We start from the raw sequence: 60,948 nt of genomic DNA, 5'->3' as shown, positions 1-60,948 counted from the left end.
AGCTGCGAATGGGATCTTAATATAAGGAGGAAAAGAATATGTGAAAAGTTAATTTGCCATAAAATATGTCCAAATCCCCCCCCTGCTTTTTTTTTTGCTTTTACAAGGGGTTTTTAACTGGGTAGGACGAAGTGGTTTGCAGCAATAACGGGTCTGTTGTAAGGGTGATAGATATCACTTTACTGATGGTAAAACGATATGAATCAGGCTTGTCTGCCAGCGTGATTACCTAATTGTAGTGGAGGAGTTCAGCAAGGCCACGGCAGTCGCTGTGATTAGACAGAGTCTGTGGGTTATTCCACTCCTGAGCCTTATCACTCAGGTTTCAAGGCTCGGGAGAAATATGTCAGGGCAGCTGTCAGGGATTGAATGAACCATCCCCGGCAATGGGAGAGTCTCCTTCCAGTGCTGAGGAGGATACCCTTGAAAAGAGATGGAGGATTAAAGAGCGTGGTGCCTGGGATGGGTGGGAGGAGGATGGATGGTAAGAGCTCTTATTGCGGCTTCGGTAATATTGATCTTGTCATTAATAATGCGATGAACCTTAAGTGAAATTCAAGTGTCAGTGCCAAGGCAGGTTATTTCTGTCATAAACGGTATATCAGGCAACTTGAGAACAGTGATATTAAGAGGGATGGAGAGAAGGGGAGAAGGAGGCTGTGTTTCTCGGAGCCTGTGCTTTGTGGGTGTGAGAGGGATGCTTTCACCTCGGAGCAGGGGTTCAGGGGAAGTTCAGTGCTTCTTCAAACTGGACAACTCTCAATGAAACACCTCAGGAATTCATTGAGACCCCTCGTTTTCCAACAACTAATTGTAGTGCCTCTCGCAAGGCTGCATGCTGACCTCTTCCTGCCTTATACCCAGACCCTGAGAGTCTCGTGCAGCCTTTCCCACTTCTTTCCATTTTCAATACTTTTTATTGTCATTTTCCTTGACTCCTGGGGGCTCTTTTCAAATATTATGACAATAAGATATTTTTTTCTGTCTGTGAAAATTTTTCTGTCCCTGAAGCTCCTCATGCCTGTTTGGATCATCAAGTAACAGAGCCTGCCTTGCAGTAGCTTGGGGTAGGGTCAAGCCTAGGGTTTTCCAGTGAGGGACTTAAAGACCTTCCCTTCCTGTGCCTCCAAACCCAGATTGTCTTTCATTATGCTTCAAATTCCTGATTTTTCAGCTGTTCAATTTTAGTTTTTATTTGCTGGAAGGCCAGAAAGCCATTTTTAGCCCAGGTTTGGGAAGCAGACAGTGCAATGAGTTACTTGCTCTAATAACCACACTTGCGTTGATTTTGGAGGGCTTAAAACATTTGTATTGTTTATAGCCATGCCTTTAGCACCCAGCTGGGGACTTGACCTCAGGCTATGGGCATCTCTTCTACATGTCCAGTGAAATTCTCACCAGTCTTGACAGTATCCTGTTGGAATATTTCATCCCCTTCCTCTGAAAATCAAGCCTTGTCGATCAAAAGATAAGGAGCCAGGGATAAGCAGCTGGGTAGTTAAGAAGACCCAGAGTGGATTTGGTATCTCAGGATACCTCGGGCATTGCTAGTGGCTGATTACATGAAGGGGACTGAATTCTTTCATGGTATTTTGCTGTTCACTGAAAATGTGTACGGGTCATTGGCATCCCAAATCTTATGTTTAATCTCTTTCCCCATTGCAAACCTACTTAAAGGCCTTTGCTATGCAGCATTTTATCTTGCTTCTCAAGGTTTTTGGAGACCTTTAACATTTCAGATGCTTGAAAAATGCACTTCGGACCATGCAGGTTATAACCTTAAAATTTCCTTCCTGTAGGAAATATCTCCTTTTTTAGCATTCAGTGAAGTTACTCAGCTCTATTCCAGTCTGAATGGGACACAGAGAAGCCTAGATATGTGCTCCAGATTAGATGCTGATACAATGCAAACACACTATAGAGGAAATCCTGGTGGGGTCAGGTTCCCTCCTTAGATTGTATCTTTGCAGTGGGTTGCTCAGCATGGTAACTCAATCTTATTTAAGAGTTCCCTTCAAATCAAGGTGACGCTGTTTTCCAAAGCATTAAAAAGCTGAGGCTAATTACATCTTTATTTCATTAAATATCCAGAACATTGCACATAGATTTCAGGGAATGGCACGACCCGATTTACAAACGTTATCACCGCATGTGCAGTGTCCAGGAAAGCATTTCATAAACATTTCTTTGCTGTTTCCAGCTTACTGCCTTGTATTTTCAGCAGGGCTTGGTGCAAAGATGCTACCACAAAACTATCCTTTGTGTTGCTTTCCTCCGGGAAAGCCAAGCAGTCCTAGACATCCGTCTCCTGGATAATGGGTCTCTTTAAAGAGCTTTGAGACCAGCAGCCCAGGAGAGGTTTGCAACGGAGCCTGGCTAGAGAGCATCTGCCACTGAGAAGGGAAAAGGTCTAGGAAAACAGTGTGGGCATAGGACTGGATAAGGGCAGTGGGATATGCAGAGGAGAAATGGAGCAACACACGTTACTGTTGGGCAATGGTGGGGGAGGAACAAGGGAGAGCAGTGAGCTATACAAAATGAAGCTACTATCTTTAGCACCAGATTTGCTATCCCTGGGCTGGATAAAGAGACTGATACCATCAAAATGATGCACAAAGCATCTCTAGAGCCTAAACTCCTGTTAGGACCTGTCACAGCACCCTGGTCAGGACAGCAGTGTATGATTCAGATAGTTCCTTGCCCAGAAGACCTCTCCCTTCATAAACAGGGAACATCTAATCCAGACCTCACCAGTGAGTGCTCTGAACTGCCATCTCTGCTTCCCATTCACTGTACTGGAAGCTGGCAGCTCTGGATAACAGTTGGTATGACTTGGCCATCACTGTTCTGCTGCCTGTCCCTCTGCCCTTTCTCACCCTTCATTCCCCCTAGGCTCTTGCATCTCCTCTTAGAGCTGCTTAACTCTGCATGCACAGCTGAACACCCACAAGCTAAAACACAGGCAACAAAGTGCTTAAGAGTCAGCACCAGGCATTTACCTGCTGTGACATAAGTGTAAATGCACGATTTCCCTGCTTCCAGTCTTTGACTGATGGTGGTTGTAGCAGTCCTTCAGGAATCGTATTCATAACCCCATTTCTTTAAAGGCTTTCTGGGCACCTCCAAGGTCTTGGGAAGGCAGGAGACAGCATGCACCACCCCACCTCAAAAACCAAAGTATTTGGGTAAATGCAGCTTAGAACAGCAGGACTTGGCTGTGAGTAGACATTATGTGTTTGGCATGAAGGGCGCTGCTGTTCCCATATGGGTATGGACGACCCCAGCCAGGCAGACTAGACTCAAAAAGAGCAAGTGATTAAATACAGACCTGGAAGGTTTACTGCCTTTAACGTAACACACTGAATTACTGTTATTTGTTGCCTGGTTTCTAAGACCCTTTTATTTATCTCATGTTTTACATCTTCTTCCAGTCTCCAGGGGTAGAAAACGGAGAGCTGTGATTCTCAGCCCATCCCTTGATGGCGAGAGGGGATCAATGCTGTGACTCTGGGACTGGGATGTTTGAAAAAACCCACCAAATATTGCAAGGGTGAGGCTAAAATCTGAGATGAGCTCTCACAAGTCTCATAATTTGCTGTTTGCCTCCAGTTTTCAGCTCCTGGAGCCTTGCCATTAGGTGAAAGCACTGATTTTTATGGTTTTATTGAATCTCTTACTATCACAGTGGTGGAGACAAACAGCATGTGCAGGGTAGGGCCAGCTGATGCCACCATCCATCCTAAAGCCTGAAGCAAGTTAAATGAACCAATAACATATCTGCTTGAGCTCCCTATAAGGAGTTTTTATAGCCCCTTTTACAGATAGAGTCTGATCACTTTGTGCTCTCAATGTTGGTCCTACTGGCCTAAAAACCCTGTGTGCTTCAGCTTTGGTTCTCATGCTCTGGTGGGATTTGGGCAGGCACCCATCCCACCCCTGCACTGCCATGGGATGGGGTGCTGGTGAGGTGTGTTTCCTTCTCCTCCTTATAGCAATGCTTTGGGTGTTCAGAGCTGGGATTGCTCCACAGTGCTGCGGTCATTAGTGGTGACATTTATCTCCCACTAGAAACATTACTAAAGGTAAGCAACTAAATAAGCTTCCCTTTCTCCCTCCCAAGCATTCTTTCACCAGAAAGTCACCACCTTTAAGCAACACAAGTTAAAACCTCAAATCAGCTGCTCTCTCCAAGCAAAGCTGGTGTTTATTGCCTGGCTAAGGATGACAACCCGCTCCCCTTTTAATCACCATGAAAAACACCCCTACCCTCCCCACCATCTTCAGCCTCCCACCCGTGACATCCCCCTTCCCTCTCCCAACCAGGCAGCACATTTCAATTTAGCTTGGAGCGAGGGAAGCTCGATTGGGTTATTAAATTTCACACCCTAATTGACACGCTGCTGTAAAATCTAACTTGCACAAACACAATTTCTACTAATGACACGGGGGGGGGGAAGCTTTCTGCTCCCACTGCCCCTCTAATTGCCCCTCTCCCCCAGCTCCCTTGGGAATCCAGCTTAATTGTGCAGGGGGTGGTTAGCAGGGGTGGGAGGTTAAAGAGAAATAAATACTGGACCGCTGATGGGATGTTTCCTGTTTGGGCAGAGGGCTGTGCAAGCGATGGGCTGTGCGGGTTTCGGAGCGTTCTCCTCTTCCCGGCACCTCCCCAGGCACGCCATGATCCACCTTAATAAATCCTTTATGGCAACAGATTAACCTCAGCCAGGTCCCCTGGCATGAGTTAACTGTTGATGTTTTACAGTTAGACCTGTTGGAGATCTTCGTTTCCCTGTGACTGACAGGCTGGCAGCCGCCCATCCCTGTAGAAATGCTTATCCTCCACCTCTTATTTCTGATGGGGAAAACCCTGCCACAAGCAAGTTGGCACCCAGGAGGTTCCCTCCTTGCTGCTCCACCACAGAGCTTTGGACCCAAAGCTCCCAGCACCGTTTTCCTCCTCTTTTCCCCTGGGACAGCCAACCGGATAAAAGCACTTTGAGGACATACCTTGTAGTGCCCTGTGCCACGGGGCTGGGGCAGACGCCAGTGAGGCTCCCAGGAGCAGCAGTGCTGGCTCCACTGTGTCCCTAGGATTGCTTTCCCCACAGAAGTTAGAGCATAACCACTTCTATTTCTTTTATTCCTTCTGGAAGATGTGTTTAAATAATTGATGACAGAATCTTAGCAATGCCTCGCAGTTCAGCTGATTCTGCTCTGCAATTTCCTTAATACTATACACCAGGCACTCTCTTTTTGTAAAGGACAAATGAATCATTTTAAAATCTGAGTTTTTCCAAAGATGTGCACTTGTTCTCATCTTAAATTCCACTCTCCAGGCTCAGGGGCCTGCTGGACAAGGAGCTGGCATCCGTAGCAAAGGAGTACTATTAGAGTAAGGCCATATTCCAGTAAGAGATGAGGCAGCACAGCTGGTTTTAGATTGCTGTGTATCTTGGCTATAGCATAACAACTTTGCATAAGTCATACCATCCTTCTGAAGCAAAAAATCAAGTGATGCCCAGAGCCATGCTCTAATTTTAGCTGTGTCTGAATCACAATGTCAGGACTCAAAATTTGTGCCATGTGATGGTAACTATATTTGAGTTACTTCAGCATCTTTCTCCTGTATGTCTTCTTATACAAGACCTTTCTAAATATATATGGAAATAACAGTTTGGAGAGCCAGGGGAGGTATAGGCCCACCTCCATGCTCTTCATACCTTCTTATTCCTGAGTTTTGATGAAAAGAAGCCAGGAATTTATGGGGGAGAAATAATCCAAAATATTGAGGCTGGACCTAGCAGTGATTAAAACCTGCAACTTGTACCCAAGAGGAAAAAATGTTGGGGTTCTTTATACCTTGAGGCAATACTCAACATTCAACTCCGGTTGGACATCTCACCATTCCCTGCCATATGCCCATTCACAGGGGCTGGCCCTGGCAAATCCAAAGCTCTGCTGGGCACTGGGTCCTGCCTGCACTGGGCATGGCCCCATTTTCTGGAGGGAGTGACTGAATCCAGGCAGACATCCCCCCCTTTGCCCACCCTGGGAGAAGGCAGGGCTCAGCCCCTGCTGCCTCGGCCACTCATTAATGCAGAGCATGGATTTCATTACGCTGATTGCTCAATTCTGTTATTAACAAGGCATAAATCTCTGCATTAGTCGCTCTCAGTCTTTGGGTCACAACCCCTGGGAGAGGTCAGCAGCAGATGCCCAGCCTAGGTCATGGCCCTCAACCCATTACCTGTCCCGTTAGCTTCTTCATCAGGAATAAGAAGGCATGAAGAGTTTGGAAGTATGCCTATACCTTCCCTGGTCCTCCAAACACCATCCTAAGGAGCTCGCATCTCTGCTTGCTTCATACAGAATCACAGACTGGTCTGAGTTCGAAGGACCTTAAAGCTCATGCAGTTCCAACCCCCTGTCATGTGCAGGGACAACTTCCATTTGACTAGGTACGTTGGTGCATGCTTGCTGGTGATACAGACCAGCCCAAGGAGGCTCTTGCACTGTAGCTCTTAAGAGGGGAATTTATTCAAGGCTAGAAAAAACCTATTTCCTGCTGTATCAACTCTTAGTTTCTTTTAGCAGGTAGCTCTGGATGTTCTGCATCTGGCAAAGCCAGAGGCTATCCCAGAGAGCAAATAGGGACACGTGCAATAGCCATGTCAGGTTATGGCACGTTATCAGGTCACAGCTCTGGATGGCTACACTGCACCATGGGGTCCGCATCCCCCTTAGCTGCTCCGGGGCACCACTGCTCACACTTAACACAAAAGCTCTACACCAGCCCAACTCTGCTTTGTCTTTGCTGTCCTTTTAGCACCCAGTGAGGGAGGAAGGGTATGGGGACCAGGTGGCATCCATCCAAAACCAGCAAGCATTTCATTTTTGTCTTTATGGGCATTTTGTCAAGCATAACTGCAGACGGGAACTCCACAAACAGTAATTAACCACAAGCTGTGGGCAATGTTAAAGTGCTTGCCCCCTAACCTGCTGGTACACAGGAAATCTGAGATGCTGCTAATAGGTTTTTCAGCAGCTGAGTCTATTTCTGGGCCCAAATCTATTTGCTGTGGCTCTCAGATAACGCTGACGAATATTTTCTTGAGCGTGCACCAAACGCTTCCTGTTGTGTGAGTCTTGACCACGAGCACAAACAAACAGGTTGGAAAATCAATACCCTGTCCCGTCAGCAGGCGCTGGTGTCAACTAGAAATGCAGCTATGAAGCACCATAATTAATTACCTAAAACACAGGCAAGCTGACAGTGCTAATTAAGATGGGGAGTGACAGGTTGGAGGTCCCTGGACTGCCCATTTCATTTTCACAGGGCTTATGAAATATGGGGGGATCATCCCTCCTTCCTTCCAGTGGCCAGATGGGAGAGCACAGGGCTCCCCTGGATCAATAGCTCATCCCAGCCATGCCCTACAGCAGCTGCTCTGGAAGCAGGAGAGGCAGGACCGGGTGGTTACAGCAATAACATCCTCCCTGCTCTGCTCCACCCATAGGGAATTTTCCTCTTTTCTCTCCAGGAGAGAAATTAGGATTCAGGGCCCAAAGCAGGAGGATCCAGCACTCCTTCCAAAGAGGCTGTCTTCTGAGCCATCCCCCTCCGAGTGCTCAAGTTACCCCTATAAAGGGGCCATCTGCTTCTGTCTCGTAGTGCTTTCAGTCATACCTTGTAGCAGTGAGTGCCACGGGGAATCTATTTCCTGGGAAGGTGACTGTCCAACAGCTCTCCAAATTCAGCCTCTCAATCTGGGTGCCTCTGTGCTGGGATGAGCTCTGGAGCCCAAGCAGGGTGTTATGCTGGGAGGGATTGCCAGGCTGCAGAGCATCTTGGCCAAATCCTTCCCAGCCCACAGGTATGTTGGACCTGAGCTGATGTTCTGACCTTGCCCAGGTCTCTCTGTGGCTCTCATTCCTTATTCCTGATCCTGCCCCACCAAAGCTTCCAGGAGCATCACATACAGGGGCCTGCGATTGACTCCTTTGGGTATAGGCTCAGTCACAGGAGGGGGATGCTCATTGTTTGACAGTCAAATATATTGTCTGTGCTGGTTCTGTTTCTGTTTCTTTCCTTTTAAATACTTCTTTCCAGGTTGCATTTCAACGGATTACCCTCCCGAGCCGACAGACAGACAGGTCTGTCTGTCTGTCTGCTTAGCATTTTATCTCCCCTGCAAATACCCTTGCTCTATAGCACATGAGCCAAGGATTAAACACATAGAAAGAAACAATTCACTGTGGCTTGGCCTGTAATGTCTTTTGAAAGTTAAGTTATGGCTGTTAAATGTTAACACCATATAATGCCTGTCTTTATCCTATCTTTGCAATAAAGTGATGACATGGCTCCATTATGAGCTAGTCACAGAGAAGCTCCCAAACCTGCAGTGTTGTAATGGCACTTAATCTCCTCCCCAAGTGCCCAAGATTCCCACCCAGGCTTTGTCCGCAGCGTTTCTCTGGGATCGTGAGGACACATTAAAGAGGAAAGATGAAATCAAGTCCACCCCCTGTTGCGCAAGGCCTGGGAAACCTCACGCTTCCCCTCAGCCACCACAGTGCCTCCCTTCTGCCACGCTACCTGTCCTTTTCCCATTCTCAAGGACAACCGCAGAGTTGCTTATCAGCCTGTAAATCGGCTGTGGCAATAAAACGCTGGCATCCAGAGCAATAGCTTTTGTCCTAATGTACTACTTTGCAATTGCTGTGCATATCCAACATATTAATGACACAAATTCATTACAATAAATGAAGACACTGACTGGCCGGGGGCCAGAGTCAAGTAAGGACCATAAAAAAAGAAAAGAAGTTGCTTTTGCTCCTGCCAATTGGCAAGTTTGTGATGCAAAGTTGAACGCGTTGGATGTAGAGTGATTCTGGTGAGTGATGGGAAGAAGTGACTGCTAAATATAGGAGTAATGGTGCCAGGGATCTGGGGAGTGAAAAGGGAGGCTGCTTCCCATGTGATTAGTGAGCAGCCATGATTTCCAGGTGAAATTAAGGAGTCAAATGGCTTCAGCAACAGGGTGATGGATTATGTTTGAACTGGCTCACAGTTTTCAGGTAAGAAAAGCTGTTCACTGAGGTGAAGGACTCATTCCAACCTGGGGAACGGGGGATTTTGTTGATCTACTCCCTTTGTTTTTCTCTCCACTTTTGGATTTACTCTCTCCATTTACTCATCTAGTTGTACCTCTCTCACTCCACGTGCTGCTCTTTCTATTGGTGGTCTCTTGATCTATGCATTGACAGTGGATACAGAAATTATTGAATACCTCAGATACTTCCTCGTGAGAGATTTAAAAATCTTTCTGTTTTGTTTAGCAAGGGCTGTGCAGTGCAGTATGTACCAGATCAAAGGCAAGGCACTGTTTAATTTAGCAACAAAAGCCAATGCCTTCTAATTAAAATTAGAGCTATTCAAATGAGAAACAAGACATCAATTTTTTGAGGAGGAAAATGAACCATTGGAATAAGCGATCAACTGAACTGATGGATTCTGTTTCTTGCAAAAAAAGATCTTCATAATTCTAGAAGTGAAATTATAATCAGCAACATATTATTACATTGAAAGCTGAAATAACTCGATATTTTATTACCCTTGTTCTAGCAGGGTCAAGTCAGGTGATATAACCTTCTTGATGTGTGCTCTGCAGTCAGGTAAGGGGGGACTGGTGAATCCAGCTTGTGAGTTCATCGGTATCATCATGGAGTTACGTCTTGGAAAACCAGACAATCATGTAGGAGAGACTCTGGTTTGGAAATGCATGGCTTGGACTTGGGGCTGGACAAAACAGACTTGGTTTCTCTGGAAGAGTGGACATGGAGGGTGCAGTATGGTGACAGGAGCTAGCAAATAAATCCATGCTGACAAGAGAAAAAGAGACAAAAGTGAAATTAGATTCAATGAGAGACATAAACCAGCATTTTCAGAAGCAACTACTCATGGGAACAAACCTCCTGCTCCTGATATTGCATCAGAATGTCACAGAATGGTTTGGGTTGGAAGGGACATTAGAGTTCATTCAGTTCCAACCCCCTGTCATGGGCAGGGACACCTTCCACTAGACCAGGTTGCTCAAAGCCCCATCCAACCTAGCCTACAAAATGTCTCTAATGCTGGGTGATAAAGCCAGAAGGCTTGCCATGCATTGAAGGGATGTTGCTCCCCACACAGGCTTGCAAATTCTGGCACTTTTCAAACTTCTTCTACAACTGTGCCTTTTTCACCGTGCCTGCAGAGAGCCTGTTTTTGTTAGGAAAACACCTTTTTTTACCACCTCCTGACGGCAGATTCTTTTCTTTTGCCAAGGGGAACATAAATAAAACGTCCCACACTAGGGCAGATGTTGAGCTGTTTCCTGACACAGCTCTGCTGGGATCCCTGCACCCATTCATTTCAATCCTGCAAGGCAAGAGCAGTTGTAGGAGACAGAAAGTTCCTGTTCAGACCAACAGGGCAATTGAAGGCCTTCCCTGCACACAACGCCGAGCCGGCATTCATGCTTCAGGGGGTCTTCAAAGTTAGCTACAGATTAAGTGGCAAATGCAGCTAGAATGAAGGTTGATTAAAGCTCCCGGATAATTACTCGTTTAGCTGCAGAGCGTGTGCTCGAGGAGAAGTGCTGCAAAGCTTTCTATAGACTGGAAAGCCCAATGCCTCAGCCAGAGCTGCCAAGTGAACGGATGTGCCAAGTGGAGCACCGTAATGATATCAGTAACAGTCATTATACAGAGAGGGAAGCAAACACTTCCCCCATACAACTGCAAATCTGCTACAGCCTTGTGCAGCCGTATTTCTGTGCCTCTAATGGGAGCTTGGCTGTGGCTGGATTTACAAGTGGCCTCTTTCTTAGGCTCCTGTGTTTAAGTTTACCCTTCCCTCCTCCCTCACCTCTTGGTTATTTAGCTAAGGGCTTACTGGCAATGGTGTGAGCCAGGGGCTAGTTCTGCTGAAGGCATTGCCCATCACCTAAACTCAGGTGTGTGGAAAATAAACTGCTCATGTGGCCTTACCTGGGACTAACCTCTTTGAAGACAATGCTAAATGCATTTAATTTAGCTGGGAAATAAAACCTTCCCTGCACCCATAACTTTGGGATCCCTCATCTACCTGCATGCAGATGCAGCAGGGATGCTGTAGTGTCAGCGAGCATCCAGACCTAAAAGTTAGGCTCAAACCATGGGTTTCCTGGAGATGTGAAGTCCATGCTGATGATTCAGCAAGCAAGCTGAGGGTCACAGCTTGTACTGGCTCCAAGAGGTGTGCCGGTCCATTTACAGTTCTTTAGAAGAGCTTAGAGCTTCTGATGCAAGGTGCAAAGCATCACTTGCGCTATTAAGGTGATGCATTCCTAAACAAGTGCCCACTACAACAGCATGTGCAACTGCCATGGTTCAGTGCTTTGGGCAAAACAAAGCTCAGTTTGGTTCCCCTTCCAAAAATGACCCCCACGGAGCACACAGGCAGCCATCCCAAAGGAAGAACTGCCATGGTAGTGTGGGATTAGATGGGTGGAGTAATTGTCCTAGGCACCATGTCCTTATCTACAACTTCCAGGCCATCACAAATAACACTTATGGTCATTTCTCTCCTATTACAGTGGTGCTAGGTGCAATGGGCTAAGCCAGGAATGGGCCATGCTGCAGAGGGGCTGGCTCTATTAGCACACAAATTGCAGGCTTTCAGAAGCTGTCTTCTGAAAGGCCCCTAAATACACTCATCTCTAACTAGGAAGTTAAAAATGTTAATCTAATTGTCACCCAGACATGTTTGTGTTACGAGTCTGGATGTAAGTTTGTCCACTCCTTAAGTAAGTCTATTTGCCTAAAAGGCAAACATAAGAGTCAGGTTTGACATTGCACATTGAACCGAGTCCTGCTATTTCTCTTCTCCCCTACGTCTCCCTCCTTTTGCTAAGATTAACTGATCAGGTCTTTAATGCCATGGCCAATGCGCCAGGATATAAATGCTGCTAAAATAAAAAGCAGATGAAGTTTCTGGTTATATGAAAACTACCTAAATGCAGATAATACCTGCTAAAATAATTGTTTCATTAGGTAATTTGGCTCCATTCATGCTCCATCATTTTAAGAATTTTCCCCCTGATGTGGGGGGCAAAGTGTCCTTTACGTGATGCGTCCTTAAAAATAGCTGGGATGAAACGATGGAGTACGTGTGCGATGATTTAAGAGTGGAGGCACCAAGTTCTTACACAGGAAGTCTGTGTTTTTCCCCCAAAAAGATCTGTGGGTGGCTTCAGCGCTGAAGAGATCTCGACTGTGGAGTGCATTAAATCTCTTCTGAGAGTTTCAGCTCCCTTCCTTGAATCTAGGAGGTTGGGAGAGTTAGACAGAATTAAGCAATATGTTTGCTTGAGAGCTGCTCTGTACAACGAGGGGGCTGCAGTACAGGCTATAGGTGCACACACAGGAAAAGGAAGGTGAGTCTCGAGGGGAGCAGAGCTTCAGCTTTGGCTGATCACTTGATTCAGCTACCTTTTGGGTGCAAACCTACAACAGGTTTAGTTGGGAAGAGGGAAAGCCCAACCTTTCTGGGCAGGGTAGGGTTGAGCCGTGGTGACTGAACTTTACTAATGACCAAGTTTTTCTTTCCAGGGCTTACCAGAGGCTTCTCAAAGAGGCTTCTGTGCTCCCATCACACCCGGGTTTCAGCTTCCTGCAGAATAAAGGAACCCCTTCCCCTGGTGTAATGAGTGTTTACCCAGGGGTGCTGATACCGTCAGAGTCTGTCACTACAGGATCAAAACCAGAACTGCACAGCCTCTGATAAAAAGGCCAGATGTGCCACTTTAATTAATGCAATTTGCTAAACACTGCAACAATTAAGTGCAATGTGATAGCGCTGTAATCTCGGGGGCCAGGAAGCGCAGTCCCCAAGGCATCCCCAGCTGTTCCAGCTTTCTTTTCTGCTCTGCCATTTTCTTACATCATTTACAAACTTAAAGGATTTGCAGGGGAGCCACAACATCAAATAAGAAAGGAAGCTGAAGGCGTGCAGGTGAGCACATAAGGAGGGTAAGGGGCTGCACAGCCACAGGTGGTTTGGATGGGGATCTGTTTTGTGAATGGTGTCAGTTCAGATACACCCAGGGGCACAGGCTCACGCACAACCCAACACAAATACAGCCCCCAGTGAGCAGCAAGAGACACAAACAAACATGTATAGGAGCTGAGACTATCGAATACCCCAGACAGAGCAAACATGTACGCAGGCTGTTGTACAAACACCCTGTAACACTTTCCTAACACACCTCTAATGCTGTGCAGGCATCAACACCAGGCTGGGCACGCACCCTCCTTCCTTCCCCTCCCTAAACACGTCCCTCTCTGCCTGATAACCCAGTACAGGAACCTGGGCATGTTCTGCACGTTCCCCATTACTTCTGTGTAAGTTCATGCAAGAATCAGAAGAGCTCCGAAGTTCCTCCTTCAGATGCTTGGATCCTCTGGGACTTTCCTACTTAAGAACTGGAGGAAGCAAAAAAGAAACACAGTAATGAGAGGAAAATGAAGAAGTTTCTTTAAAAGCCCACAGGTTTCAGGGGAAGTGATGGGAAATTAAAGATGTGTGATAGACGGGCTAATTTCCCTAACTGACAACCCAGACAGCTCAGTGCAAAAAACATTATAATGTTTGGGCTTGATTTGTGTTCTCCCCCTCCTCGCTGTACATAAGCCCGGAGTTGTGTGTGTATGCACACTTCCAGTAGGAAAGATGTTGCTTTTGTCTTGTAATCATAGAATCACAGAATAGTTTGGGTTGGAAAGGACCTTAAGATCACTCAGTTCCAACCCCCTGCCATGGGCAGGGACACCTCACACTACACCATATCACCCAAGGCTCTGTCCAACCTGGCCTTGAACACTGCCAGGGATGGAGCATTCACAACTTCCCTGGGCAACCCATTTGTCGTGGTTTAAACCCAGTCAGGTAACTTGTTCACTCACTCCCAGTGAGTGGTGCCGAGCTGACAACAATCGAGGTCCGTGTCCGTCTCCCCCGCCCCCCCCCCCCCCGCACCGGGGCTCTCCCCTTCCCCGCTCCCGGAGGAACGGGGAGGAGGATCGAGAGAGTGCAACTCCTACGGGTTGAGACAAGAACAGTCCAGCAACAAATCACCACCGCTACTATCAGCTAAAACAATGATAAGGGAAAATAACAAGGGAAGAGAATACGATACCACCGGCCAAGAAAACGAGTTCCACCCGGAAGCTCCTGTCCTTCCGGGTAACTCCCAGTTACCCCCCACCCCGGGCATGACGTGCTGTGGTATGGAATACCTCCCCGGCTAGCCCGGGTCAGGTGCCCCGTCTCTGCTTCCTCACAGCTTCCCCTCCTCCCTGGCAGAGCATGAGCCTCACAGAGTCCTTGGTCAGGGTAAACATCACTTAGCAACAACCGAAAACATCGGCTTCACCAACACTGTTCTCAAACTAGAAGTCAAAACACAGCACTGCACCAGTTAACACAAAGGAAAAACATGACTGCTACTGCTGAACCCAGGACACCATTCCAGTGCCTCACCACCCTAACAGTAAAGAACTTCTTCCTTATATCTAACCTGAACTTCCCCTGTTTACATTTAAACCCACCACCCCTTGTCCTATCACTACAGCCCCTGATGAAGAGTCCCTCCCCAGCATCCTTATAGGCCCCCTTCAGGTACTGGAAGGCTGCTCTGAGGTCTTCAAGCATTCTTCTCTTCTTACAAGGCAATGTAATGCACACACGTCTCTCTACTATCCACTCCCAAAACTGCCTGGAAAAGGGAAAATACAATTTGAACAAGTATTTTAAACAAACTGCTGATTTTTGTCGGGTTTACACTAGCCTGGTTTTCCACCTCTCCCTGAATGCCTGCACCATCTGGTTATCAAACAGCTTTACTGCATTTTGGGATGTCAGAAAAGCAAATTGTGGTGGGGAAAAGTGGTGAAAAAAACAGTTTCCCCCTAGATTTCATAGTAACAAGTACAGCACCTCTGGAGCATGGCAGCTGCAGAGATGGCTCGTGTTTGGTATCACCAGGGACTTGGTTGATTTGGAGAAACAGTGGGAAAACACGGTTGGTCCCTGCAGTGCTGTGCTGCAGCACCAGGACCTGAGGTCAAGCAGTCCCCATTCGTGTCCTGCCTCTGCTGCCATGGACCAAGATGATGTTCCTATGGCAATGGAGGTTTTTTTACACCTTTCCCATAAAAAGCAAAATCTGCCCAATTAAATTGTTCTGCACATTCATGTTGAAGAGACTTCACGAGACAAATATGGGTTAAAGAGCTTTTTAATTACCCCTGCACGCATGTTCTGTGCTCTCAAGCAATACTGTGCTTGTCAGGTATGAGTTTGCAGTGCAGTATGATGCAATTTTTCAGTTCAAAAAGGAATCCCAGTTCAAAAAGGAATCCCAGTTCCAAACCTACTTCGTCCTGTTGAACCAGACCCCACTCCATGCACAGAGGTCCTAAAGAAAACGGAACATTTTGCATGCCTTGAGCTACTTGTTTTTCCTGGAAAAATATAAATAAATCTGTTACTTTGAATAGGTGAAGTACACCATTAAACTGAATCCAGCGTAATGCAAATACTGTCTCAGCCCGTATCAGAGAGGTAAAAGAGAGGAGTCTCACCCACCCTTGCAAGAATGCCATCAACCCAGAATCAAGCCCATGCCAGAAGCCCTGAATTTATGGCACTTATTTAAGAAAACATGTACACTTTGTTTTCTTCATCTTTTTTTTTTGCAGCAGTTTTCAGCTAAGGACAATTGAAAAGCCTGACAGTGAAGCTGAGAGGGAGCATTGCCCTCTTCCAGCCTGCTTAGAGAGGGGAAATGAGTTAATAACTCCTATAACTTAAATGAGTTTGACAACCTTTAAATATAAACAGCTGATTGGAAGTGCTGAGAAATCTGGGAGAGAAAAAGAAGAAAAGGAGAAAAAAAAAAAAACAGAAGCTCCTGGGAAGCTCAGCAAAGGAATGCTGGCTCCGTTACCGCTTCTAGCACAGTACAAATGAGAAGGAAGAAGGGAGGCAGCATGGGCTGGCTAAGGAAGAAGAAAGAGAACAGCACCAAGTTAGAACACTTCATGTGAAAATCAAACCAGCTGTGGCCAGCACTCACCTGCAGAGAATGATTATTGCCATCCTGGGAGAGCCACATACAGGGAAGAGTGGGGATGAGGTGGATAACCTGCTCCATGACTGCTTTGCTCGTGAAGAAGACCTCTCACACCACACCAGAGGTGTGAATCATCACTAGGTGATGACTGACTTGAGGCAAATCTGTGGTCACCGCTGTGAGCAGACAGGGTGCTGCGAAGATTACGGTCCTGCTTGATGTCAAAGGCCTTGGGGTTTGTCCCAAATCAGTGCTAAGGAAAAACACATGAGTTCACAGGGCAGCAATGTCTGGTTGCTGGTATCTAGACCTTAGGTGAGGCAATGGCTCCTAGCCTGTCTGGAGGCTGTGTTGTGGCCTTTTCCCAGTCTGTTTCCAGAAGTACATATGATTACACTGATGTGATCCTTTGGATACGTCTCCCTGTCCCATGCATAGGGACTGGTTTAAAAGCCTCTGCATTAGGTGCAGAGTCAGGGAGGGCTAAGGCTCTACCATAGTTCTGTAACTGCTCAGAAATGGGCTCTTTTTTTGGGTAAAACCAGTTCTGAGCATGTCCTTGGATTCTGAGTGGCTGGGATTTATAATGAATAAACCAATAAATGAAGCTGGATAGTAGCTGTCTCTTTATTACAGATGTACTATAGGTCCTACTGTTTCCCCAGTCCGGAGGGCATCATCCATCTTTGAAAACAGGAGGTAAGCTCCTAGGCTGCTTACTTACAGTAAAAGAAGGCCTTTTTGGACCAGAATGATTGTTTTGTTGACAGAAATAGTGCATGTCTGTCTTGTAAAGGCAAGAGTCTGTCTGTGTGTATGCACATGCATACTCACGTGTATTTTGCTGCATAACTCAAAGCCAACCCCCCAAGCTGTCCTTGAAAGCCTAAATCTGCCAATCCTTTCCTATACCACCACACTGGTTTCAAGGAAATGCTACCTTTTGAGTGAGAATAGGAAATGAATATGCTACTCAGCCAGATGAATTAATTAGCTAATGTGCATACATCACTTAGGAATGGTAAGGCCCTAGATAACTTTTTATGTCTGAGGAAATATGGTCTAAAGTGGTTCAATTCCAGCCCAGTAAAACTAACACTCATTAGAGAAGCTGATCTGGAGAGTAAGGTGCAGGGAGGGAAGTGGTGCCAGCAGCTACCTGGTAATCAGGAGATGGAACAAAGAAGCTGCTGTCTCCAGGATGAAGGACTTGAGGTTATAAGATCATAAAACACAGGAGTCCATAACGTTTCTGAGTTCTGAAGGCATGCCTTTAAAGTTAATATCGTGCAGTATCAGAGCCATAATAACAAGTCACCCAGAGCCATTTATTATTCATTGAGAGTCACCCTCACTGCACATACACCAAAAGTCCTTTAAATGTCTCAGGTATATCCTCTTATCTGAAGGAGATTTACGGGAATATTATTGCATCTTAAGGAAATGCCAATCAATTACTTTAACACTAATTTCTGCCATTTTAATAACTCTCCTAATGCAAAGACTGACCATATTTAACAGTGTAGCTGTTAAGCTGCAAGAGATGTCATTTCCTCCTTCCTAATTGGACATTGTGTCAGTCACACCGTCGATAACGGCTGCATAATACAACTGTAGTTGTATGTTAAATTGCCATGTATTTCGTATTATAGCTCTATGTTACGCCTCTAAACATCCTCTGCAAACCTTTTTACACGCTCTTCTGTACAGAGAACTGGCTTGACACAAAATTCATTGTGTTTCAATTTTAACTAAAGGGAATTAGGGGCTGACATTCCCCTGAAGTACGGTAAAGGCTGGGTGCTTCATTGCTTTGAGCTCTGAAAAATCACTCTTCTCTTCAAAACGGAGATGTAGCTCTCAATGCTTTTCTATTACAGCTGTTTGTCTTCTCTTGGTTATTCAAAATGGATTGGTTTCTTTTTTTCAAGCAAACCAATACATTATACTAAAAACCCCAAAGAAATCACCCCTGGGTGACTTTGAAAACCCAACCCCAAATATATCGCGGTGATTCTTTAGGAGGCACCTTGTGCCCCTGAGATGTGCTTTACCATTTGACTCTGAACAGTATCCATCTACCTCTACATTTACCTCATGCATCAGTGAAACAGCTCTTTCCTTAACGACCACTTCTGCACGCTTGCCTCCTCCAGCACCCCTTTGCAGAAGGCCTTTCTCTTGTCATTCATTAGCAAATTCATCCTGTTCTCCTGCACTGCTGGTTTTCATTCCCGGCACCCCTGACCAGATGTAAAGTGACAAGTGGAGTGAATGGTGGCACCTCTCCTCCTAATGTATTAGGTGCCCTTCAATGAAAATGCTTTTCAGAGCAAAGAAATCCTCTCTACCAAACCCGTGACACTGACTTCTTTCAATCAGGAGGCTTGGTAAGAGCACTCACTGCAGCAGAACAGTCTGTGCAAGAAAGCCAGGCTGAGACAAGGTAGTGGTGGGCTTCAAACCCCAGGTGGTAGGTTACACTGCTGCTGAAGTGAGTAACCATCAGTGATGGACATTTGCTGCCTTCCTCACATGTCTAGCCCATGATCTGCTGCTCTTCTTGCTCATCCTGACTCTCTAACCTTAACACCCCCTGAAATTTAAGACCAGGGGTTTTCTCCTCCATGAGAAGAGGGTATGGATGTTTCACTACATCTTTTCTGGTGGCCTTTCTTTAACTTAGGAGTGTGTTCTTGTCCAGAATGGATAATTACAGACTATTTTTGCAGGTGAGGAATTCTGAGCCCCTAATTACATTTACTTGTTGCATTGAACATTCACTCTTGCCCCATACCTTGTTTTTGTGATGAAATACCCAAATTGTAGACACCCTGATGAGCATCGAGAGGATTATTACTGACACCCTGACTAGTATTGCAGAACAGAGGCAGGCAGTGCCTCTTTGTGTAAGAGATACAGCACCTAGCATGAATAGGAGCTAATCTGATCTTTCTTGTCCCAAGCAAACAGCACACAAACCTTTAGTGGTTCATACCCATGGCATGGATGGTATCCATTTCCAGGTCAAGCCTTGCAAAATGCAATCAAAGCTGAGGGTAATGCTTCATTCAAACTCTGCAGCCAACTGCATTTTACTGATACACAAAATGACTGCAGGAAACAAACCTAAAAGCTGTTTGCACAACTGCAGATAAAGCGTCGCTGCCTCCCTTCGACACCAGAAGGTGTTTTTCCTGTGAGTTACATCTAGTGAATAAAATTGCAAGAACAAGCACAAAGAGAGGGAGCGAAACATCTGCCTTTGGAAGCTGCAGCGCTCCTTGGGCTGTATAAAGTTGTGCAGCTCCATTAACTTCAACAAAGGAGCAGGCGGCTGTCCCAGAGCTGAACATTTGAGCTTTGCGATTGAAAATCATCAGTGAGCAGGAGCTGCAGGCGGAGTTGGACCGGTTTGCTCTTCTAGCTGAGATTTCGCAGAAGTCTTTTTAGCCTGAGAGGAATTAAAGCTGGACACCGAGGTCTTTCAAGTAAAGCTTACTGCGGGCAGCACTGGTAGTGCGCAACCAGCTTCCCAGTATTTCCCTATCTGCACAGCCTCGCAGAAGAGCAAAGCGAGGAAGATGTTTCTGCTCTTCAAAGAGCCCTTTTTTCTGCTTGATTCAGTACTTTTAAGGTGGTGGTTATAGTGTATCTCTGTAGGCACCTTCTGCAGTGCGAGAGTTTGATATTCAAAGGTGCTGCCTTCCTCAGACTTAATGGCGCAGAACACATCAACCAGAGCCTTGGAAAACAGGGAGGATGGAGGCAGTCTTTGGGAAATTCCTCCCTAATTGTCTTTCTACCCCGTCATTCAATGTTTTGAAGCTAAAAGTATTAAAATCAGAAGGGAAAAAAACAGAAAAGGTTCAGTTTTACAGGGAGTGGATGAGAGGTGTTATATTTATCATCAAAATTTGGAATTTCAAAACTTTGATGAAATGTAAAGCAGCTCTTATACCAGAAAGAACAGTAAAACCCCTTCTAGGATAGATGCAGATCATACCTCATAGCTAGACACAGCTGTTCACAGCTCTGACTGCTCTTTTCAGAGCCGAAAGTTATCTGGATATGGAGCTTTCCTGCATTTTTCTGGTTATAGACTATCTTTTGAATCCGACTTTAAATCTTGAGCTGAAAAGGCTCCTGGAGTGACCAAATCAAATCAGCCCTGCTTGGAGAAATAAGAACTGAATTCTGCTTTTGGCAATGCCTGAGTCTCCATTAAATTGAGACTAAAATATCAAATCGTGAGGAGATGCCAAACCAGTGAGGATTTTGCCAGTTCCCTCACTGTCAGTGAATTTAGTTGTCCACAGAGCTCAGGAAATAAGGGGACACTTCCGAAGCCTTTCAGCTTCGTGGTGAAATTTGTTCTACTCCTGAAACAAATCCTGCTGTGCTCTGCAAATGGGACATCTGCGGCTAGCCCAAGACTTTTCATGCCTCTCTCCCTGTGTAGACCTGGGAAGCTGGAAAAGCTCCTATTGTTCTTGAAAAGACATTGCAATTGCTGGGAACGTGTCAGGTAAGAAAAGATCATTCAGCACTGGGTGAGTCTACAACATCTACAGACAAATGGATGAACAGACTCTGTGTACATGGGCTCTGTGCAAACATGTTTGGTTTCCTTTCACTCTTCCTCCATTTAGAGCCTCTTTTCTGGGGGATGAGTTAATCCATTGTACCAAAGTCATTAATAACATCTCCCTGTAGAGAACGCCAGTCCTTGGAGCCTTCCCTCCTTCCTCCTCCTTCGGGAGGGCGCTCAGCTGGCAGGACCAGAACACCCTCTCCATTGATATAATCAAGATGCCACAGTCACGCTGACACGGCAGCACCTGAGATGATTATTCACATTTATGTGACCTTATTAACTTATCCCACTGGTTGGAAATGCTCTGGAGAGCTGTGCATGGATCTGGGTTTTGGCGAATAACCGTGGCAGCACCTTACCTGCCAACCCAACACCCTTGTCAGAGTCCAGCTCATTAATAGAAAGTGTCTCTCCCATTTAAAATGCAGATACTGTCTCTGAACAGTCACAACACAGATGTATTTGTGCCATATTTGTCCCTCTTTCCTCAAAGCAGGTCTTGAGCCCCATCAGCTGATCTAACCATGCTTTCAGATGCCTGGATGAGATGGGCATACACAGATGAGACATCCCCCAGTGCAGTCAGCGCAGCACAGCAATAAAACCCCCTGACACTGCTAAGCCAAACTCTACTGACAGCAATGCCCTGTTCACCCATTGCATTGGCCTGAGCTGAGCCATCTTGTGCTTGTGTTGGTGTAACTGATAGCAGAATACGGCCCAGTGAGAGCAGTGCATGCTCTGCCAAGGGCATAGCTCAGCCGCCGACCTTGACGTGAGATTCCTCTGTGCTTACAGAGACAGTTACATGTAAGAATCAGCAATGAATCTCCTTATTCTTCAACCCAATTAGTGTCAAAGAAATTGGGTTTTGGGGCCTCCTCCCAAGGTTTGCTAACCCCCCCTCACCTCTGCCTTTGATGCATCAAAGGCAGAAACAGAAACACTACTCGCCTTTTCACTCAGTTTTGCTTTCTTCTCTCCAAGGACAGTGTCTGGGACATCCTCCTCTTCATTTCTGTTTTACCTTCCCCTTTAGCTGTGGGAGGACAGATGCCCTTGGAAAGAATAAACAGGAAGGGCCAGACTTGCCTCTGGTGTTAACCACTGCTGTTCCCTGGAATCAACGGTCGCACATCCTGCCCTGTGTCTGCACAGCACTCCTTCAGGAGCAGCCTGAAGCAGAGTGAGCTGCAACACCCTCTGACACCCTTTGACCAGCCTGGCTGCACACCAGCAGGAAAAGCCAAGGGTTTAATTATGGGAACTCTAATTCAGCTTTCCTGGGACCATGGGAAAGGGCTGTATCCTTGGGGCCAAACATCGCTGTCCTTTAGATCCGCACTCCTAACAAGAGGCTGGGAGAACTCCTTATTCAGCCTCAGCCTTCGCTTTTCTCATGACCCAAAACCCAACAAGGCAACAAACGGTCTCCCTTCTGCTTGCCCAGATGCAACATTCAATCTAGATGGAGTTCTCTGACGTGTCTTACAGCATCCCATGTCCAACCCTCTGCATGGTGCTACCCTTCCCAAGCTTCTGACAACCAATTAAACCCTCTGCCCTTTGAGAACACAGGCAGGCAGCTGCAGTGACTGGAAATCTAGTGGGTCCCACATCACTTTTGGCTCTAATGGCAACAAAAATGTCCCCCACAACCTAAATGCCCAGGAAACACACTCCTTGATACCTGCAGATGTGACCCTGCTCAGAGAATCATGTGAAGGGAAACTCCTCTAGGCTTGAGCGTTGTCATACATGAATGGTGGAAGACCCTCCTGTGCTTACACATGGTGACAAAGTGTGTGGCCATCAGCTGCGTCCATCGTGTGTACAGGCATGTTTCCAGACCTGAAGAGCAATCACACCTATGAATCTCATAGCATCCATTCAGCGCTGCAAAACAGTGACCTAATACGGATCTTCAGTAGGAAAGTTACCACGTCTGTGTCTGCCATTAACATTTAGAAGGTAATCTCCTTAACACCATAAATGCTAACTACTCTGGCATGCCCTTGACAGGTATAATTGTCTGTAGTCCTGTAAAAAATAATAGCCATCTGGCAGAAAGTACTGATGCTGTGAGAAGAAAAAGAAGATGGGTACCAGCAAAAGACCAAAGCAAATCCCTCAGCACAGGTTACCTTGGGACTATTTGATTGCCTGGCAATCTGCTCATGTCCCTCTTTTTCAGCCGTTTTCAGTGTCATGGGAGGAGCATCTTTCAGCTGTAGCCTCACAGCCAGCACAAGCCCTACCTGAATTTATTACAGACAAGGAAGCAGAAATAATTCTCTTCCCCTGGAACTGACAAACATGAAGAAAGAGCTAGCCTGCTGGAGATCAACCCCATGGGTTATACGAGAAACCTTGCTTGGGTTCTGAAAGCAGTGTATTGCCCTGCTAATAGTATGCTGTAGATCATCTGGCACTTGCAAGGAATGACCTGCCTGTTCCTCAGCATCTCTGGCTCTCCTCATCATTATGGCCCTTGTAAAAAATGGCATATTAAGTGCAAAGACCAAAAGTCCTGGAAAAGAAACAATTCCAGTTATTCACAGAACCGGAGCACTATGGACAGCTAAAAAATGCAAGCTTCTCCAGGGATATCTCTTGGCTTCAACCTTGATCTATAGAGCTCTTTCTTGGGGTAAGGAAAGAATCCAGGTCAGATGGGTTGTTTATTCACTGGCCTTCCTGATAAGGCTGTGGAAATGGCAGACACTGGTAAAGCAGGAACATTTTCCATTAGGTGCCAGGCCAAGACTCACTGTACAGTGGCTGCTGATCTGTCAGGAGCTGGTCCTGAACTGGAGTAATGCGTTCAGTATCACCTGCAATGAACATCGGCCTTTGCTGCAATGACCATACCCGTGGAGGGAGAGCAGAAGGATGTGGAAGGAGTGAAATCCCCCAGCCAGTGCTGTTCCCAGGCTCTGACAGAAAACAGGCACCCTGATAGCTCAGAAACAAACAGTTTTCATCCAAACTCCATGACCTGAGATACCCTGAACAAGTTCAAACCATCTTCTAAAAGTCATTCACACGTAACAACCCCTTCTCTGAACTTCCCTAAGGTTATGGATGGATTTTCACTGTAGCAGCAGAGCAAAATCTGCCTCCAAACTGTGAGGAAAGAACTTTGAACCTTTGCAGAAATAAGAGCTGTATCCACAGACCGGTCTGATCTTGGTTCTACCTTTGCAGCTTTAAAGGAGTGCCGAGTTCACCCATCCCAGTGACCGTGCACTGGCATCATTTCACCTCCTGGCCCATTTGTGAGGAAAAGGCCTGTTCTCAGGTTTACCTGAAACCTCTCTGTGGCTTTTTAATACCCCCCAAGGAAACAAAAGAGGATCGTCTGTGTTACAGCGAGGATGGCTCGGCTGCAGTTAATTACGACAACAACCACCAGAGCAACGCAGAAGAATTTAGGGAGGAAGAGGGCACGTTTCACTCCTTGCTCTCAGAAAGGCTGCTCTTCTCTTTAACCTTTGGATGAGCACGCACGAGTTACAGATTGAAGACATCTGCTACAAGACAGCTGGATTCATACGGCCGAGTGGTTGTCCACAGCCTTCAAAGCCACACCAAAGGGAAGACACTGCACCCCATCACCTGCCTAAATCCTGCCCAGCGAAGGGGAAATCTGGAATCTAAAGTGAATGCACCTTGGCAAACATGACAGCCAATGCCAGGATGCTCACAGAGGTGAGCCCTCACAAGACTGTTACACAGTTGTATTTATGTTATGGATGCCAAATCACTGCCAGATCTGAGAATCATTTTACAGATGACATCTGACTTAATTTTACTCTTTTGTTTTTCATCTCTAGAAGACTTGTTCAGGACTAAGACTGCCACATTGAGCAGTTAAAGAGCTCAACCCTTTCCCAGCTATTGGTACACCTGACCCAGTGTTTCACACTAGAAGTCTCATAGGAGGATTTTCTCCAAAGGATTCATATTTAGCCCTTTGCTTCCACCTAAATTGCTTTCCCTGACCCCATTTAAGAGTGTTTAGAAGGACACTGACACTTGCTTTTCAGATTTTCATCTAATCCTTCCCCCACTTTGAATAAATCAGAAGTAACAGCACTAAAGCCTACTTCTTCCACAAGCATTAGCAAAACTGCTAAAGCCACCAAGATTTATTTCAAACACTGGCTTCAGTCCTAGCAATAAGTAACTCTGAGCATGGCAAATACTCCTCACTTAAAGGACCATGACACAGTGTTCACTGCACCATGGGTCTCCCTGCATGTCTGCTAAGGGCTAGGCTCACCCAGCAGCACCCCCCAGTGCTCTGCCCCACTCCCTGCTCAGCATCTTGTTTCTAATACTGTGTGCCATATCACTGAGACCACTGCTTCTTGGCTACAAGTGGTTTAAACTGGAGGGTGGGATCCAGGGGGATGAGCCCTTGGATTTTGGGCAATGCTGGCTTCCAGGGATTCACCCAACCACAGCTCCATTCCAGGGGTGTGACATGGGTTCCTCACCGTCCTGAGCTACTGAGTACTGCCAAAATCTATGCTGAAAAAACCTGTTTTAAACATGTTTCTAACCTTATCTACCCTTCCTACCTGCTGTCCCCACTACCGGCTGTCCCTGGAGTAACAGGGGACTTCATCTTGCTTTATTAGATGAAGAGTAAAAGGAGCAACTGCAGAGGCAAATGCATCTCTTAATTTAACTGACAAAATCAATGCATAGTTTGATTCAGCCCATTGGCTTTACAGCCCCAAAGAACTGGGTGATACTGCATGGCCATTATCTGCTGGCAGTACTGGGCTTTAGATGCCCATCCTCCTCCCATCTAGCAGGATCCTGATGCTTCCTGCATCACTTCCTTTCCTCCATTGGAATCATCCAGCCATTAAAGTCCACTACATAGACCTCATCCTCTTAATGAGGGGCCCTCCTTGCCTGACTGACAATCTGCCTGTGGTCTCCCACAAGTTCCATTCAATCAGCCACAATCTAGAGCATTTTGTGAACCAGTCCCTTAGGAAAACGGCCTTTCCAGGGAAGTTTGGGGCCCTTAAAGTCTGCACTATGTTTTGTTCAGAAAGAATATTAAGCAGACAGCACCGCCTGAATTGCAGCTCAAACAGGGAATTAAATCCATCCATAGACCAATTTATTCTGTTCCAGCTGAATACATCATATCCAAGCTTACGTGGCAGTATAGCCCTGTGGTGTAAACCCAGTTTTAATGCCTCCTTCATGGTATCACCTGTATGAAACCATGATTTTAAAAAATCCCCCTATATATTTGAACAGAAAAAAACGAATAGGAACTAAATCTTTCCAGTTTACTGGAACATCAGGGGGACTTTGGAGAACAGGAGCCTCAGTAACCATCTTCCAGGGTTACTGAACCCACACAGATGAAGGCACGAACACAGCAGCACAGTCACCTCAGGGCAATGCCTCTGACCTCTACCTGCTTAGAAATGCTGCCTGCACCAGGGAGGACTTTTCATCTGGGCTCCTCTGTGTTATCATTAACACCAGAGTGACTCCAAGAAGTCATGCAGCTGGGGACAGGCCTGCTCACACTGCTGATACGTGCTATTGAATCTTGAAATACCCTGCACCGGCAGGTAACTTCTACCCTGCCAGCACAGAGCTGTGTGTGCAGCTAAACCCAGTCATGTCTTGGCATCCACAGGTCTAAACCCCTCAGGCCCAACTCGATGCTGGCTGTGGGTGCCACCACTGCAAAGGACAGATGTAACACACTGTGAAATCAGGAGGATAACATAAGAAACCATCCTTCACATTCACTTTGTAGTGGGGCATAGGCTAATGGGTGCTGCAAGACGAAAGAGAAACAGCAGAGCAAAACAGCAATATGACCTCCCATAGATATTCAGTATATCTATTTAGATATAAATACACATCTCCTCTTCTCCTCTCTCCTCTCCTTTCTCTCCATCCTGAGGCAGGGATTCAGCACTCTAAGGAAATGGGTTAGGTGAGCTTCCTCACATCTTCCTGTCATTCATCCCTCTTAAAACCCACAGCATTTAACCTGCCAGCAAAAGGCTGCTCCAGAGAGGTCTGGGGGGCCAAAACCACGCAGCGGGTCAGGTGTGGGCTGCATTGGCAGAGCCCCATGAGGATGGAGAGCAGAGTCTCCCAAGCAGGGCTGAGGTGTACCTGGCTCCCTGCCTGCATTAACCCCCAGTCTCTGCCGCTTTAACAAACACCAGATTCACACAAAGTGTGAATAGCAAACGGGGAGGGGGGAAATGCGCTTGGGTTAGAGAAACGTGTGACAAAAGCTGCACATATTTTCATCAACCAAAGGCCAGGACACAGTAATAATCGCTTTCCCAGCCCGGAGGAGAAGAACAAGACCAAGGGTTTCTTTTCAGAGGTGCTGAGACAATAGTGACAAAGGGCCACACAAGGTCAGTGACACTTTGGCAACTCATGTCAGCCGAGGCGCTGGTCCTGATCTGTCATCTCCCTGCTGATCAGTGACAACTGAGACCACGAGGCACAATCCACCTCTGTGTTACCGAGCTGCAGAAGCCTCCCCGCGCTCAATGGGGCTACACAACGCGGCGGCGAATGAGACGGAGCTCGGCTGCATTCACTCTGCTGCATTCACGTTCCGGGCTGCTTCGCTCCCTCCGCTTTAGTGACTTGCCATGATTGTCACATCGCTCTCCCCCCCACCCCTGTGCCTTCATCAACCTCATTTGCATGGCTGGGAAGGGAGAGAAACCGCAGTTGCTGACTCTGTCGACAATGTCATAGAAAGTGCCACTAGTTGGCATGCAAATCTTCCCTTGTTCACAGGCACTCTTACAGCCCCATGTCAAAGAAAGCAATATGTGGCAACTCTTCAAAGAAGTGGCAGTTCTTTTCTATATGGGGGCCCTGCCAGGTATGCAGCAAAACCCCATATATCCTTCTTAAGTCACTACTAACCAGCTGGGCTTTGGTCCTGGAGATTGATGCTCCCTTTGCTCCCTTCCAGCGCTGAGGTTTGTGTCAAGATGGGACATCCCCATAGCAGAGCAAAGGATGGGAAACCTGCAGTATTTCACAGCTTGTCTCACACGTAGCTGGTGACAGCAGGCAGATTATCAGGTATGAGTTTTGCCATTTCTTCCCTCTTTTTACAAGGCTAGTCAAGGAGAGGGGGTGGTAATTATAGAGCTATGCCCAGGATTGCTTGAGTAGTATGGAACCGGAGGTATGAACAACTGTCAGTTAATACCTCCAGCAGCCTTTATCGTGCACTGAGCTCCTACACAAGAAAATGAAAGTATTAGCAGACAGGCAAAGGTTGCCTGCCCCTACCTAGCTGCCATTGAGGCCCCGTTCTTGCAAAGGACGGTTGTCATTAACAATAAAGTCCTGTGCTTGCCCAGGAGATGAGAGAATGAGCTGGGATATACAGCCAGCACTCCCAGTCACCCTGACCATGCAGCCTATCGCCTCCTGTCCTTTGTATGGCCAGACACAGTCTGAGCCTGTTGCACAGCACCTGACACCACTTACTACAGAGCTCTTGCGTGGGAAGTGTCTCAGGTGCATTGATCTCCTCCTGCAAGTAAAGTCATGGTACCACTTTCCAAAGCAGCATAAATGGAGGTCACATCCCTTCCCATCCTTCCAGGTCCCCCTGCCTGTAGCCCTTGATTCCTCCCAGAAAGAGGTGGCTCATACTGTAATTCCTGGGATGAAAGCACCCAGCCTTTGTGCTCCCCATCGCAGCAACCTCCCAAAGTATGTGTCTGCCAGCAACAGAAACACTTTAATGTTTGCAATGCGAGAGGAACTGTTTATACCCTATTCTGATGCTGTGTTTCACTGCAGTGAGAGACAGCTCTGGGCAATGAGGGATTAAGGGGGTCCATTGTATCCTTTTCTGATGTTGCCCACCATTTGCTGCCATTTGCATACATCCCACATTCAGGATCCGGGGGCATGGAAACAGCCACCCCACCTGCTTCAGAGGATGGGCATCACAGGACCAGGGGCTGCTTTGAACTGATTTTGGGGGATGACTACGCACGGGGAGAAGGGTTGAGTGTGCATCTGCATGGGGAAGGTGGGGGGGGTAGAAACAAGAGTAAACATGAATTGGGAGGATTTTCAAAGCCGGCAGAGGGCCTGGAAAAGGACAGGCTTTGAATTCTGCATGTTCTTTTAACTTGGCCTCTGATTTGAAGAGGCCCCCGAAAGCCTGGTAAGCCTCATTGAACTTGAAAAGCTACAAGCTTCCTTTCTTCCCCATTTGCTTTGTCTTCTCTTATCTCATTCATGCGAGACATTGCTCCCACCCCCGGCCCTTGCTGGGGAGAGGAGCCGGCCAGAGCCCCCAGCATCACGGAGAAGCAACAATATCACATCACTGCCAGAAAGCCCCTGGACAATAGGCAGGAATTATTAGAGAGGTGCTGCAGTGACCCTGGCTCAGCCTTGGATACAGGCTAATCAGGAGGGACTGGGGCTTCCCCCACCAAGGCTGGGCAGACAGACCTCACGATGAAGGGGCTGCTAAAAGCCAGCTCGTAAACCCCTTTCTGAGCCTTCCTGCAAGGGGAGGCTTTGGGCATTGGTTTTAAGGGGATGCTAGTCAAGACTCACAGAGCCTGCAGCCCCAAATGCACTTTGGGAGCAGGCAGCCTGTCACTGGAGGTCTCATCCACCCCCAGTGCTGCAGCCCATGGATGCAGAATCCAGAGGGTACAGTCCCACATGTTCCCCAGGGTAACAGGACCAAAGCGGATGAGGAATTGCATCATCGCATCTTTTCTGCAGCTCCCCTGAGGGGTTTTGCACAGCTTTGCTTACTGCCACGATATCAAATCCCCATTCCCACCTTGCTGAAGGATGAAGGCTTGAGACATTATTTACTGCATCCTGAGGAGCCCTTTGCAGCCTGTGCTGTATGCTGAACCGGTCAAGTCCAGTGCCCAGGAAGGACCAAGCAGGAATGTGCCTATCTGTGTCATAGGATTTATCAAGACCAGTTCATGGGACCAACTGCTACCTTCAATGAGGACAAAGGTGCACCCTCTGGGTTCAGATCCTCTTGAACCTTACTGGGAAAAAGACATAAGACCCCCAGGTGCCCCAATACACCTTAAGGAGAACATTATGCTGCCAGTTATAAACAATCACCCCTGTCCATGTCAGCCCCAATGCTGACTCTTCACAGCAAGCATTTGCAGCCACATCTTCCCCTGCAAGCTGCAGATAAAAGTTACAGCCAGGTGGGTTTTCCTGATGAATATTGCACTAAAAAGCCAGCTTCCTGAAGCACTTCTCCCACTCCGTGAGTGGGGAGAGGGTGAGGGTTTGGAGACTCTCAATAAACAAGTAAAAGCTCAGATATAATGGGAAAACCTTTTGTGACATAAGGACCTCTGCATGTCAAGTAAATTCATTATATACCAGCTTGAATGGCAATCCGACGGCCTCCAAGTGTCTAATGCAATTACGCTGAGATGGGAGAGATTGTACAGCTGTGCTTCCCTGCTAATAAAAGAGAGCAAAAGTAACAAAAAGGGGATGACAAGAAACCGAGGGCTTTCCACTGGGCATGGCAAAGCCGGCTGGAGTTCGGGGGTTCATGAAGCTCTTTGAGCTGATTTTGGAGTTCACAGAGTTCACCACACAGGCAGAGTTCACAGGCTTTTCCTCGGAGATCTAAGTCCGTGGGGTATCTCCCATCCCTCACCTTCCATGGGGAGATTTCCCATTAAATACACTGCAAATCCTACTCTGTTAATACAAGTGTGGGATGGATCTGGTAAATTGGGTAGATTTACTCCAATATATGCAATCCCACTGTGTATTTCTTTCACCTGTGCATCAATGCAGGGTGCTTTTCTGCTCCCCTCCTAAAGCACCACCACCCAAGTGTGTGGGATGGCCATGCATGGGACAGACAGAGTACCCTGCCAAAGACAGCAGAGTGCAAGGATACCCAGGGAAGCCCTACAACATACATATATACATAGTGACCTATTATTATTCTACACACACAAGCCCAACCTAAAGCAAGACCTTCTTCCACCAATGGCTGGAAAATGAGTAACAAAATCTCACCCATACCATCTCCTCAGTGCCCTTTCTGCACCTTCATTCCTCCCCAGCTGAGCTGCGAGACAAGTGTGAATGGATTTGCTGGTGTGAACACAGACTTAACCCTCATCCTATCTAAATTACAGTACTGGGATACCTGGCTCAGCACAGCAGCCATCCCAAGATACTTTTCTGGTCAAGAGAGGAACCCTTCAAAAGCTGTTGTCGACCTTGATGGAAGGACTTCTACCTCCTCAGGCAATAGTGAGTTAACCTTGTCTTTCTACTCTTCCACTTGAAGGGTAGCCCATCAGTTAACCAGGGCCTTGATTGTCTTTCCAGCTCAGGTTTATGCATTATACTGGTAGATTTACACCTACAAAAGTGAGCCAACAAAACAGCGCCATGGCCTAAGGACACGTTATGTACTTTAGCTTAAACCTTTCCCAAAATGACATGAGATAACCTGAAAATGATTTTCTGAGCTGGAAATAACAGCTTCTGCACAGAATATTAAACCAGCCCTTCCCATGCTAGACAAGCCGTGAGACCTGCACATTCTGTTACAGCACTTTGTGCATCCAGCCTTGTGGGCATCAAGTGAGCCCACTGAAGGAAAAGGGCCCAGGAAAAGGTATTGCCTTCATAGGCAACAGCTTCTCTGTAATAATACTAAGTAGCAGGGTGAAAAAATTGAACCCAGATTACCTTTTAAGAGGTTACTCTCAAAGTAATAGGAGGTATAACATAAATATAATGTTATAGGAGGTATAACATCAGTAATGAGCGCTCAAAGAGAATCAGATTTAAAGCTATGCACTGGCATTTTGGAATATTTTGATTTTTCATTCATTAATTTGGGACAAGTAGTCCCATGTTTTCTATTTGTGCTACACGTTGGACTAGATGATATCCTGCTTCTCCTACAGTTATGGCAAAGGGTTTAGGCCTCGTCCAATTCAATAGGGAAATTCCAATTGAAGAATACAAAAAGAAAGGATTTTATTTCAGCTGTGGATGAATTAATTGTGTTTGGCTCTGAAGGGCTGTCTGTCTTCATTATTTTAGTTTAGGCTAGATTAGATTAAATTAGATTACATTGATGGATGGGGGGAGGAATGGAAGGACAATATATTCCTTTTTTAAGAGTCATATAGAAAATAATTACAGTCAGATGGATTGCACAAGAATATGAATCTGAATAAAGTTAGGTGACCACTGTGGATCCTTTAACCTTGAAAGAGTTAGAGACTCATTTTAAGACACATGTAATTACTTCTCCACACCATGTGCTCCTTTACAATATCCCTATAGCACAAAATCAGTCACACTGAAAGACATCCTAGTGGATCTCTCCCTGAAAACTTCAAAGATTTTCAAAATAGCAGGCGTTTGGCAGTAAAAAAGTCCTTGGCTCAGGAGGTATCATTGCTTTACAGACGTCTTTTTTGTGACTGTGCCTAAGTTTCAACTGGTTTTTTTGTTAACCCAAAAATACTCTGCCTGCTCCTACACAGAAGGAAAAAGGATTCTCTGCAGTGAGACAACACCTAGAAGGCAATTCTTAGCTTGATCAAGTAGTTTTCCAGCTCTTCAGAACAAAGCAGTTGCCTTGGCTTGAAAACTCAGCCAAGTAAAGTCACAGAATTCCATTCAGTTGACTGCAACTGGGAGTTTATGAAAGAAAATCCATTCCTCTACCACAACTGGCCACTTCAGAAGCAGGAAACACCAGCTGGGACTTCAAAGCTATGATTTTATGGTTTGTTTTTTTCACTGTGCACACTAGAAAGGCTTCCCTCTGTCCAGGCTCATCTGAAAGGCTATCTGGAATTGAAAAGGTGCTGAAACCCAAGCTTGGATTATCAATACAGACACAGCTTTCATGATCCTTTTATCTGATATTTAACCACCTCTGAACATCAGCAAATACATGCTGATGAGTGAGGAACGGTATAACTAGTCCAAAGGCAGTCTGCCCTTGGCTTCTTTTTTGCCAAGCGGGCACTGCTTAGCCCATCCTTTGCAAATGGTAAGCTATTTTCTGACCCAGTTCAGCTGTTCCCTTCGTTGGTCACTTCCTTGGGTAGACCCAGCCATGGCCCTCCTCTCCTGTGAGCCAGCAATTCCATAAATACTAGAGCTGAGCTTTTCCTACCCTTCATCATCCAAATACTCACAGACTTTATTCTTCATTGAACCCTTCTCTGAAGCCAGAAGATGTGATAGTGTAAAACTCAACTTGTTTGGTTGTGGGTATTTATTATTATTATTATTAAGACATTTTCTCTACAAGCCAATAACCCCACTGCTCCTTAACCTGCAGTGATTGTGCATAGGTTTCTAGGCCCATTTTGAAAGGCCTGGCTGCCTTGTACCATTGTGCCAAAGCAAACACTCATACACAGGCAGTGCTGGTGCTGCCCGGAGTGTGCCTGGGAATATGCAAGACAGGGATGAATTACATGCAAGGCTGAAGCACCACACTGAGTCGATCAAACACCACCAACAACCACTCCAGCTAGTCAGTGAACATCACAGACTGAGAGCCTGCAGCCTTCTTATCAGCCAGCATATAGGAGAACGTGTTACCTCCCAGCAGAGTTGAGTTTTCCTCTTGAAGGAAATGCCATGTGAGCACCAGGGCAATCCAACGCTTACAGACACCCCGTAGCTTTGCAGTTCATGCCTCCTGCTGACACCACTTGGCTTCTCTCACTTCTCCCACTCATAGCTGTGGCTTAAAAACCTGGGGTCTCGTCTAGACAACACTTCCTTATGTCTGTGAGTCATACTGAGTAAGGACTTCTCAAAAGCTTGTTTTGTGGCAGGACCCTCTGCTTGAGAGGGTATAAAATCCTGCTGGCTTCACAGTGATTTCTGCCTAGCAGATGGAGGGAAAATGCATTGAGAATGGACCTTAATTAAGATGTTATGTCTACTGTAAGCCAAGCTATCTGCAAAAGTACCCATGTAGCATATGTGTTTGATCTTATCGCTCTTGGTTTTGCCACAGCCTTGTTTAAGGCTAACGAATAAGAAGACAGATCAATTTCTTAGTTTCCATGGAGGAAGGATGGATGATTTCAGGGGAAATACTGAGTCACACAACATTACAGCAAGAAACCCCATACTTTTTATTTTAATGAGATTTCCAAGAATTTCACACCATTTGGCAGTCAAGAAAAAAGAATGAGTTTTAGAGGACAAAGCACCAGTTAGGGCTGGTTTTCTTTCCAACAGTTTGTTGTTTTTTTTTAACAAAACCCAAAACTATGGCTTTAGTGTGATGTAATTGCATAAAAAATGCATCCCTGCCCCTGGGAGATGCATTAAATTTGAAAAGCACCCACACAATTCCTTTCTACTCATGCAAGTTGCAGTTGGAGCTCACACAGTCAGGAGCATCAGTACTACATCAACACACAGTGACCCTCATGGCGGAAACCTCCATTGCTCCTGGCATGAGCCTCCAGGTACACTGAAAGACCCTAGTCTAACCTAAAGAGCTCCCTGGCTGCAAGCACTGTCCTTCCTTGCTCTCCATTGATGTACCAAGGCAAAACCTTGGGGTCATAACTTGGGTTCACCACTGCTGCTGATCTCAGCTTGACTTAAATACCAACCTTGAAGCAAACCATTTCTTCCTGCAGAAGCTAAGCCCAACCACATTATTTCTTACAGGAGTATGTGAAGCATAGCACACTACACTTGCAGACATGACTTAAATGCACTGGGTGTACCTGCCCATGGTCTGATCAAACAGATTACCTAAAGGGAGGTCCCTGTTTTGCCTTCAACACCCTGAAGAGTCTTTGACTTCAAATCTGCCTTAGGAAACCCACTCTTTCCCCCTCGTGTGCTGGATTTACCGTCCCAGCCCTGGAGGGAGATTAAAGGTACCCTTCATGTACGTATTTGACCAAAGTTATGGATGCTGAAGCAGGTTTTGAGCAGAAAGCACTCTTTTTTTTAGCTAATGTTTGAATTTCCTGACCTGCATACTTTAAATGGGCCTCCCATGGTTCCCACTAACTAAAACATGAACAATGGTGTCTATTCTTATTTGAGGGGAAGGTCATGATGAAGCCGGTCTTCTTGATCACATCTATACCAAGAAAAGAAACAGGTCCAGTGACCCACGATGGTCCTCCCTACCTCATTCCATGCATGTGCCTTAGGAGGGTGTTGGCCTGTGCTGATAAAACATCTCCAAGCTAATGTCCAAGCATAAGGTAGGGATCAGCAGATGCCAGGGTCTGCTCACAAGCAGCAGGTAGATGAATTGCATGAAGTGAGCTGGACTGGGCCAGCACCCTCCAGGAAGTCGAATGAGCCTTGTTCCTTATATTTATGACTATAATTTCATACACATGCAATTATTGAGTCCTGAGTTCAACCTTTACCATGCAGTAGTAGTGATGGAGGGCAGAATTGGTTTTCAGTTTAAATACTCCCCCTTACACCCAGAGAAGAAAGGAAGAAACTACCTCCCACTGCTCTCTGTCTTTAGCAGCCAAGAAGATGCTTATCACCCTTGATCCTTCCCTTCCCCAAACTGGAATGACCTCAACTGGATTCTGTTTCATTCTGTCTTTTCTGCTCCTTTCTGTGGCAATTTTGCATCCTGGCTCAAAAGCATGCAGGGAACACATGCCTGAAAACCAAAATGCCTCCTTTTCAAAGAAATCATTTTGCTGGCCCTGCTATGCTGTTCTCACACTGCTGCGAGCCTCAAACACTCCCATTTATTAACATGGCTGCAAAGCTGAATAGGAATTGGCAGTCAGGAGAAGGAATACCAGAGCCTTGTCACGCAGTGGAGCAGGACACAAGCATCATGGAGCTGAGCACCTCCAAAACATGGGGATGATGGGGAGAAAGGGGTGAGCCAGGAGAACACTCCTAGGACATCTTTTCCATATGCTGTAAGCCTGAGCACCTACAGCAGCACTTGCTTTGCTTTTTCAGCCTTGTAAATGTTATCCTTTCAGAACACAAGACTGTTCCGAATAGGAAGATTTGTTTTTAAATAGACCTATTAATCTCCCCTGTTTCATCCTTTGGGGTTTGAAGCAGGGAACTCTAAAGGAGGTTTCTGAACACCAAACATTAAACCAATCTCAGCTCTGTCAGCCAGGCTCTCTGGTGACTTTGAAACTCCTTCACTGATGTCTCTATCTCACCACTGGTTATTTCTGGAAAGCCAGCACGTACATAAAACATTGCTTTGTCCATCAACTCAGCCGGGTCGCACATACCACACCTCATGTGAAACCACGCAGGAAATGAAAAGTTAAGCTACCTAAACGCGTACGCGTGCTCTCCCTCACCCCAAGCCCCCAGCATCACTACAAATGCGACGACCGTAGACCACAAAGAAGCCAGAGCAACTTTAACCCTGTTTCTAGAGGGACTTCAACACCTCCCAGTCCTCCCCAGGGCACTGTTTTGCTGAAGCTGTGTTGGTCTGCAGGGGCAGCATAGAGAGGAAGCAGGTCTGTGTGGCTGAGGGGTTGAACATCACGTTGCCACACTCTTACAGGGCTGGGTTTGAAGGTGTAGTGGCAGATGGGAAGTGCTATTTGTGGGGGTGATTTGCTCTATTGATTCTATCAAACAATTGCACTCTATGTTAAAAAGGGTGAACTTGAATTGAATAGCTTTGTACGTCCAGGTAGACACACAAACACACACGTACACATGCACATACAGATGGAAAACATGAAGGGCAACATCTTCATACCGGAGGCATTCAAAGTAGAAGCTAATGATGCCAAAGAAGGAAAGGAAACTGGTTTGTACCATGGATTTGGTCCATGCACACAGCCCTGTTTACAACAGACTACAGGCACTTATGATTACTGAGCACTTGGCATTATCTCTCCCTTATACAAGGATGTGTCCAGGCATTTTTATTCTGGAGATCCCTGCTGAGAGGGCAAAATCCTCCTGTTCTCAGGTACATCCTGAACATGGTCTAATGTAAGGCATCCCTGCCCATGGCAGGGGGTTGGAGCTGAATGATCTTAAGACCCTTTCCTACCCAAACCATTCTATGATTCTATGACGGGGAAAAGTGAAGTCCTCTACACTGAGAGACCAAACAGCTAACTCGGCCTGCATGGATTTTGCCCGCTCATTACAGAAATCAGGCAGAGATTTACCCAAATCTCACCAGGAAAAAAACAAAACAAAACAAAATTCAGGTGCTGAAGCAAACCATTTCCTGCACGGGAAACAACTGCTTTTACAGGTATAAGTGAGGCCAGATTTTCTACAGATGCAGGGAAATTCTTCATTTTGCGAGTTGGAATTGGGTTTTTTTTCTCTCTAAGCAGGGGCAGGGGGGGGAGTGGAGGAGGCAGGAAATGTAAAAGATTTTGGAAACATGAAATGAATAGGTCAAGACACGTCATTTTGCTGAACCAAAGCAGGAGGCAACAGCTTGAAATTGAAATTAAATAGACCACCTGCAAGAAAAGGAGAGGAAAGGGAGATGGGGAAGAGGGGAGGGAGGGTCAGTGCTGGCATGAATATAAACCACACAGTTTTTAAAAGCATCCATCAGTGAATTATTAAAGATGCTGTGCTGCTCGTTTCAGGTTTGGACATCTTGGCAGTTGCGATGGGAAACGTGCCAAGGCACATGAGCATGGATTGAATACTTATATTTGAATTCCTGGCAGGCACCTTTCCTTTAAAACACCAACTCTGGTGAGTGTTTGGAGGGAAAGTGCTCACTCTAGGACCGGAAAAGCTATCTCCTCCCAGCCCCCTAAGCGTGCGGTGAAGTGCGGGATGTGATGGGGGTGTTTATGCAGAGGGACTAGCGTGTCTTTGAAGCATTATAGACTCTTCTCCCCACTCTCTTTAGCCCATCCAAATTGTCACTGCAAAACCCATCTTCCTCCCCCCGGCACACACACAGGCACTCCTGCCCTGTTGGCTGGAACCTCCATCAGCTTCCTGAATGCTGGCAGCTCAGCTCCCAGCTTCTCCTCCCCAGCTTGCGCATCTACCTCTCCTGACCTACATCTCATCAATCCTTGCTCCTTTGGGCTTTCTCAGCAGCCGTCTCACCCAGGGCTTCGGGAGCATCTCCCCGACAGCTCCTTCAGAACATCTCAGCCTACGCAGCACCGTGCTAATTCCTGTCCTCCCTCTGACCACATACAATAAATCCTCTATCCCCGAGACAGGCTCAGGGCTCCTGCTAAAGAACTGAGGTGCATCCCCGGTGGCCTTGGCACTACTGTGTATCTGTCTAGACCATGGAACCCCAGTGCCTAGGACTCCACATGCTGCTGTAAATCGCATTTGAGCAAATACCCCTCCTTCCTTCCCAGTTTAATCAACATTGTGAAACGGGGAACGAGGGAAAGCAAAGCTTGGTGGAGGGTAAATCTGATCCCTCCCCATGACAAAGCAAAGGAAACCACAGTCCCTGGCTTGAGGATGGTGCAGAGCAGAGAGGAGCAACTTACAGGCGAATGGGACAGAATAAAACTCAAGCAATTGCCAGAATATTTGTAAATCAAATAATAAACAGTGAAGTGAAAGAAGCTGACACGGGAAATGTGCGTGTTGATTAAAACAGCCCTGGAGACGATTAAATGACAAAGTCACTGTGTATGCCAACAAAACCCCAGCCATAGCCCTGATGCATATTCATAGCATCTGAACAACATCCCATCACGACGCTAACGAGGCCCTGTGCTTGGGAACACGCTCACATGGAGCCAGGGGGAGACTCTTTGGTGCCTGACAAATTTGGGAAGGCTACAAGCGTTGAAATCTCTCTTTGTTACTTAACAAACATGGAAATAAGGGAATGCCATACCTCTTGTTATGGAAATGGCACACAGGGCTGAGGATATATGATAAGTCTAGGGGAGAATTACAAACATTCAGGGCTGATCCCTTTGAAATCTCTGGGAGTTTTGCCATTTATTTCAATGGGGGCTTTACCAAGTCCTTACAATGGATGTAGTCATTTATCTGCAGGCGTTGATGCAGCTCCCTTTGCCTCAAGAGCTCACGGATACCTGGGAAAGGGATTCATGCTCCTGTGGAGCAAGCATGTGAGTGTCATCATACCATCTGCAGGTGCGGAGGTGGGTCACAGGGACGCACGGAGGGAGGCACTTAGCTCTTCAGCTCTGCTCAGCCATTCCACCCATCTCAGACAGCTCCAGTCTTTTCATGCCCAAGGGACATGCCAGCCCCTACACAGGTACCACACAGATGCATGGTGTTTTCTCTAAATAGCTCCAGGGCCTGGATTAATTCCCACCTAAACCAAGCAAAGAGTGGGGTTTGAGATTCAGCAAGTTGCTTAAGGGCACCTCAGAATAACACAAGATACCTGCCCCTGAATGGCTCCTCCGTAAGGACACTTGGTCAGGTCCCCTCTGTGGGCAATGGGCTCTGGTTCTCCATCATAGAGGTGTAGGGAGCAAAGTTCTCCTCCTGACTGAAGACAAGCAAAATTCCTTCCTGCACAGCCTGTGCCAAGGTCCTGGTGGTACCCCTCTGACAGCACGACCCTAAATGGAGGGACAATTAGGCTCTACTCTGTGTACCAAGAGGTGAAAACCCAACAGCTATTGACCAGAGCAGCTGGGTGCTGCCATCCGAAGCCTTGTCCTAGGAACTGGCTCAAGTCCTGGAGCTGCAGCACTGACCTGTTTGCAGGGGTAACGGAGCACTGGCTGCGTGTAACACCAGCAAAAAGCAGGTCCTCCACAACAACTTAACACATCACCTTGCACCATGGCTGTTTGCACCCTTGCAAAGCTCGGATATTGCTGTTTCAATCATGTTAACTGACATCTTTCCAAAACCCTCATTGCAAGATTCAAATCTAATCTACCTCCAGGACTGCTTAACATGCTTAAGGTGCCCATTTGTTACTAACATCAGAGGGGAACAATAATTACACAGGATAAAGGAACTAGTACTAAAAGACTTGCTCTTTTGGCTAACTTAGGGTTGGCATCTCCAATCACAGACCCCCTGTGGAGGAAGGCACTAGAGCAAAGTAGGTTACTTAGGAGTTATCTTAATTGCGATTACCACCCCTGACTGATCTGACTGTGATGATTTGTTCAGCCAGACCCTTCTATTTATCTTTATGACTGGTCAAAAGACACCCAGGAAAAGAATAAATCACTGGGGATGGGGGCAAAAAGAAATTGCCTTATATCTGCTCTACCACTTTAAGAAGGAGCAAGCAGTCCAAAAGCATTTAGAGAGCGGATTTATTCTGCCTGCATCCTCCTCCTCAGGAAGGCACAGAGCTCCCAGTGGGGCAGGGGAGAGGATGGAGAAAAACGAGCCGAGGACTCGGAGCAGAAGCCGCTGATGTGAATGACAGTTTGCTGGTGGGAATAGAATGGTTCTTGTTTGTTCCAAGATGGAGATAACAGAGTCAAGAGGTCAAGTGGGGTGGGAATGCAAGAGCCCTGTGGGTAATGTAGAATGATAAAAAATGAGGGATGCGAGGCGCAGGGCGGCACTGCCACAAAAGCCCAACTTGCAGTTCAGAAAGAGCTTAGATCTTGTCTGTATTTAAATATTGACTGATCATTTCACTCCATTACCTCCCTGTCCAAGAGGCATGCAGATAGCCTCGACCCACTAAGCTGTTTTAGTATCCCGAGGAGTAGGTCCTGTGTTTGATGAAGTCCTAATTGGGGTGTGGGGAGAGTTGTCTTTGCTCATCCATCAGTCTTTTAGTCATATGCACAATTAATGGAGCTTTTTAGATACCCCAGAGTGACCAGCACACAGGAAATGACCCGAAACCCACTGAAACCTGCAGAGTCTTGCATGGCAGCGAGGGGGAAAAGCTGGCTCTGGGGAAGTGATGCTCAGGGCTCTCCTGGCACAGCCTGAGGCTGCGCTCATGGGTAACCCATTGGACAGGCAGAGCAGAGAGATGGTATTCATTAGTGGGGTCTTACATCCTTACATGAGAGCAAAAGTCCCTTTCCATGGGATAGCAAGGACTATCCCCCAGGGAAAAGAGGAGAAAATATCTTTATGTGGCCTGTAACACAATGGTGAGGAGCAGCTTAAACAGCATGGGCCTCTCCCTGTGTCACAGGGCAAACCAGAAGGGAAAATTCAGGAGCTGAGCCTAGCTTCCCTCCTCTTTCTCTTCCATTTCCACATCTCCTCATGGCTGTGGAGCTCTGATGTGCCTCCAAAATGGACACGTTTACTTTAGGGTGAAACCACTTCCCTTTCATGCAGGCATAAAGTCATTTGGAGATGCTCTCAAAAAATGCCACCAAATCCAAAAGAGTGTTATTCCAGCTGGCTGGCAAGCCATGCCACCAGATGCCAAAGCATGATGTGTCAGCACTAAAATCATCAGCTGCTCCATGTAACTTCTAGGGCTTGCTGTATTCACCAGAATGAAAAACATGAGGCCGATGCCAAGACTGGTGTTTAAATAAGGTGTCTCGTGCAGTCAAACATCTGTCCAGCTGTGGCTGTGCTCTCTGTAAACTACAGCAGCTTTGCCAACTTATTGTTACCAGATTAACAAGCATGGGAATGTTCATCTCTTCCATTCTCAGCAGTATAAACCCATGAGGGAGCGTGGATTAAGCCAACAAAGCAAACTCGCTCCACAAACCCTGCTCTAACAGCAGCTCTTTATTAAAGGAAGTGGGAGGTATACCGGCTGGTTTCCCTGGCCTTTACTCATTAGGAACTGGGCAGTGCCGACCATGTAGGAGAGGAAAACAATAATGATAATGATGATAATAACAACATTAATAATAATAATAATAATAATAAGGGAAAAAGTCGAGGTGTCAGGTTGCCATTGCACTGCAAGCAAAATATATGAACCAATTTCCTTTCCAGTTTTAAAAGAGAAGGAAGCATAACCTCAGGGTACAGCAGAATTCAGCACACGTTTATTGCTTCTTTCGCCTCACAGAGAGAAAAGGAGCAGGACCAGCCCGTGGCTGCCCTACCAAGTCCTACACTGAGCTTGCTTGGAGATACCAAGTCTCCATCTTATAGCTCTGAGAATGACACTGGCCTCTGGAAAATGAAGGTAACCATTTGAGACAGATGGCCGTATTCCAACCTGATCCTTTTCAACATAAAAACCAAGCCAATTGTTTTGAAAGAGAGGAAACAGCCATGGGGAAAATGCCCAGTGATAACTATTAGTGCCCTAGAAAAGGATCAGGAGGCAGGGTCATCTGGGCTGGCAGGTCCCCATAGTTCCTGGCTCAGTGCTAACCGTGCTGAGCATCACATGTAGCTCTCTGTCAACATGGATTTTAGTGTTTTAATTGTCTGTGGCCATGAGCAGTGCTGGCAGGATGCTCAAGCATCACTTTGCTTGCACAGAGGCAGGTGGGGACAAACCTGGTTTAAACCCCAGGCACCCAGCTCTATCCTTTCTCAGGAAGGTGGCTGCTTCCCAGCTATGATTCCCTGGGAAATGTGACCCTCCTGAGTACTGGTTTGCAGTGGGGACATTTCTGTATTGTGGCTGGTATTACTCCAGGGGACATCAAAACCTGCCCAGCCCATGGAGACTGAGGTCTGGATACCATGGGTGATGCACTCAGGTCACTGATGAAAGTACTATGAAGAGCAGCATGTCCTGTAGCATCCAGGGCAAATACCTGCCACTGTGACAACATTCCCATGAAAAAATTGACCAACAGAAATAAATAAACCAAACACCCCCATTATTAACAGGGAACACCAGCACTGGGCTTCAATAATTGATGCACCAAAAGCATATAAAAGAGCCTCCAACAATACATTATTAAAACCAGCTATTTGTAAGGTGTCATGAAAACAAATGTAAAGAGGCAGTGAGAGGGAGCCTGAGGAAAGCAATGGTGGAGCAGAAAAGAAGAAAGGCAGCAAAGGTGGTGCAGTCTCTCCCACCCCTCTGACCCAGCCTGGGGTCTCACCTGAAGGACATCTAAACTGATGCCTAGTGAATGTGGTGATGGTCCCTTCCATATGGCAAAAGCAACAGCTCTATCCTGATTCAGCCAAATAAATGTCACCTTACTGCATACTCTGGAGAGGAGAGAGTAGGACTTGTCTCCTCCCACTGGCTGTGGAAGGAACCCAGATGCTGTTTTCCTGTCAGCTTGTGTCTTTAAGTTTAGCTCCTAAGTTTAGGTGGGCTAAATCCAGCCTCGGGTCCAGCTTGTCTGATGGGTTAGTGGCTAATCCCCCGAATTAACACATGCCCTACACAAAGTCCTCCGAGCCCATGGCACACTGGAGGACACACACAACGTCATGATGCGGTGAGTCGGGAGCATTTGAGGTGCTTCTGGGATTTTCCAGTTGAAGGATTTCTCTGTCAAAATGCAGATTCATTTACGTCAAAGCAGCTTGCGGGAAAGGGTTGGTTTGGACAAATTTCTTCTGCACAAGCTTCTTTCAATGAAAGTTTTGCTGTCATCTTTCTGACATTCTCAGGTTGCTTTTTAAGGCCAAACCGAGTTTTCAGCTCTAACAGAGTCTCCTTCGGACAAGTGATGTTATGTGAAACCAGTCACAAAGGCCTCCTTCAGAGGGCTTTCTAGCCACAGACAGACTAACAAGGATAAAGGCACAGAGGGATATTTTGTGTTGACAAAATAAGCACTTTCTTCCTTGAAAGTTGGCTGCATCATTTATTTAAGCACAGTCAATATTTAATGGAGTGCTAACACGCACATTAAAGGTATTGTGAGTCCTCTTGGCTTGATGTCCTGAGCTGCAGAGCAACAAGCCCAGCTCGAATCACCCATGGCAGAAGATACAGCTCTGCCCTGCTACACTTGGGGTATTTCTCAAGCCCATCCTGCAACACTTGTTATCTCAAAGGCTGACACTTGGGGCTCAGACACGTGGGGTCATAGCAAGAGGTGAAGGTGATGGTTGAGCTGCCGTGACCAGCAGTGCGAGCACAGTGCAGAGGAGATAACTGGGGTATGTGAGCACCACGATGCTTCAACAGCAGTACCTGCCTGAGGAAAGCCTGCTCCTGAGTGCTCACCTCTACACAGCCCAGTCACCCCGAGTCTAGTCACACTAGAAACCGGTGTGCCTTCAAAATGCTTTGTATTAGGTGGAAAGGGGCAAGAGAAGAGATTTATTTCATAAGCCCCTGCGTTGGCTATGTGCAACCTTACTCAACCAGCTCACGCTACAGGGGGTTTCAGGGATCTTGCCTCACCTATTTCACTGCACATACGCAGACATGCCATCTGCAGTCACCTCCTTTGCTCTTTATATACACCCAGGGACAGGACATCATGTTAGCACTCAACCAACAGGTTTGGAAAACATTCAGACCTTAAGCTGTGCTTTGGAGAGCTGGACTGGGGGCACATCTCCTTTGAAGAGACCCAACATCACACCCTTTATCAGCCTCTCACCGAGGAGCCAGCACCTTGCTGCCAGGGAGGCTATTTAGATGTCCCATGTATGCCAGCAGCTGGGTGACTCCAAGGGATAAGTGTCCTTGAGGAGGCCCTGAGGGGCTGAATGCCAGCTCCCAAAAGCTCTTGGGAAGCCGGGGATGCAGCAGCAGGGATTGATGCCTCCCAGAGATGTGCCCTGGTCCTATCCACTGGGAGCATCACAGCTGGTGGTGGTAGAAACCCCTCTCTCCCCTCATGGCTCAGATCAATGGATGGGTCGAGCTCTGCTGATCTCCACTGTGGCCATCCCGCCAGTGACACCTAAATATTTTCCTCCTTCAGGAGACAAAGGGAAGGAGGGCGGCCTGGCTCTTGTCAAGTGTGGAGCTGACAGCTTTACAGCCTCACTGGGGAGAGGAGCTGAAAGAAAGAGCGTTAGATTTAATCTGTGCTGACAGGGCTGGGTGATGGGTATTTTTATAGTGGAGGAAATGTATCGAACAGGGGAAATTAGACCCAAAGACGATAAGGATCTGGGCCTGACACAGCCAATTAATAGATGTTTACAAATGATAAAAGCTGATAGATCAAAGCACATGCACTCCTTTCTACTCTGATTGTTTGGAAGTACCCCATTTGGTGGTGGCTGTCCCATCCCCAGGCTCAGGCCCTCTCCAGTCCTCGGTTATCCCAGAGCAGCCAAGTGGTGCAGGTTTCTCCAGGCAAGTTCTCCCAATGGCCATGGTGTCTGAGTACCACATTTGGGAGCAATCAGGGAGCCCTGTGAACAGGTCCAGACTCACAGTGTTTGGGTGCAGGGGGCATCATTCATCTTTGCTTGGCACTCCAGGAACATTTCTCTGCACATTTCCCTGAACCCCAAAATTCAACTGAATAAACGTACAAGGTACTTGGCACAGAGGGAAGGATCCTGGTATCCAAACACAGCATCCAGCAGCTCTTCCATGTGGAGCCCCTGGCATCCTGCGGCTGCTCCAGAAAGGATCTGGGTCTCCCATATGTCCCATGTCACATCTGGTGGAGGATGCTTGGCCGAAGTGTGCTGAAATACTGAGGCTAATGCCACGCTGCTCCATGGGGAGCCTGCATCTGCTGTGCACCAACAGGAAGCTTAACCACTGCTCAGGGTGACAGCGGGTCCACTAGTTAAAGGTACTTTTAGCAGTAAGAAAGACTGAGTGTCCAGATTCCTTTCTTTGGTGCATGTGCACTGCTTATTAACTTCTGGTTTGCAATCCTCCATATGCTGGTTTGCTTGTATTCTTTGAAGTGGATGTGCTAAACCTCCCGGAGACAAAAGTTACATGCAGTTCCCAGGACTCAGGCCAGGGAAGTGAGATGGAAAATCAGCATGAGCTGCAGGTTGCAGAGTGTTTTTAACACAAGTGTGCAAGTGACAGCAGTTCCTGGGATACAACAGCCATACAAGGCTCTCAGGATAACACATACAGCAGGAACCCTCCAGCTCAGCTGGGATGGGGTCTGCTTTGGCTTTTCAGCCTGGGCAGCTGGGGCCGTGCTCCCTGGTGGGTGTATGGTCCCTGACTTCAAAGGCAGCTTGGCAGGAGCTTCATCAAGGCAACTGTGGTCCTCCCAGACACAGAGCATAGGCTCAGCCATTCACCCACGTGCAAAACGGGCATGAGAAAAAACCAAACCCTAAACCCATCAAGAATGAAAAAGCTTCTCCAGCATTAACTTCTCGGATGCTCTCACTCCAGCATTCACTTCTATGATCCCATGCTCCTCTCGCCACCGCTGTGTCAGCCTTTCCCCTGCCAGATGGGGCTGCAGATGGTGGCCTGCTCAGCAACCGATGCTCATTAAAGCAGCTTCGGCCAGCCCTGATTTCTCCGCCCTACACATGTTCACAGCAGGGGAAGCAGGGAGCTGCACGTTGGCCTGGCTCCATCTCAGTCAGGGCACAACAGCCCTGGCCGGGATGTGGAGCTGGAGACCTGCCCTCTCTGCAGGGCTAATGGGGCTTCCAAAGAAGTGCTGGTACACAGAGGGATGTGGTGTTTGACATCAAGCTTCCTAACTCTCCTACAAAGCCTTATCCTCCTTATAGCATGGTAACACCTAACTCAGATTGCTGTGTTTTCAGGCTTGCTGTAAATGAAAGCATCTAAGTTCACACTTAGGAACAAAAGCAACTGGCCCTGTTTAGAAAGGGCAGAGCAAACACAGTCCCCATGGACTTCACTACAAACCCACATCAAATCCTGAAATTAATCATCAAATCCCAGTTTTATCAGCTCAGCATGACGCAGGCACCAAATTCCACCACCTAGCACCAATCTCGCAGCTAACCAGATAGCTGTAGGTCAGGGAAGATGGGTATTGCTTGTTTAACCCAAAAATACGTTTCTCCTGGTGGTGTACTTAAATGTGACTAATGAGTCATTCAAAAGAACAGCTCCAAGGCCATCTTAGGTAGTGACATCTCAGCTATTCCTGCCTTGCTGCCCACGGCATTTACACGAGAGGCCCTAACACAGTATCATCCTACATTGCTTTAATTTGCTATTAAAACAATTAAGGCTTATGAGTTTGGGCTCCTTTCCAGACACAGTAAATCTCCTCTGCAAGGCAGTGTGGCAGCACCACTGCGCACAGGACCCATTCATTTTGCTGACTCCAGTATAAACAACAGCAAGGTCTTATCAGGGAAAAATTCTCCATAGCCAAGGGCAGCTGCCTCAGTCTCACAGTGAGCAGACAAACTAGCCTGGAACAGGCACAGCATAGAGGCACCATGCCTTGGCCCTGCCATGCTCTTCTACAGATGGTTCTTTCTCTGCCACTTACAAGTGGCAGGTCCAGCAGAGCCTCAAAATGCTGGATTTACTGCGAGCAGCTGGGAGGGATGGTTGGGATAACACCCTTTAGAGGGATGTCAAGGCAAAAGATGCTATGATGTACTGCAGTCAGGCTGCATTCTGGGCACTAAGAGTAATAGGTGAAAGAAGGAGCTCGTTTTAGAGCACTGTCATGCACTGGGCTCTAATGCAGGGAAAATCTTTATGTAGCACATAGTTACGTGAGGGTTTACCCATCTCACCCTACGCAAAGACAGAACAATTCAGTTAAACCATCTTTGCCCCCTCTCCCAGGAGCTTCCCTTCATGCCATCTCCACCACCAGCCAAGGCAACCCAGACAACTGGACTGCATTAAGCTAGACATGCAGCTTGGAAAACGCAACAGCCAAGGCTTACCAATATGACTGGTATTATACCAATACCTTGCTTCCAAGTGCTAAATTGCCTGGAAACTCTATTTCCCCTAAGCCCAGGTAATATTTTCAAAGGTGCTTAGTGACTTAGCAACTTATACCTCATATACTTACACTGAAAGTTCGGCTTCAGTGCCCAGATCCAGCAAAGTACATGTGTGTAATATTAGTTTGAGCTCTTGTCTCCCAGCTAGGACCCAAAGCATATGGCTGGATCTGAGCCTAAGCATCTAAGTCACTTAGGAAAATTAGTCTTTGGCACCTAAGTCACCTACATGCTATATTTATATTTAACCTTGACAAAATCTGCGGCCTGCCCACAGGTTCTCCTCCATGTGAGAATCCTCAGCAGCATCAACATTGATTTCTTAAATCCAATTCCTGGACAAGGCACAAACCCAGAATCCTGAACATTATAAATATTAAAGTTCCTATAACACTTTCCGTGGAGGAGAGGTGTTAGCCCCAGGACTCTGGTCGGGTTCCAACTCAAGCAATTGCATTCAGCCTCTATAACACTTCAAATCCCCTTGCCAGTTTTCTGTTTCATTGTGTTGCATCTCCTCTTTGCTTTCATTAAGCCCTGTGAGTTTATTCATTTTCTTCTGTCCATTTACAAACCTATGCCAGCTCTACCGGTGGTAGAAATGGCAGGACTTGTGCTATCCTCCTCCAGGAAAATAGATATAAAAACATTGAATCTTCCTCCTAACCTGATTCTTTGATTTGCCCAGGTTTTAATTTTCATTCACAGTAGAGCTAAGATTAAAATATTATGGAATAAATAAATAAATGCTATGAATTCAGAGGAAGAAATATGCAGAAAAAGCAGTTTAATGCTTGTGGTCACCCAAAACATGATTTCAGATTCTGCTAAGAGCTGTCTACCAAAGCAGCAGATTTCTCACTTCAGTCTTCCCTAATAAAATAATAATAATAATAATATTAATAGGAATGATAAATAGAACTGAAATATTCCTGCAGATGACACTGAATTTTTAAGAAGAGACATTTCACATCTCAATGGATCAGCTGCGTTTGCAACACTTGACAAAATCAAACAGTGATCCTCTGCATGAAACCACCAGGAGCTCACTGTTAAATCTGTGTTGTGGACTGCAAAGCCCTGCCTATGGCATGAATGTTACCCACTGCTGGTAACCAGTGACAGTCAGTGATACCCCCAGGAGGTACTTAGGATGGGGTGCAGGCACAGTCAACCTGTGACCAGGGCTTACCCCATCACGCTGAAACCTGCTGTCAGCAACAGGAATTTGGCTACTTGCAAGGAAAACCTGGATGTCACTGCAATACCTGGGAAGTCAGTGAGCGTTGCTTTATTCCCAGTTAAATTAACCTGAAGTGGATCACAAGCTGTGGGGCTCTGGTGTAAACACACCATGAGATGGACTCCAGACTTGGCCAGTAAAGTCTAGACTGGAACGGGGTAACTGGTACTGCCTGCATCGGGAGGGAGCACACATCGAATGTCCAGCAAAGGGCTTTGTTAAATCTTCTTAGAAAGGAGATGAATGCAGGACACAGAGTGATCCCTCCCTGCCTCCTTTGAAGAGCAATGACATTCCTAGGATGCTTGAGAGTTGATGGTGTTGAAGGCTTTGAAGTGAAGTACTTGAGCAGTCTATTTTGACTTCCCTGGGTGACTCATGCTCAGCTCCGTATCTAAGATGGCTTTTCAGCTTCCTTTGACTGCTTTCCAAAAGTAACATGTTTGCTCAGCCTGGCCATGGACTGTAACTTTTCTGTTCACCATTCATCTTTCCTCCCGAGGGTGGATGAACAGCTTCCTAACTCCAAAGGGGTTCAATGGTTCAGGCAGAGTTTTTCAAGAACTGCGGTGTCTAAAGGCGTTTTTGTATCAATAGGACAAATCTTAACCCTTTGACAAGCCCTTGCAGCTCCCGGGGAGCTGGCTTGGAAAGCATCGATGCAAGGCACTTAGCTGTGAAGCTGCAGCTGATCACAAGGCAAACACATTTAATCAGAAGCACAAGGGAGGTCTCTTACACTTCTGTTGTGACACAGACCATAAGGATCTAATAAGGTATTAGAAATAACTTCACAAAGTACACCCGAGAAGAGGATCTGTAGGGGTGACCCTAGACCTATGTATTGCATCCTTCACCCAAACACCTGCAACATCCTCACAAAGGCACTATTTTGAGATACTCTTGTTTATATGTAATGCCATGAGGCTCTGCAGTCCACCCACACTGCCCCATCCTAAATGGAGCAGGGTCCTGACTCCATCCTAGAGGATGGGGTTGCAGTCCCAAGACCCAAATTAAGCAGAAATGCACACACATTCACAGGAACTTTGATTCTGATGTTTCCCCCTGCCAGGAGCAAGCAAGGAAGGAAGTCTGTCTGCTTTGGCCATGCCTTCATCTGTAGGAGCTGCTGAGAATCCCTTTATGGCAGGAAGCCTATGTATTGAAGAGAGACGGATGCTGGTGTGATTTTCATCAGCCTACAAAGCCTGACAGAGATGAAACCCCAGAGAACACCCTCTCTGATTGCCGAGTTCAGGCAACCCCTTTCCCTTCTCCTGCCCTTCTCCCTCACCGTGTCCCTCTCATCACATAAAGGTTTACTTCCCATCTGCCCCTGATTTCTCTCCACATCTCTGATCTGCTCTGGAACATGTTTGTGCCAGTGAAGCATGCAGAGACAACCTTTCAGGGATGGTCCCTGCCTAGGTCACCTCCATGTCCACCAATGTAAGTACAGAGAGACCCTGTGCCATTACTCTCTACTTCTGCCACTCGGTACAGCTATTGCAGCCACTGCCTGGGAGAAGCAGGACCCTTTATACCCTACAGTGACCTTTTCCTGTGGGCTAATTACCAGCACTGAATAGGGGGAATGCCTCAGAGTGGGGTGTGTGCATAGAAGAGCACGTATGTTGTTTCTATAGGTTTCTCTCCAGTCTGTCCTCTACGCAGTCTTAAAACTGAACAAAACTAAGACTTCTCGGGGCATCCTGTTCCCTCCCCTGTTTAGTACCAAAACCACATCCCTCTTCCCTCTGAGAAAGGGGGATCTCTTCCAAGCAGACTGCTGCACTAAGAGGCTTTTTCACTGCGAGCCCGATCTTACCTATGGCACTTAATGCCCCAGGGGAGAGAGCGTCCCTCATTTCTGAAGATCAGACCAGGTTTTTTTATTTACCCTCTTTCTCTTCTCAAATCCTCTCTGTTATATTCTGCTCATCCAGAAATAAAATTCAGTGCCAGGGATAACTGTCTGGAAGAGGAAACCCTTACCATGGCTAATAGTTCAGATGCTACCTCGTCTAAAAGATGAAAGCCATTAAACTGCGATGCCCAGAAGCATTGTGATATCTAGGCTTTGTGGCTTGGACACTGTAGGAAAGGGGGACATGGGAATTGAACAAGGACTGAAAATTGGGCCACCCCTTTAGTTACACGTATCATACATACATACAACTGGAGGTGTAAATCAGATACCTAGCTGCGCACCATCAGGAAGCAGGGTATTTGCATCCCTCTACATAAGCTCTAGACATAGTCTGTTGGCCCTGAATAGCTTCCCTTTTGAACAGGTTCATGATCCCACTGCCTCCTCTTATGCTTTGCTCAACTACTATTAATTTAGTGGTCTGTCTGCTGAGGTTTATACATCCTTTACACTGTGATAAACATACACAGTTCACCATCCAGGGTCATCTCCTCTCTGGTGATGTTATGAGCAAGGAGAAATACCGAGAGGGTCTTGGTCAATCTTATGCTCAAAGGCAGCCAAACCGCTGCTCCTGTTCCCATTATTCCAAAGGCTCCCTTGGGATCAAACCTCACGTGATGTCCACACATTGGCATCTCCTCCTCCCTTTCTCTACCCTCCTGATATCTCACTCATCTACTTGAGCAAGAAAGACTTAGCAAAGAGAACATGCACTCCACAAACAAAAGTCAAGGGAAGGCAGGATCCAGCTTGAATGGCATTCCCACATTTCCATATTTCCAGATTTTGGGCTCTATGTAGGGAGCATGAACCCTCCTCCACGTCCTGCTCCTGTCTGTGTCCCTTTCATGCTGCTGAGATTTGTTGCGGGATAATTCTCAACAACCATCTCCCCACAACAAAGCTGCCCCCTTTAGATGTGGGCAGATGATATAGAAAATGGGTGGTTCAGGCCGATTTCATGAGGCCTAATAAATCTTCAGTAAATTAAAACTCATCCCCCTTTCCTCCCCTCCCCGGGCCTTTGTCTTGCTAATACACATTAAGCCCTGCCTGGCTACACACTTTGAGGCATTTCGGAGGTGAGGTCTGTACAAAGCTGCAGATGTGGGAGCTTTAAAGGACCTTTGGCCCTGGTGTTACCCATTAACATCAGCCATGCCAACACAAGAATCTCACCATGGTTCTCTCCCCTCAAAAGGGCTCCCAAGTAACAACCTCGTCTTTGGGGGGGGGGGGGAAGAAATAAAAGGACAGAAGGAATGAGCAAAGGAGAATGAGAGAGAGAGACCTTCCAAAAGAGGTGTTCCCTGTAAGGCTAATTTTGTCCCTAAATCATTGTCTGAAGCTGGTTGCTAGTTAGAAATTGCTAAAGAAATCAGCGCACCTCTTTCAAGCCAGGCAATGCTGGCACTCACACCACCATTCACTGATACACGATTCATTTCTCTCATCTCCACTGACCGTTTCCACCCTGACCTTCCCAGTTTCAGACCTTGAAATAAAGAGCCCTAATGGAGTCCCACATTCAAAGAGCCACTTTTGTCCAATATTCAGGTTTTTATTCCTGTTCAGATGTTCTCTATGCTTTCCTCCCCTCTTTAGAAATCAAAATCAAGCTGCCACCCGGGCTGAAAACAAAGTGACAGGCCAAAAATGTGTCTGTGAATGTAACAGCCCTTCTGGACTATCCCCTTTTGCCCTAGTGTCTTCCGTTATCCTTTCACTTGGAGCATGCTGGTGCCCTATGTACTTGCATCCCCTATCCAATACAAGGGAAAATGCACCCAGGAAAGCCATGGAATTAATGAACCTGCCTATTTCCAGTGGGCAAAGATTTGAATAAGAGCTCCGAGGATGTGAACAATTTTCTTCTCTGTTCAGTGGTGCTTTCAGGTGTGATTCAGACAAGAAGTAACAGCTCCTCTCCCTGGGTTTCTCAGCCGAGGCTGCGCCTTCCATCCCTTCAAGCACTTTGGCTAAAATGTAAAGAGAAGCTTTGTGGCCCTATGTGGGTGCTTTAGAAGTTGGAAGGTGTGATGAATGAGCTCTGAAAACACAGATCAAGAGGAAGATAGTGGGGATGAAAGGACAGACAGTTAAGATCAGACTAGACATCCTGGGATGAAAGGAAAGGTGAATGGGTAGCTAGATTAGACAGTTACGGTAAGTGGAAGGCAGGAAATCCAAACCTGTAGGTGTTTATCCTAAACTCCAGATCCGCACCTGTAAAGGCTGCTGCCTCCCTTCATTTTCATTCAGTCCTTTCATAAGCAAATTTCCCAGCTTGATCAGGAGGTGCCCCTGGCACAAGGACTGTGAACATGAAAGAGTACTGAAACCAACTGACCAACCAACCTCATTTATATAGAGGTAGCTTTTAAATCTCAAAGGCAAGCTTAGCTCTCCATTCCTTTTAAATGCTGGGGCAAAGGCACAGGTCAGTTCTCATTTTCTTGGGATCACTTTGCCCATCCCAGCGGGAAGGGACCGTGCACTTCGAACAAGCTGCAGTACCACGGGCTCCGGAGGATTACACATGGGTTTATCTCTGGAGCGTGGAGCTTGTTAACTCTGGACTGTGGCTGGAGGCTAAGGCTGAGAGTTCTCCCTGTCCAATCAGATAAACATGAATGCCTCTCACCCTGCTAGTGAGCTAGCATGAAACCCTGTGGTGTCACACTAAATAACAGTAGTGAGAGCAGAGCACGCGCTACGTTCGCTCGCCAAATCAAATCCCAACAACATCCAAAAGAGTTCAGATATTTATGTGGGGCTGCTCGTCTGCCTCAAAAGCAGAATGAGACTTGTCATGTTTCTGTGCTTTCCTGGTGAGACTATTTTGCAACAAAGCAATTATCCTTGGGGATCATATAACTATTTACATATTCATCTCCTGGTGTCCTACCCATCGGTTCCTATCATATCACAGGAAGGCAGCTGCTGTCCTCTCACACTGTGCAGTCCTCAGCAATTAGGGCTGATAAGCAGTGTGGAGCCTAGAAATCAGCTGGAGGGGCACACCGGGGTACTGTGCTGCTTTCTTTTACAGGGCAAAACTTTAGAGAAGTGGAGAAGTGCATCACCAGTTGATGTAAAATCTATCCCACGTCTATCCCAAGTTTCACACTGACGGCTTCAACCTTCCCATGGAACTTTGTACGTTAGGTTTCTATCCTAAATCCTGACCAAATGCTACAGGTTTGTTTCCTTTTATGAAGGACACATGAACATCAGCAAAACAGCCCTTTTTTTATGTCAAGACTTTTGTAAAAGTACTTTTCAATAGGTAGCAGAACTATGACATGTGGAATATGCTCCGCTTTTGCCGGTAATTTGGTTGCATGTCTTCCCCCTATGACTCCATCCACACAAAGATTCCTGCACTTATTTTTATGAAATCGATTAGTTTTATTCCAAAATCACTGCAAAGCCCGAAGTTGCTCAAAGTCATCTTTTGGACGCCTGAAATCAGTGTCTCAAATTAGAACTCAACAGTGAGCAAACACACCTCAACATTTGGCACCTCATACTTTGCCCTGAATAGGAAAAAAAGACTCGCTGCCAGTTGATTGCGGTTTTCACTCCATTAAATCAAACCAGGAAAGGATGATCCAAATGGTATTTTAAACACATACATAAAAACTCTGGCAGTAAATAAACCCAAAGAGGGCAAATATGTGTTTCATTGCAAATACCGTATGCCTCAAAGTGGCTACAGAGCAGTAACTCTTCTCCCATGAAGGACCTTCTACCCGAGATCCCGAACATGCTTCCAAAACAAATGGACTCCATCTTCCAACATCTACCTGGCCTGACAGGCAGAGATTTCTGACTTGTGGCCCCATCCTGCTGCAATGTAGTTTGAAGCAGGATGCAGCTCTCTTGGCACAAAAATGCACAGAGCTCTTTGAAATGCTTGGCAAAGTCATTCCCTGCGAGGGGCATGCTCAAACCTGCTCCACTTGAAGGGAAGCACAAAACTGTTATTGACTTCAAAGGCAGCGGGACTCAGCCCCAGGCTGGAAATTACCTTCAACATTAATTGAATTAAAAGAGGGGGATTCCCTTCGAAGAACTGTCGCTTCCTGGGCCATGGGATGAGATTCGTATTGAACACAATTATTGCGAGGCCAAAACACTGGAAAACAGGTGCTGAATTCAGTTGCTAGGAACCATGGAAGAGAACAAGTACGTGTAGGAACTCAAGGTGGAGCTTGATTTGCCTGAACACAACCCTGCTGAAGGACAGGACAAGGGGAGAGGCACCTGAAAAGCACCACAGCTCCTGGAGCCTGGAGCGGAGGCAGGACCCCTGCACCCATTAGGCAACACTCACATGTTTCTAAACCTCTATCATCACCTAAAGAAAAGGTGGAAAGGAAAAACAAGAATGAATTGAGTATCATCAACAGAGGCAGCTGGGAAACCCCATCCCAGCAAGGTGTGAACTGCTGTGCTCAGCCCCCAAGGCTGGAAATGTCCCCTCATGAGCTCCAAAAGTCTTGGCTCAGCCTTGTCTTGATATGTTTGGCACAAGAATGTGTTGGGGAGATTTTGGTTAGGATACATTCTCTACTGAACCTTACTCCTCAAGGATTATGAAGTCCCTGATATCTCTGAGACATCTCTGCATATCTGGATGCAGTCTCCACATCTCCATCCCTTTTCTCCCCCATTTATACACAGCAGCACGTGGGGGGGTTGGAGCACCTTTTCCCAGCCCTGGTAAAGCAGCAAATCAGATTTACTTCCACTCCTGAAGCTCACTCAAAAATCTGAGGTAAAAATACTTAAATCAATAAAATGGATTCTTCTCTGCACCAAATGACCCTTTAAATCCTCAGCACCCTCTGTCCTTGGGAAGGGTGCAATTCCTGCAAGAACAACCCTTTCCAAGTATACCAGTAACCTGACTTTTTGATTCACAGACAAAACTGAACAGCATTTACAATGAATAATAGCCCTGCATGAGCAGGACTTTGCCATTTGCTTCCTGCTGCAGCACATCAAGCTCTTACAAAGTGCAATCCACTGAAACCAACTCTGTTTCCTCCCCTCCTGGAGGAGAAGGGGCTGAATCAGTGATTTGGGGCTAAGGGCAATGCTCAGAACTACCTTTCCCAGGAATTGCAGTAGTCCATGAGGTGAAGGTGTCAACATCAGATAAAGAGGAACTCAGCCACCGGACAGCTGCCATATCTGATCTCAGCTTAGGTTACTTGCTGAGCAAAGAGCAGCAAGATGCCTCAGAGCAGCCAACCCTCTTGAAAAAGGTAAAGTTTAATGAGATCAAATGTGTTCACTGTTAGGCTGTCAGAAAGAGAAGCAACAGCATCAGAGAGCTGGGCAAAGCCTCTACAGACCAGATGACAGCTTGCTCAGTGAAGAGCCAACCCAGGGGAACAACGAACTGGGACACGGGTATTCAGACACCAGGTTTAGATGCTGGTCTGCTTCAATTTGTGTAGAGGATGGAGCCAAGTTTTGATTCCTCAAAGAGGGGAATGGGGTTTTGATCAGGTCCCCAGGAGGATTTATTGCTGGGCTGATGACCTCTTCTGGCCTGCATTCTCCCTGGGTATTCCTCCTCCAGGCTGAGGGCTGGCAGTGCCTCGAGCTTGCCCTCATCCCCACACTCCTGTGGTTGTATCTGGGCCTATTCTCCTGCCTTGCACCTTGCTATAGCTCATAGCACTGAGAAAATGTCCCTTCAACTGTTGTGTAGCCGCTGTAGAAAGCTCTTTTCATCAGCAGGTGTCACACAGCTCTGCCACAAAGAACAAGGTCCCTACTGCTATTTTCTTCACGAGGAATGTAAAGCAGAAAGAGACTTGACTGGGAGCATTCAGCAGACCAGGGGCCAGGGGAAGCACAGCTCTCCCAAGCTTCTGTCTTGTGCTTTTATAGCAGATTTCTACCAGCCTTCCTCTCATAGTCAAATGAAACAAGTGCTATTCGGTGATAGAAAGAGCACTGCACATGAATAGCCATCAGTCAAAAAGGATGTGTGTAAGGATGGACCAAATGCCCAGTTTGGAGAAGAAAAGAACAGTGTTGTGACCCTCACAAAGGGCAGGACCCCTGCGCCCCACCACTGCCCTCTGCACCAAAGCCTTCACCCCTGACACCCCCACCATGCCCTTTCTCCAGGGTCTTTCTACAGCCAAGGCTGCCAAACTCACATTGGTACTCCGTGAAAGGCCACAAGTTCATCTGAATCATCCTCGCCTGCAAATCATGCTGAAACTCAGGGAGAGATGCTAAATCTGAGAGTCTCTATAGCACTAATGGGCAGCTCTGGTCCTTTGTGGTCCTGGCTTGACTATCACAGAGGTGAGCTTTATTGTATGAAATACATCCTGCACTCACCTGCATGGCTGACCTTGCAAGACACACCACTGGATGCTGCTGCAGCGATGCCCGAGCCTCCCTTACAAGCATGAAGTCCCCTGCCTTGCCCTCCTTGCCTTCCTCACTTGCACATGAACCACATTTCCTCCACCTCCCCTCATCTCACTGACCAGTTCTCTGCACCATGCTTGGGATGAAGGGCACGGCAGTGTCCTGGCTCTCTCCTTTGGGGTTTCCCATCTTCTCTGTGCCTGCCAACTGCCTCTGGGTAACTGCTGCCCCAACAAGCTCCATTGCTGAGGCACCCAGATGGGTATTCAGCTAACCTCAAAGATTTCTGTGCTTTTCCAAGAGAACAGAGCCAGGAAGAAGCAAAGCTTCAGAAACACCCCTTGAATTAAAAGAATAACAAGTGAAACTCAAGTTGTGCGTTGTTGCTATCACTTAGCCTGCGGTTTTTAGCTAACCAGCAGGACCAGAGCACCTCCAGGGGACATCCTCCTTCCAGCAGCATAAATAAGGAGAAAGGGCCAACCGAGTGAATTGGCACAGAAGCTCCCTGAGCCAACACGAGAGGAGAAATCAGGCCTTAAAATTGACATAGGGAAGGACTACTTCTGTTCATTTGCCGCTGTGCTCCCACGTCTCATTTATGTCCATCTAAATGCACAGCTCTCCCACAGCAGCTTTCTGCATGTTTAACTGAGCTGACACTGACCCAAGCTGCTCAGTTGCCCCCGGAAGCATGACAAAAGTTCACCTCTTCCCAGACATGGATGGTTTTGGAGCACATTCACACACACTACACTCCCCATCCCCTGCATCCTTCCCCGGGATGCCATGGGGTGAAGAGTGAGAGAGGTACGCATGGATCCGCCGGTACTAATCTCCCTTCAAGGATGGCCTTTAGAGCAAAGAGGTTATAAATAAATAAAGCAAGAAGGATCTCCAAGCATCATCCATGAGCAGGCCTCCTTCCCTCTTTCTTCCCCCAGATCCCTCCCTCCCCTTTCACAGACATCCTCTGCATCAATGAGTGGGACCAGAAGGCAGCAAACTTCCACCTCCCCGCTCATGCGGAAAGAAATCGCACTCCGTTTCAAGAGCCCGCGTTGCCTGGCTTTATTTCAGCTCTGCACATTGTTCTGGCTGGGGAAGGGAGGGGGGAGGTAGAGATGGGGCATTGTTTGCAATTCAAATGGCTGGACCTCAGGAAAAACCAATAAATTTAAGTCACTAGAGAATTTCAACAAGCAGGGCCACTTTCACAAATAGGAAGCCTCCTCCCCATCGGTGGGGGCTGTTGAGGAGCCACTAGACAAGAGAATAACTAAGCACTCGTGGGGCTGAGAGCTTTTCACTCAATGAAGTCCAAACTAAACAAGTTCCCCCTTTAGGAGATGCCTTTATCCAAACACTGTGAGCACACACAGAAAGGGGCCGGGTGCCTCCGGCTCTCTGCCATTACTAAATCAGGCCTGTTCTCTTCTCCCCCTTCCCTGCCCATCATTGCTCCGGGCTGCGGGCTGGTGGAGGTTTGGAAGCACACCCTTGGCATGGTGCAAGTTTACATGCCCTGCAGATGTTATTGGAGGAAGGGGGATGTGAGAATTCACCCACCGTAAATCCCCATTCACGTAGGAAGCGTGGTGCAGGAATAAATTGCACCAGGACTGGATTTATAGGTGAGGTGGCTTGTACCAGCTTAGTGTTTAATTTTCAGTTCAGCTTTAACTGCCCTTTCTTAGGAGGATTTAAGGATTTCCATAACTCATTCCAGCTAGCGCACCACAGCGCAAATCCCACTGCTCTGCCCTCTCCTCCCCTCCCTCACATGGGTTCCCTGGAGCCAAGACAAGGGAAAGAAGGCTCCTGCTGCAGAGGGGCCATGGCTGCAGCATCCTCTCAGGCATTATCTAGAGCTGTTCAAGAAGTTACTCATGTTCAGCCAGGAATGCTCTTTGTCCACATCTGCCTTTGCCTGCCCCACACAACTGCTTACACAAGTCAGGCAGCGATAAAGGCAAGGAAACATGAACCAAAAGACCCTTTGACACCACCTAAGCACAGCGTTGAAGCATCTGGTAAATCAGAGAAGAGTGGGAGTGCCTATCAATGGCCCAACCTGTGGGACAGCACTGCTGGGACATACACGGAGAAGGAAATGAGGTGATGGTCCTCCCTGCATCATCATCCCCTTACAGAGGTCCCTACTTCATGCTGACCCAACAATATAGGTAAAGAGCCTAAGCTGGAGAGAGGACCCAAAAGCCCTTCCATTTCCCCCAGTTCAGGCCCAATCCTGAGCTAGCTGGAACATAAAACTCAGACTCCCGAAAATAGATTTTTAGGAGAAATTCAACCTATAGTCATGGGATGTTTGGTACACAGCTGCCACTTAACATCAGGCTGCTTAATTCCCTAAGAGCTTTTGTCAAAAGACAAAAGTTGTTCTGAATTAACTACAGAAGAACGTTTAAGGTGGACACATGTTAAACTGCTCTCAGCTCCTGTGCAGATGCTCTTGTCTGGAAATGGCTCTAAGTTAATATAGCTTGAAAAGCAAGCTAAACAAATCACTGTTGAATAAAAAGTACATTAGTGGTCCTGAACTCATCCATGAAATAGAAATATAATATAATATAATATAATATAATATAATATAATATAATATAATATGTGTGAATTCTAATTTTTCCCCCAAGATTAACATTTTTACACGACTGCAGCCCTCTGGGTTGCAAAGAGAAGGGATCTCTCTAAGCAACACTTTAACGCCACGCAATCTGTGCTTATCACTAACCAGCCACATCCATGACTATTCTGCTCCTGTTTAGTTCATTTTTGCTGGTTCCTGGATCTTATTACTATAGGTGTGAGGGGGTTGGGGACGACAACTCGGACCCCTTGTTTATGTCTTGCTGGTAGGAAGGGGGACTGAGAAAAATAAAAGCCAACAATAAAGCAAAGCATTAGCCAAAAGAATGCTTTTATTGCCACCAGGAGTAATTCAAACCTTTTGTGGTGGTTTTGAGACAAGCTTTATGGTGGTCAAGTCATACATTGCTGGTTGGATTTGAAAACCAGGCAGAGTATTTTATGACCATTAATAAATGTTTGTAGCCTGCATACGAACACGGGAGAGGTAATCACACCTCTCAAGCCGATCACCTGCAGTGGTCAGAGAAGTGACTTTTACCCCCATCCTCCCTCTCCACATGAATTACTGCTAGATGCATTAAGGGCTGCTTTGACTCTTTTTATCCTCCCTCTGAAGTATCAGTGTTTGCTGGTTCAATACACAGGATACCAGACTCAAATGGGCCAGTTCAGGCCAGTTTGCAAATCATATAGAGCTTCACAGCTTTACTCTGGGTCAAATCCCCCCTTACCCTGTGACTCCTCATAGGATGCACGTAAACTGTATGGAAATTACCTTGTCACCCATTTAAGGCCCCTCACCAGATTCCTATAAAACGGGGGCACTGACTCCTGAAGATCTGCAGTTTTTCATAGATTTTAGGGCTTTTGTGATTCTTTAGCTTGACCTGTTGCACAGCCCAGGTCAGGGGACCACCCCACGTTGATTCCTGCATCAAGACCAATAGTTGTGGCAGAACCAGAGCCGAGTAAAACCTCCTGCCTTGAGTTAACAATTTACAGCAATAGGGAGAAAAAAGTGTATGTGTGTATACATAAATATATATAAATACACACTCTCAATGTTGAGGCAGCAGCTCTTCAGAAGTGCCACCTCTATTAAAAAACATGATTCTTATTCTCTGTTGTGGTTTAACCCCAAGAAGAAATATAACTCTATTACAGCCAAAACCAGGACACCCACTCTTCCCATGCATTGCCAACACTTTTGTTGGGCTTGCAACGGGTG

General features: G+C 46.7%; 1 long non-coding RNA gene across 1 annotated transcript; it reads right to left on the bottom strand.

Moving 5' to 3' along the window:
* Nucleotides 1-9,306: 9,306 nt before the first annotated feature.
* LOC133270389 (uncharacterized) lies at nucleotides 9,307-12,363 on the bottom strand. Its single transcript, XR_009743757.1, has 2 exons — nucleotides 12,052-12,363; nucleotides 9,307-9,882 (listed from the first exon to the last, which is right to left on the bottom strand). It is a non-coding gene; the product is annotated as an uncharacterized LOC133270389 (long non-coding RNA).
* Nucleotides 12,364-60,948: the final 48,585 nt, after the last annotated feature.

The sequence above is a fragment of the Pezoporus flaviventris genome, unplaced genomic scaffold (genome assembly GCF_033815535.1).
Source record: "Pezoporus flaviventris isolate CSIRO_AGI_PZ_B2104156 unplaced genomic scaffold, CSIRO_AGI_Pfla_v1 ptg000020l, whole genome shotgun sequence".
Lineage (NCBI taxonomy): Eukaryota > Metazoa > Chordata > Aves > Psittaciformes > Psittacidae > Pezoporus > Pezoporus flaviventris.
This window is presented reverse-complemented; position numbering and strand designations above follow the sequence as displayed.